Source organism: Dromaius novaehollandiae, chromosome 15 (genome assembly GCF_036370855.1).
Source record: "Dromaius novaehollandiae isolate bDroNov1 chromosome 15, bDroNov1.hap1, whole genome shotgun sequence".
Classification (NCBI taxonomy): Eukaryota; Metazoa; Chordata; class Aves; order Casuariiformes; family Dromaiidae; genus Dromaius; species Dromaius novaehollandiae.
The window spans coordinates 17,693,434-17,754,381 of NC_088112.1; the positions used below are offsets into that span (position 1 = coordinate 17,693,434).

The 60,948-nt window shown below is 38.7% G+C and overlaps 3 protein-coding genes across 7 annotated transcripts; 2 read left to right on the forward strand and 1 right to left on the reverse strand.

The window, feature by feature from the left end:
* The first annotated feature begins 1,323 nt into the window (after positions 1–1,323).
* Positions 1,324–19,981, forward strand: GFPT2 (glutamine-fructose-6-phosphate transaminase 2). Its single transcript, XM_026101968.2, has 19 exons — positions 1,324–1,574; positions 6,796–6,903; positions 7,544–7,642; positions 8,326–8,451; positions 9,021–9,079; positions 9,580–9,714; positions 11,195–11,256; positions 12,891–12,970; positions 13,271–13,388; positions 14,120–14,283; positions 14,779–14,874; positions 14,986–15,083; positions 15,412–15,532; positions 15,905–16,062; positions 16,200–16,314; positions 16,975–17,102; positions 17,792–17,959; positions 18,367–18,528; positions 19,123–19,981. The coding sequence occupies exons 1-19, from the start codon at positions 1,568–1,570 to the stop codon at positions 19,165–19,167; spliced, it is 2,049 nt and encodes a 682-aa protein (XP_025957753.1). The 5' UTR covers positions 1,324–1,567; the 3' UTR covers positions 19,168–19,981.
* Positions 19,982–22,404: 2,423 nt separating this feature from the next.
* MAPK9 (mitogen-activated protein kinase 9) lies at positions 22,405–54,024 on the forward strand. 5 transcript variants are annotated; one of them, XM_064521075.1, is made up of 13 exons: positions 22,405–22,579; positions 23,823–23,882; positions 27,554–27,728; positions 32,363–32,492; positions 33,692–33,750; positions 34,307–34,445; positions 36,009–36,174; positions 37,496–37,567; positions 41,865–42,047; positions 43,274–43,398; positions 43,864–43,927; positions 45,374–45,445; positions 46,339–54,024. In XM_064521075.1, exons 3-13 carry the CDS (start codon positions 27,607–27,609, stop codon positions 46,479–46,481), a joined length of 1,275 nt encoding a protein of 424 aa, XP_064377145.1. In that variant the 5' UTR covers positions 22,405–22,579; positions 23,823–23,882; positions 27,554–27,606; the 3' UTR covers positions 46,482–54,024. The 5 variants fall into 5 exon arrangements, with proteins under 5 accessions (XP_064377145.1, XP_064377146.1, XP_064377144.1 ...); XM_064521076.1 differs by lacking the exons at positions 23,823–23,882; positions 37,496–37,567 and adding an exon at positions 37,185–37,256; XM_064521074.1 differs by lacking the exon at positions 23,823–23,882.
* Positions 54,025–55,007: 983 nt separating this feature from the next.
* Positions 55,008–58,999, reverse strand: LOC112984229 (rho GTPase-activating protein 24-like). Its single transcript, XM_026101931.2, has 3 exons — positions 58,131–58,999; positions 56,802–56,869; positions 55,008–55,546 (listed from the first exon to the last, which is right to left on the reverse strand). The coding sequence occupies exons 1-3, from the start codon at positions 58,382–58,384 to the stop codon at positions 55,533–55,535; spliced, it is 336 nt and encodes a 111-aa protein (XP_025957716.2). The 5' UTR covers positions 58,385–58,999; the 3' UTR covers positions 55,008–55,532.
* Between the last annotated feature and the right edge of the window lie 1,949 nt (positions 59,000–60,948).

Below are 60,948 nucleotides of genomic sequence, written 5' to 3' on the forward strand. Positions count from 1 at the left end.
AAAATAATCAACTATTCCTTCTCAAGCTAATTTAAAGCAGACTTTCCAATTGTAAACTGCTTTTATTTTCTCTAATTTTTATGTCTTCACAATATCTTAAATCTAGATTTTGAACTAAAATTGAGATGTATATGCTCATTCTTAAAGTGACACTAGAGGTTTACAAAGGGTTTTTTCTTTTCTTTTTTTTCTAAGTGTTGAGGTTCCAATATTTTTTTTTTAAATCAACCTTAACATTAAGAAGTTTGATGCAGTCACTCCTTTAAGTTCAGGTAAAAAAAAAAAAAAAGAACTACAAAAATATATGCAAGAGAAAATGAGCACTTATATTGTAGTTTAAGTAAGATGCCTTGCCCTTGAATTCCAATACCCCTATGTAAGGAATAATGTGGGTTATCTGTACAAAATATTTTGATCCTTTTCAATAAGAAAAAAGCAACAGAAACTATACAAAAGCTGAAATGTCATGAAACTTTCGTATTTAAAAAATAGTTCATTGGAACAGCGTCCTGAACCACTTTTGTGAGCAGTCCTGTAAGTATCCTCCAGCAATATACTGCAAGGCACTTGCTTTGAAAGTCACCGTTTCCATTCCCTTTGCACAGGGAAGACTTCTTGAGATAAGAGATCAGAAGTTTCTTTAAAAGGAGATAAAGCAAGAGCCTGTTCTGCTGGTCACGGCTGCGCCCTGCGCGCGACGCCCGTGGCAGGCTCGGGGCTGCAGGCCTTTCTCCCTCTTAGGCTGCCTCCGTCTCCCAAAAGAGGGGCAGGCCAAGGAATAAATGAACGGAGGCTCTTGGAGCCAGTCTGTAGTTTCTTTCTGGCAAAGTGAACAGACAGGAGCAAGGCAGGAGGCAGCGCACGCCCTGACCAAGAGGTCGGTCTGCTGCTGCCGGGAAACCTCCCTCAGACAGAAGATGGTGGCCCTCGCCTTTGGCCCTGCTCAACCACACGCTTACACAGGTGCTTTCGGCCTTTCCCGGTGGAAATCAAGCATGCTGTTAACCACGTGCTTTAAACGCTTGTGGCCAAAAAGGCAGGATAACTGGGGTCATCTTCCCCTCCCGGCTCTGAGAGGAGCAGCCTCGGCACAGGCGCGGCGGTGGCGCCGGCCCCGGGCGCTTCGCGCGCGGCCATGTCGTGCCCCACAGGAGCAGCGCGCTTCACCTTCCGCCCCCGCGTCTCCCGCCGTGGCACCGTCGGCGAAGTCCCCGGGTGAGGCCGCCACTCCCCGCCGCCGCGGCCCCTGGATGCGGCGAGCCGGGCGCTCCCAGGCCGGGAGGGGCAGAGGGGGGCCGGCCGCGCCGGGGCTGGGCTGGGCGAGGGGAAGGGCGCGAAGCGGCCGCGGCCCTCCGCCCCCGGGCGGCTCTGCCCCCGCCGCGCACCCGCTCGGAGCCCCGGGCGGAGCAGCCCCAGCGCCCGCTCCCGCGACCAATGAGCTCGGCGGCAGGGGCCGACCCGGCCGCGCTATAAGAGCCGCGGCGGCCGGGGAGGCGGCAGTCCCCGAGCGAGGCCGTCGGGTGGGAGCTGTGTGCGTTTTCTGTCAGCGGGAAGGGGCGGCGCGGCCATGTGTGGTGAGTAGCGGCGGCTCCCGCCGGCCGGTGGGGAAGGGGTGAAGGAGCCGCGGGCAGCCCCCCGCCCCCGCCCCAGGCGGCTGGGGAGCCCCTTTCCAGCCCGCTGCGGGAGCGCAGCCCCTGTGCCTGCGGGCGGGACGGAGCCGGCCGAGGCGGGGGCTCCTCGCAGACAAAGCGGGCTGTGTCTGGGGCCGATCGCGTCCCCCCTCGGGATGCGCTGCGGCGGGGACGGCACAAGAGCCGCTTTATTTTTGCAATAGCGCCTGGCTCGGGGTGCTGGGAGGAGGTGTGAGGCTCCCGGCGTCCTGCCCCTCCTGGCAGCGGTTTGTTCCGGAGACTTGTCCGGCTGCATCCATTTTGTGGGGACGGGGAGCTGGCGGGGAGCGCGACCGGCTCTCGGCCGCTCGTGCGGTGGTAGGTGAAGGCGAAGCCGCCGCCACGGTTCCCCACCCGCCGCCTTCTTTCAGAAACTTGCCATTCTTTCCCATAGCCTTATCTCCTTGTGTCCTGGCAGCTTGCCCCTAGGTCTTGTGAGCAAAACTGCAGTGTTTCCAATCACTCCGTGGTTTTGGGGGTATTTTTGGCCGGGTTGATAACCTTTGCTCCTGGTCCAGCTGCCTTAGCGGGTTGCCGCTTTGGCTGATGCACAAACTTCTTGGTGCTTTTGGCTCTGCCTTTCCTCAGCCGGTATCGTGGGCTCACTGTGACTCGGGTCCCAGCTACGGTGATAGGCAGCTTGTGGCTTTCAGACAAAGGTCGTGAAGGAGTTTAATTCTTAGCTGATGTGAGTTTATTCACTTTCCCTAATAAAGATGAGACGGTGAAGATAATGCCTACATCATGCATACAGTTGCTTAGGTATGCTCTGGATGAGATGAAAATCAAACTATGGATTTGAAGGTTGCTAATGCAACTTTTCTAGTTATGGAGGAAATCTTGGTAAAAATGTACCTATCTCTTCACTTAAACTTCTTCTCAGGTCTGAAATGACACTTCCACTGAAAGGAAAAAAAAAAATCTGAGCTGATACTTCTTCATAATGATGGTGAAAGCTCTTTTGTGAGATGCATACTGAAAGGGAGCTAGCTACTGCTCCCAAAATAGACTTGCTGAACTAGGTATCTTTTCCCTGCCTTTGCATCCTCTTTAATTGTAACTTCAGAAAGAGCAAGGCATCTAGCAAGGGGCTTCTGCTTGAATGGAAACACGAGATGATATTGTTTGAGCATCTGGGTGCCTCTTAACCCACTATCAACAAAACAAACTCGGAAAGACCTTTGTTTGTCTTCTAAGGAAAAGCTCTTCAGGTGAGAGACTTGGCTCTCTGCCTAAGCAAACCAAAGGTATTGGTCGCAGGCACCAAGATATATGATGTATAAAGCTTAACACATCTGGGCTATACCGATTGCGAAATCAGGGTGTTAGCAGTGTTGAATGAGTTTGGTAGAGCTAGCCTGGGGTGGAGTAACAGAGTGAGTATGAAAGGGAAAGGATAATTTATGAAATGCAGTGAGAGTAGTGTTAGCTTGTTACTGGCATTGAGCTCCCTCCCATCAACACTTGGAGACCAAGCACCTTCAGTGATAGCAAAATGGGTAAATGTTCCAAAGAAGTGGACTAAAATGCTACTGAAAGGAAAAGGTTTGGGGAGTTGTTGATCTGATTCCCAGACGCTCTTTAAAAATCCAAGCTGGTTTACTTGAGGTTTGTTAACACGGAAGATATCCCCTATCTTCATGATATATTGAATCTGCTGTAGGAAGTGCAGGAGTCCTTGAAGTTCTCTGTTCAGTCAACAATTTTTAAATTACTGTTTTATTTTTTTAATATCTTTCCAGGTTTAAATGTGAAAAATATACCCTGTTGTTGTCTTCATGTGCTACCTGAAGTCAGAAATTTAAGTTTTCTGTTTGGAAAATACACTGATCGTTAAATCCTGGCATAAACATACTTTTTAGGAAACAAACTTGAGATATTATCACTCTTATGTATACAAAGACAGTATAGCAAAGGCAACGCAGGGTTTAGAAAAAGAAACATGGGTAAAACATTCTTAGACTCATCTACCAAATTTAAATCAAAATCCATTTCATCAGGAAGTGACACCAAATCTGGGACTAAGTTTGTGACATCAAAACATGCTTACCCCAATACTGAACAGAGGCTTCCTTTTACTTTAAAAAAATCATTACTCTTGCTCAGATTTTAGGTATAGGCTGCCCCCTCCTTGATTTTGGTGAAATCTTGCAATTGCAAGTGTTCTTGTGGAATTTTCCCACAAAAAATACTCAATGAACTTTTTTTTTCCCCCTTCTTCTTAACACTGAGCTTGCAATCCTGGAAGGGAAAGGGGAAGCTCTAAACTCTCGGTATGCACATAAAGGGAGAGCCTTACCTTCTGTACCTGATTAAAGATGGTTTTAATAGTGTTTTAATGACCCTCTGTTTCCATTTTGAATATCCGATTCTAAAGGTAAGCTATACATCATGACTGATCTAGTTGATGCCTCCATGCAAACCCTGTGATTGTGGAGAGGTAAAGAGTAGATGTAGCATTCAGGTCGAGAGAGCAGTGCTCTAGTAAAATACTCTTTAAATGATTTCATTGGATTCCATGTTGTATATATGAGTTAGGGAAGTATTTCATTGCTGATACTGTGCTGACCCATAAAAAATTACCTCACTTAATACATAGCACTTCAGAATTGCATTAGGTTCCAAAGTGCTTGGGACTTCTACTGGGGAGTAGGGATGCAAGCTCTGTTGGAAAGGGCATCTAATAGCTTGGGGAGGCCATTATAAAGTAACTTACTAGTGTCACAGACCTCTCATGAGTATGATTCAACTCAGATTCAGTCATATTGGTGCGCTTCCAGAAGGAATTAAGCTACAAGAGGTCTTTTATCAAATGTTGTTTCTAAATGAGTTGTGCTTCCAGAAGGAATTAAGCTACAAGAGTCTTTATCAAATGTTTCTAAATGAGTTGAGCAATGTGCTTTAAATCTAGCCAAAATGATGACTGAGCAGGGAAGAAAATGTGCAAGTGGGTAAATCATGAAACAGAAAAAAATTCTAGAGGAAACCATGCTGAGAGTAAGATTTATTTCCTTTAACTGAAACCTTTTTTTGATATATTCCTTGACAAGTCAGGCTGCAGCTATTGCTTTCATTGTAATGGCCTCTAGTGACTTCTGAGTCTTCACGTCCACATGTGTGGAAGCACAGCTAGAGTTTCCTAGGAACAAGGATCCTTTAACAATTGCAGCACACTGGTAGCATTGTAAAGGCAGTCCCAAAGGAAGGTTTTTCCTGGAGCTCTGTGTAGTCAAAGATGCCACATGGAACATACAAGTGCGATGTGTCTTAAATACATTGTGAAATCTGGTCTAGAAAGTAGAGTTGGATCTGAAACGAGGTGTGTAGCAATGTTTTGGAATGATGTTGAGAAATTTGTATTGAAGAATGCTGCTCTTGAGGTTCGTGGTTAGTGCCAAAGAACGGTAAATGTTGGTCTGGAAAAACGATCAACAAGCTCTCAGTCTAAGGTGGCTTTATATAACTGGAGGCATTATTTTTGAAGCTTCATCCATGAAGAACAGTATTTAGAAGGTGCTCAAATACCTAAATACCTCTTTAAATGCAATTATTGTCTTAATATCTCCATTAATATTGGACACTCCGGAAATTATTAGACTAGTCTGCTCATAAATCTCACCTCTGTAGCAGAAAAGGATTTTCCACCCTTAATGCCTGCAAGATATATTCCAAGACCAGTGTAATACTCGTAGTCTCACTGTCAACTCAACAGTATTAATGGCTTAAAACCAGTGGAGTGACTGCATTCACAACAATATAAGATTTACTGGTTTATTATAATAGCTTCTTCACTGCAGCCATTGACAGTTCAAAATCCTTAATTGAAGGGGAAAAGGTTGTTAAATCCCTAGAAAGGCTTTTTCTGTTAAAAATGTGCTTTTCTGAACTACTAACTATTGAACACTAAAAGTCTGTTTTTGCTAATGTGCTTTTTTCCAGTAGTTTGACTTCCTCTGATTTGTTGATTAAAGAAACTGTTGAAACAGTGAAATTAGATATGTCTGGAGTACAGATTTCTAGGATATCGGTATCTGTTGGGATACAGATTTCCAAGAGTTAATAACAAGGCCTAATCTATTCTTATAAGTGTACAAGTCCCAGAAGAGTAGTAAACAGAGGAAAGTAGTGGTTGTGTTTTTCTTTTCAGCTCACTCTTTTACTATTTAAACAGCATCCACCAAACTATAGTTTAAAAAAGGGGGGGAAAAAAAAACCCAAAACCCTTGCCTACTTCTGCTGAACAAAAGTGTGAGAATAGCATATTTAAAAAAAAAAAAAAAAAAACCCTTTAGTGATGACAGGTCTATTTGAGAGAAGAGGTATCAGACTTGTGGACTCTATTAGACTGTCTGTTTGCAAAGTAGGCAAGCAGTGAGTTCACATCTTTTCTGTGACCCCTCTGTAAGAGTTGGCCTGAATCATGTGGGGCATGTAAATGAATCTTATGTCTCTGTCAAGTTGGGATTGGCAGACAGGGTTGTGGTGAGACAGTGCAAAGGGTGAATGCTTGGTTTTTTTTGGGTGACCCTGTTCTGTATCTTCTCTTTCTTCCCTTTGTTGTCCTATCCTTTTGACTTCTGCCCTTTCTTTATATTTTCATGTCTATTCTCTTCCTGCTGAAGTGACTGGTGTGTATCAGATTAAGCTGGAGCCTTTCAGAAGTAGATGCTGTGCCTACTACCTACCCTTGGGCATTCAGGACTGTGACTTTGGTTACAAAAGTCTCCTTGTGTTAGTATGGGTGAATATATTCCTTCTTTGAATGTCTAGTTTTAGATCTGGATACAAAATAGATCACAGTGTTCCCATTTTCAGCTGTGGTTTTCATGTAAAGTAGAATTTTCTTAAGCTTTCTCAAATGCTTAACTCTTGGTGGGTAACGTCAGGAGGAGAGTGAAACTGGCTATGAAAGCTTGTGTGTTTGCTTGAAGAAAATGATGGTCTGCATTCATTTATTGTATTTGAATTTTTCTTTCCATTTAAAAACCCTATAGTAAGAATAAATGGGAAGTCAGGTTCTCCTGGGACACTTCTGTGATGCTAATATAGAAAGACTTTAAATTCAGTTTGAAGGGATATAAACTCAATCTTTCCTTCTTTCCCCCCCCCCTTCCCCTTTAAACAGGAATTTTTGCTTATCTGAACTACAGAGTACCTCGGACTCGGAAGGAAATATTTGAGACTCTGATAAAAGGATTACAGAGACTGGAATACAGAGGATATGACTCTGCAGGTATGTAAACTTACTCAGCAAATTAATGTTAGCAACCAGTAGCTACTTACGTGACTTTTCATGGACTTTTAACTTCTGCATCTTGGGGTTTGTTTTTGTTTATTTTTTTATTTTTTATTACTGCCAGTTGAAAGATCAGAGCCCCTTACTTTGATTCTTGGAGTTACTTCTCCTACTTTCCTCAGGTGTTTAGGTCTATAATCAGATGGTGGTTGAGGTTTAGCACACATAAGCAAAGCAAACAGTGTGAGGAAGAACAACTCCATGCATGGTGATGTGGTTTGTGCCTCAAGTATTCTTCTGCATGTGTATTCTAGTAAAAAGATGAGGAAGCTTAACTAATTCACATTAAAAAGCAAATTTAATGTCATCAGGAAAAATATATCAGCCTGTCCTTGGGCAAAATTTGAGATAACTTTTGTATATGTTTTCATCTATGCAATGGATGTAGACTTGATCTAGTTTGATTTGAATATATACATACACTAGTCTAGTGCCAGGCTTCAAGTATGTGTCTTTGGAGGATGATTTTGAAGTTATTGTTGTGTTTGTGTGTGCTTGTCTGTATCTTCTCAGCCTTTCCTTCATCTAGTATGTTTCATGGTTTAAATAACACTTGTAATTGTGTCCTAAATTGTAGGTGTGGCAATTGATGGAAATAATAATGAAGATAAAGAAAGGTTCATCAAACTAGTTAAGAAAAGAGGAAAAGTAAAGGCCCTGGAAGAAGAGTTGTACAGTAAGTGTCTTAAAATCTACACCTTCCCTTGGCTTCCCAATCATAGTATATCTGCATCTCAGCAGAAAGTGAAACTGTGAGATTAAAGTTAGGGTTTTATACCAATGATAATTGCATTGTATAATTTGATAGTTATAAATTGTTTTTGCCCCCCAAATCTGCACTTGCAAAGCAAGCTAACCTTCAGCTGTAGTACTGTGAAATTATCAGTCTGCTCCCCCTCTTTGGTCGCTTCTGTGTTTAAGACCTACGGTCCCTTGCTACACTGCTTGCATGATTTCTGTGCTTGGCAAATGAAATGTCAGAGCATGGACTCTGAAAGAATTTACTAACATTTAAATAGCTGGCTGTCATCACAGTATGTTTTATACAGTGCTTCCATCTGTGAAGAACTGAAGTTGTGTTTTAATGCATTTATATTATGATTTATAGGAATGTGGTTTATTAGCCTATCTGTTACTATTGGCTGAAAATGCTTGATTCATGGCAAACAGTTTTAATCACAGTAACTTGAACTGTCTAAAGTGTAATGTTGAGAAAGCAGATAGTTTAAAAGGAGGGTGGAAGATGGCTTTGAAATTTTTTGCCTGTAAAAATTCTTGGAGTTTTATTAGTTGTGTGTGTGTTTGTGTGTGAGGCAGACTCAACTTCAGATATTCAGTAAATTAATTTCTTGTGTGTAGAACAAGACAGCCTGGATTCAAAAGCGGATTTTGAAACACACTTTGGAATTGCTCATACTCGCTGGGCAACTCACGGAGCCCCCAGTGCAATAAACAGTCACCCTCAGAGATCAGATAAGAAGAATGGTATGTATTCTCTGTAAGACTTAAATTGTGTGAATTTGAAATGGTTGAATTTACATAGTACAAATAGCCTGTCTTCTTGCTAGTATTATGGTCTCTATTCTGTATACTAGGGCTAAGCTGTTGCAATTCTGTTTAGGTCAGATGTTCTTACGATAAAGTAGAATCTCTTCCATGGCTAAAGTAATATTGTAAAAGATTAATGAGATCTGTTCTCTGAAAATTGATGCCAGTTAGTGGGCAACATTCTTCTTTTAAGAGGTAAGACTTCACAAATGTGAATGTAAGTGCATCGGAGCATTCAGGCTGGCAAGGAGAGATTCATGTAGTTTCTCACCTGAGAGATGACTTGGTGCTATTCTGCTAGATATAGTTTAAAACTATCTTGATGCTTAGGAAGAACCTTTATATGCCTTCAAAATTTCCAGGCTTCTGTGTTCTTACGCATGTTGTGATAAACTGAGATCTGAAAACTGTAGTAAGTAGTTTCTGGTGTACTTCTAAGCTGTTTTCTCTAACTTTGTGCACTGAGTTAAATATCTTAGTTTTCTGTTGTTTAATTTTTCTTTCAGAATTTGTTGTAATCCATAATGGAATCATCACAAATTATAAGGACCTGAGAAAATTTCTGGTGAGTTTGTGGCAACTCAGCTATATAAAGTAAATACCCTATCATCCAACTCCATATATTTCATGATTTTGTTAGAATCTGAATTCAAGTTTCTCAGTATATCAGCTGTAAAATAGAGCATGAAGAAGGCTGCCTCATAAAGATACTCGGGAGCTGGTGAAGTGCAATGCGTTCTTGTATTCCTGAATGTAAAATTCTTATGAGTAGAACAGCATTGTGTACAAACTGTTTGTGAGTGTGTATATGCGTTGGGCTCCCTCCTGTCCTGTTGCTTAACAGAGGCTAAGCAAGTCTTAACACTACTGTGTTTCCAAAAGACTAAGCTATGACAGGGTAAGTCTTTATATTTTCTTTACTGTGATATACATGTACTAGCCCAATGTAAAGCTCTGAGCAGTCTATTTTACTGTGCCCTTTCTGGTGGGAGACAGTGGAAAGTCTCTTCTGTGCTTCTTGCCTGAAGATGAAAACATTTCTTTCTTCGCTGTATGATATTTCAGGAGAGCAAAGGCTATGAATTCGAGTCTGAAACGGATACAGAAACAATCCCCAAACTGATCAAATACATGTATGACAACAGAGAGAGTGAGGATACCAGTTTCTCAGCCTTGGTAGAACGAGTGATTCAGCAGTTGGTAAGTGGGAAGTTCCTGCCCCCGCCCCCCAGTGCTAAAGGGAAAACCATTTATGGGGCTCCTTAGAATTCTGCATTCATGCATTTGGATCTTCTGCAACGTTCCTTAGAAGGTGTTGCAAATAATGCTCCTTGGCTTTTGAATTATGTTTAATAGACCAAGGGATTAGATTAAAACTTTGGATACTTCAAAGGCTTCTTGATGGTAAATTTTAAAACTGCATTAGCAATTGCTTTTTTTTTTTTTTTTTGCTTCCCCCCCTTCCCTCTTTTTTTTTTTTTTAAAGTAAGCTTATCACAGTTTTTCTGTGAAGCAGCTTAATTAAAAAAGCAACAAACAACAACAAAAAAAAACTTGACAGGAGCCTCGGGGGTGTGTGTGTGTGTGAAATCTCTCTCATAAAGGGCAGTGTGCCCTTAAAGGCTATTCTGATCATGTTAAGACTGCTGTGATTCAGGTCTGTCTAATAGCTTGGTCTAACAACATGCCTTGGCTCATGCATTTGGAATTGGATCTAAAAAGCTGTAATGATAGCTTAGCTGATTCCTAGACTGGGAAGTGAGAATCTACCATTACTTAGTAAGTGAACTGTTTAAAAAAAATTCTGATAGATGCATTGCAAATTTAGTGTAAACTAACTTTGTTTTCTGCCCCAATTTCTGTGCAGATGTGCTTTCCTTGCCTTCCTGCAGTCTCATATGCTCTCTTTGCCTCCCTCTTCTCCTCCCTAAAGCAGCTCTATAGGATTCTTCCTAGAGCAGGGTGGGAGTACATGTAAAGGAAGGGCCTGTATGGGTTAAGAGGGAATAGTGCAGCAACCTGGTGAGGGGAATGGTGAATTCACCTGACCACAGAACAAGTGCAGAGTAGTCCCAGACTGGAATCCCTTTAAGAGGAGTGAATATTACCTTCCTTTTCTGTTTGTAAGGCAGGAGGGCTTTTGCTCTTGCTGCAGTAATACTTGTCGGCTTTACAAGCTGGAATAATGCTATATTATGTTTGATTGTATGTTCCTGTTTTTGTTCTCAGGTGAGGGTTTCCTCCTTAAACTAGAAGGAGTAACTTAAATTTTAGCTGAAAATGCATGATGAGGTGATGAGGAAAACCTACCTGCATGTTGCTATTAAAAGCAGTCTTCTAACACAATTTTTATGTTGATTACCAGTAAGGTCTCTGAGATTCCCCAGCTCTTGCACTGGAAGCTATTTTACTTTTATTTATAAAAGAGGCTGAAGTGTCTTGCCTTAGTACTTGCTTCCTGAGCTTTCAGCTGTTGCCTTGTATGTGTCTGTTAGGTTGTTCTGCTTCTCGACTAATTCCTTTAAAGGTGCAGTCTGCCTTCCAGGAAGAGAATTCCTGATAATAGTAATGAGCTTTCCCTTAGCAGCATCTCAGGAAGAGGGGCCCCAGTTTAATGAGACATGACTGGTTGAGATAAGTTGCTCAGGATTTTCTTTTCATCTGTCTTCATGGTTTTCAGGAAGGCGCTTTTGCATTGGTTTTCAAGAGCATCCATTACCCAGGTGAAGCTGTTGCTACTAGGTGAGTAAAAACCCCTTTTACATCAAATTCATGCTCTTGAAAGTAATAAATATTTGCCATTGCTAACATCACTTATCCTTAAAACCTCCATCTTTTAGTTTCTTATTTTTAAGTAGACTTACAGTGTGACCAACTCTGCTTACCAGGGAGCAAAAAATACTTGTTTAACTCAAATTCAGTAGGTGGATGCACTACTGGAATCCCTGTGAAATCCAGCAAAGCTCTACTGAGCTATTAAATATAACTTAATTTGAGCTCTACAGACTTCAGATCACAGAATTCCAGTGACTCTGTGTGATGATTTGGTTTCATAAAACATTGATTCTCTGTGTAATCTTTTGCTTGTTTTTGCTTAATAAATTAGACATGATGCCTCACTCTTGAGGATGCAAGCACATTAGTGAAAAGAAATCAGATGATGTATTCTTGATTCATGCAAATACACTTTTAGTTGGAGATCATCTAGCTGCTGCTTGCAGAAGAGTTTGCTGCTGACAAACTCACTCCTGTAGTCTGCCCCTTTATCTGTTACAGCATCTGAACAGAAAAGTTGTGTTAGGAGTATGCTAACATTTCTGATATACTGAAAAGGGGGTAGAGAGACTGTTGCATTTTTACCTCACTTTGAATAGAGACTGGGAGAAGTGTGTTCAGGCTGGCTAAAGTTCTGTCATGCTGATAGATTATACAAATAGTGGTCTCTAGCTGTCATGACATTCATGAGTTTTGTCTATATACATTCTACATTTATTTATGACTTGGAAAACAACTTTCAGGAAATGTAAGAATACTAAAGTAGCAAGTGAGGTAGCACTAGGATTAAAGGCTGCCTTATACTATGATTAAAAAGCCTATTGCTTCTCTGCCCTAGGCTAGGAATGCATTAAAACTGTGGAAAAGTGAGTTGTAACAGCACTTTAACTGGAGAACATCTTGTGAACTGTACTATTCCATATGTGGTACAAGTTTGGGTTTTTGGGGAGGAGGGGATTAAGATAAGCTAAACTTGTAGTCTAGCTAAATTTGTAATCTGAGGTATTGGGGGGTGAGTTACTCCAAAAAAAAAAAAAAAAAAACCAAAAAAACCAAAAACCCAAACCCCCAGGAATTAAAGTTCTCTAATGTGACACGTGACCCGTATAATTAAAAGAATGATCTTAAAATTCCACAGTTTCAGAGGTGCAGTGACAAAGGCTGACAGTTCTGAGCTTAAAAGGCTAAATGGTGGAATAGTATTCTAACAGTAAAGAGTGATAGAGTATATTGCTGGCTCACTTGACAGGCAGAGAAAGAGCTTTTCTTTAAACAGCTTAGCACAAGTGCTGTTTTTGTCATTATTGGAGGGAAAACAACTAGTTCATATTTATTATTGTCTACCTGAATGTAGATCTTGGCGGGGAGGGAGTGTGACTCACCTAAGCATGTGGCATTTATTCAGGTAAGGTTTTGGAGAATCTTGCATAACAAGCCAAAATTGTATAATTTCTGCCACATGATAGAGTTAGGATGAACCTCCTCCACTCTCATCCTATTTAGGGAGCCAGATGGGATGTTGTCCTTCAGGTTTGCAGATGTTCTTTGACTTCCCTGTGTGACGCTTTCTCTTTGTAAACTTGCGAATTTTCCCTTTGTAGGAGAGGAAGTCCTTTGCTTATTGGAGTTAGAAGCAAGTACAAGCTTTCCACTGAACAGATTCCTGTTTTATATAGGACATGTAAGTTGACAAACCCAATTCTACTATTTCTAAGAGCTAAAATTATTGCCACTTTATAAATAGAAGTGAGGTTAATTGGTTTCTGAACTATAAAACTACCAGATGATACCTGAAATTAGTAACAAAGATACTCTATTTTTGTACTTCTGAATGTGTAGCTCATGTAAAAGTCTTTGCCTGCTCCCCTTCCCCCTCAACATAACTACTACATGACCGTGATACCTTGAATCTGTATAGTCTGTAATCTAACTTGAACAGGTCAGGTTCTGCATTTCAGGTCTCATATTTTCAATTTAATAGGTAACATTGAGAATGTAAAGAATATATGTAATTCCCGAATGAAAAGACTGGACAGCTCTACCTGCCTGCATGCTGTTGGGGATAAGGCAGTGGAATTTTTCTTTGCTTCAGATGCAAGGTAGCAAAGTACTTAATTTTCCTTTCTCAAAACATTGTTTTTTGTCTAGAAGTGACACAGTTCTAGAAGTCTTATGTTGTCTTGCTGCTGTGCAATTGTTGTCTGACAGGATAGCTGCTTCTCTAGGTGGCTTTATAAAGGCCATGTGCTAAGATATGTAATAAATGTGGAGGCTTGACATCAGCACTTGAGTCGTAAGCGGGTTCAATATCTGCCAATCACTAACATCTTTGCCTCCCATGTAAAATGCATTCAGTGCAGGAAGGCAAGTTGAGTACAGATAGCCACTATCAGCAAAGTATTTGGGCAGAATATAGGTTAGTCTGGGGTTTTGATGTGTTAATCCTGCTATCTGAGGCTCAGAGGAGGAAATAGCGGTGTGGTTCCATCTTATCAGAAATTGGACATCAGGGACACACTTTTCTCTCTCAGAAGCAAGATCCTGATCTCAGGACTTGGTGCGAAATCCTGCTGTGCTTGGAGGCAAGATCAGCAGGAACTGGCTGTTGTGAGAGATGGTGGATCCTGAACTTTTTTTGCTACTGGTTCCTGTGAGAGTGCAGGAGGAGCAGCAGATGGAGCCATTTCCTTTAAGATGGCTCTACCTATAGTTATGTCAAAGAAGAAAAGGGGATTCGGAGTGGGTATGGATACAAACTTGCTTTTAGGAGTGCTGCTGCCACTTCTTACTGAAATGGCAGGTTTGCCTCACTTTGGTTTCCTTTCTGTAGTGCTATCATTGAGCACACCAACAGAGTAATTTTCTTAGAAGATGATGACATTGCAGCAGTAACTGATGGGAAGCTTTCAATTCATCGGCTTGAACGTTCAGCTAGCGATGATCCTTCCCGGGCCATCCAGACCTTGCAGATGGAATTGCAGCAAATAATGAAGGGTGGGTTGAAACATCTGTAAATCAATATAGTCAAAGACAAACAACTACTGATATTTGTGCTGTTTGTAGTGGGAGCTGGCAATTTCTGGGCTTGCGATTAAGGAGAATGTGGGCAGTATGGGACCCTATACATTTTTAGTCTCAGAAAAGAGTCTCAGGTGCTTCTTTGACCTCAATATTAAGTGAAAACTTAAATGATGTTAACATGATGCTGTTACCAAACTTGGACCGTAAACAAAGAGCTGAGATGGAAATGGAATAAGGAAGTGTCTTTAAGAAAAAGCTTCAATTACCTTGTCAGTGTTAGGAAAATGAAAACCGAGCAAGCTACCTATCCCTTCTTTCCTCTCACCTATCCCTAAACCTCTGTTTAAACTAACAACGTTAGCTTAAATCAGCTTGTTACCACAGCTCATCTTAAAAATTCTCTTTATAATAGTCATGCTTATGTACACAGTTTGTTGTTTCAAGTCTGTGTAATGTTTTTCTAAACAGGTAACTTCAGTGCATTCATGCAAAAGGAAATTTTTGAACAACCGGAATCAGTGGTCAATACTATGAGAGGCAGGGTGAATTTTGCGAGCAGCACAGGTAACTTAGTGCAACTCAAATGCCTGTTCTAAGCCAGCAAGATTTGAACATATTAATTAGAAAATAAAGTACAGCATTAATATATGCTTTTTCTTTTGCTTGTAACTACAGTTCTGCTGGGTGGTCTGAAAGATCATCTGAAAGAAATCAGAAGATGCAGAAGACTGATCATTATTGGCTGTGGGACCAGTTTTCATGCTGCAGTAGCTGTATGTTCAGCCTTAGTTAACATACATAAGTAACATCTAGCTGCTGGGTTTCTAGACAACAGCTCTTCACCTGTTTTTCCTTCTATATCTCATACTTGGCCTTTCATTCAGGGGTCTGACACTCTATTAGTTTTGCCTTTTATGCCACGTTCCTTATTAATGCTTCTGTTACCTGCTGTGCTAGAAATTATCTTCACCTTGGTGTTAGAGCTCTGATTGGTGAGCTGTAATGATCAATTTTTAAAATAAGATATTATTATCACTCTTAAGATGTGAAGATTTATATGGGTGACAATATTAATAAATGTTGTGTGCTGATTGAATTCAGACTCGACAAGTACTGGAAGAATTAACTGAGTTACCTGTGATGGTGGAACTTGCTAGTGACTTCCTGGATAGAAACACACCTGTTTTCAGAGATGATGTGTGCTTTTTTATAAGTCAGTCAGGTGAGTTGCTTCTACTGTTTGTCTTGAATTGAATGAAAATTGTAGAGAAAACAAAAACAAAAAACCCCCCCAAACAACAACAACAACAACAATACAACTTATTCCTGTCTCTTGCAAAAAGGGACAGTGGCTAATGAATTAGTCATCTATCTTGGATGAAAGTTTTGTTTCAGACTTGATTCAACAATGTAGACAATGAGTGAGTGCTAGAATGTTATTTTCAGTTGTATTTTGCATTTTTATAAGTGTGAATGCAGTTATTTAACTTCTGGAGTTTCACAGAGTAACTTCCTGTGTAGATTTTTTTAAGTTTTTTGGGTACCATTACTGTCCTGTATCAGCCTTAAATGTCAGCGTGTAAATGCTTTCTAGGTGAAACTGCAGATACACTTATGGCCTTGAGGTATTGTAAAGAACGTCGTGCTCTAACAGTTGGCATCACAAACACAGTTGGAAGCTCAATATCCAGGGAGACTGACTGTGGTGTACATATCAATGCAGGCCCTGAGATAGGTGTGGCAAGCACAAAGGTAATTGCTGTTCACTGTTTGTCTTTCATACTTTTACCACTGTGGAATGCAATTAAAATTTTAATTGTGGCCCTTCAGATTGAGATCATGCTAACTCTCTACAGGCTTAACTGCTAAATGTTTTGTTTTGTCTGCAGGCTTATACCAGCCAGTTTGTGTCTCTTGTAATGTTTGGCCTAATGATGTCTGAAGACAGAATTTCCCTGCAAAAAAGGAGACAGGAAATCATTAGTGGACTACAATCGCTACCGGGTATATTGATAATCTGGAGGTGGAGAGGGACAGGAGGAGATGTTTGAAGAATTTAAAATATGACTTGGAGATCCTTAGAATGTTTTTTCCTTTATCTAACTTTAACCCCCTGACCCCTTCCTCCTTCCTCCCCCCCCCCCCCCCCCCAAAAAAAAAGTAGACAATGTAAGAAAAAATGACTGTTAGCTCTGTGCTACTTGCCAGTTTTACAAGTACCTTTCCAAGAAACTTGGCAGGAAGATCAGAAGGTCTCGTAGGTTATGTTCTCTAATTACAATAGAGTAGTTCTGTCTGAGAAATATTCTTTGACTTAATTTGATAATTCTAACTCTTAAAGCCTTTCAGCTTAAACCAGTATTGATAAAAGGAAATTAAAGCTGACTTTAAGATAGTTGTTCAAAACTTGCTGTAGCAGTACAAATGGAATGTATGGACACTGCTATAACCAATAATTTGCATAGAAAACTTGTTACTGAAAATAAGGCTGGACAGGGCATACTTAAGCTATAGTCAAAGTTACAAGAATAGAGTTAACAGTTGAATTATGTTAAACATATTTGCCATAATGGATCACTGAACATCCTACTATAAGCAAATTGGTAAATGCTATTTCTTCTAATTGATAGAATTTTTATATGTGCTTTTTATGTGATCTGATAGAGATGATTAAGGAAGTCTTGTCTCTGGATGAGAAGATACATGATCTGGCTCTTGAACTGTACAAGCAAAGATCACTGCTGGTTATGGGTCGTGGATATAATTATGCCACGTGTCTGGAAGGAGCTCTGGTATGAACCTCTTGAAATCCTTGGACATTATTTTAAATAAACTATGTTGCAGAAACAATAAAAGTTGACTTCTTATATTAAATTCTGTTTCAATAAAATTGCTTTCTATAACTTAGATCAGCTAGTCCTCTTGGATTGAACAAATACATCAGATGAACCTAGATACAATATCACTCTCGTTTCTTTCCCATAATAACTGCAGTGTTTAGTAAATGTATTTAAAATAAACAAAACCTTAAAATGCTGCACTGTCTGACAATATCCTCATAAAAACAGCGACCTGATGTTCAGATGGGACATTCATGCAGGAAACTGCTAAGTTCTGTAATGAACATCCTGGTGTAACAGATGTTTATCCATGTCTCACGGAAGATTGAAAAGCTAAAGGTAGACTGCATTACCTAAGTTTGTGCTGGGTGTTAGGGAGTAGCCAATAGACACTTTATAAACCTTTCTTGCTTATCTGCAAATGCGAATATATGGACAAACTGTTTTCTCCAGCCAGCAGCCTCTTAGAAATCCCAGCATGCGAGCTTGTCTGTTTTAGACATTAACTGATCTTTGGAAAATATCAACTTGATACTGTATATCTGTAGTTAAGTAGCAAATGTGTAGCCTTGATGTTTTGCTTCTTGTGGCCTTTATTTCCCATTTGATTTATTGGCAACTTGCTGGAACTTGCTTTTTAGAAAATCAAAGAAATCACCTATATGCATTCTGAAGGCATCCTAGCTGGTGAGCTGAAACATGGGCCATTAGCACTAATAGATAAACAAATGCCTGTTATCATGGTGATAATGAAAGATCCTTGCTTCACCAAATGCCAAAATGCTCTGCAACAGATCACAGCTCGACAGGTAAGCTGTTTACTTAACCAGTGTCACAGGGAAAGAGAACGGTGTGTGTTGAAATGTATTGCTGCTGACTGTGCTTCAGAAATAGGATGTATTTTTTTTCTAATTATAAAGTTGCAAGTAAAGTGCTATATCTGCATCATAACTTGCCATTAAAGTAATGGAAAACTGACTGCATGTGGGTGTTTTTTGGTTTTGAAACAAATGGAATAATGTTAAAACACTACAGGATGAAAACATTCAATTCTCATTTACATAATGGCTTTTGTCACTCATACTGTTGTGCAAGACTGACATTGTTCTTGTCACTATCGAGTGTCTTCAAATGTATTACAGACATGCTGTGAACCAGTATCTCAAAGCAGTTCTAACCCAGATCTTCACTAGCTCTTTAAAAATCTTATTTTCAGGGTCGCCCAATCATTCTGTGTTCCAAAGAAGACACAGAAAGCTCAAAGTTTGCCTACAAAACAATTGAGCTGCCTCATACAGTTGACTGCCTTCAAGGAGTCTTGAGTGTTATTCCCCTCCAATTGCTTTCGTTCCACCTGGCTGTTCTCAGAGGATACGATGTAAGTGCTTTCTATATTTAGGCAATCCAGTTAGAGTTGTGTGAACTTCCTCCTACCAGTGTAAAGTGAGAGATACAGTTATATGGCATTTCTAACAAAGAACTGCGATAGTAGTTAGTGGCACTGGTAATGACTGTGATAGCAGAGGTGACATTTTAGTGCCAGTTCTTCAGCTCTATTTTTGTAATTGGCATCCTTAAAAACAAAGTCATAAATATAACTTGTTCAGTTTTATTAGTTAAGAATGCAGATAAGACTTCTTCAGAAAACTAAATCTTAAAATATGATGTTGCACATCAACTTGGAATAATTCAATGTTTCATACAGCTTAGTTTGACCCTTGCTCAGTAAGTCAGTTTGATAATGACTCTTTTGAAAAGGTACCTCGTGCAAAACAGTACTTGTTAGGAGGGCTTTGAAAGCAAGGATGAAGTCAAGTGACTCATTATCTGCAGGCCTATAGTCTCTTGTGTGCGTTAATGAGCTCTGCTCTACCTAAACACATTAGGAAGTCTTAAAGAAGCACACATGAAGTGTCAGATGCAAAATGTCAGTTTTACTGTCATATACTGAAAGTCTGTCTTTTCATTTTAGGTCGACTTTCCAAGAAATTTGGCCAAATCTGTTACTGTAGAATAACAGCCAGGAACAGCTGATGTTTTTGTCACCAGACCTCTAAGTTATACTTGTATAAATGTGTTTTTCTGAATTGATAGGTACACACTTTTCTAAAGAGAATGATAGCGCTAACAGGAAAGTGTCGGAAGGCTTTATCTTCTTTTAATGCAGCTTTAAAAGCTTTTGATGTGCCTTGTACCCAAGTGCTTTTGCTCACAGCAAATGTTCTTCTAAGTTCTGAAATTGCCAAAGGAGAAGATAAAAATCATTGTTTACACATGGTATACTGAATGAACTTTTCTACTGTGCAATATATATATAGCTCTTATCAGAGCAACTGTGAACATTTTTTTAGCCTACACTACTTAATTAGTTTCAAAGACATAGTATTTATAAGTACAATTGTATAGCTTTTTTAAGTTATTTTTTTAAGTATGTTGCTTATCTGTAGCATTGATAATGCTCAGAATGTAAATACTGAGCATGTTGATGCTTGTGTACGGTTGTTAGCTCTTTTCTACTTCAGCCTTAAACTGGAAATCTGTTACCCCTCTTCCTCCTCAGCTTGCCCTCCCACTTTGCATCTGTTTGTATTTAACCAGTCTGTTCCAAAGCTCTTCTGTGGCTGTAAATTCCCAGCTATGTTTTAAATTTCTCCTTTCAATGAATTATTTGAAAAGCCAGAGCAACATTTTGCTTTGTATGCTGCCCCAGCTCTTATTTGCATAACATGTACAGTGCAGCAAAATAAGGGAACTGGATGTCTTTCAAGCAATACTTCTGTTTAAAGAGTGTACAATGAAATTACTATGCAATTAAAGAAAAATTATGTAAATTCTTGCAGTTTCAGCTTTTTTTTTTTCCCACCTGACTCCTCCTCATTTCAGGTCTGAACATTGGTACAATACTGCAGTGCTCTGATGCCAGTAGGAGAGACGGTGTCCTCCTAGTTCTGCCTAAGCCCTGGTATCAGGAGTTCTTTCTCTTCTGTTTCTTGAGATAGGTGTGGGTGAGTTTCTTTGTTTTTATGTAACATGGATCTCCTTTTAGCTACAGGTCCTTGTACAAAAGGTGGACACCTCACTCTTCCTTCTCCAGCAGCTGTATCTCAAAACAGTAAGTTGGGTTTAGGTAGTTTGCTCCATATCACAATCTGTCTGGGCACATGAGAAGTAGAATTTGGTGAGTGCTCCTCAGTGTTTTTCTGTTGGCTCTGCCTACTCAGCAGGCTGGATGTTGTGAACTCTTTCTTTTGGGGGGGGCACCTCAACTCAGACTTACGAATTCTACTGGGAGAACTTCATGCTAAAAATGAGATAGAGCAGGCTTTCATGTCCCCACTGCCACCTTCCTTTGGGGATCTGGGTTTCAGTTCCCTATTTGTGATCACTGGAAGAAAAGAACTTTAAACTGAGGAATAAGAGCAAGTCTTACTCATCTAGTAGACATAAACACTAGTAGTTGGTGCAATGGAGTTTATTTAAATGCTTTCCTTCTGTCTCTTACAGGAGTAGGTAACTTTTTTGGACTAATTTAACTGTACAATATTCCTAGCTAAAAGCTTCACCAGACATCTATTAATACAGCAGCAGAATTCTTGGCTATAGTTCCCGCTATAGTTCCCACTATAGTTCCCCCCAGTTCTTGACTGAGCCTTGTATTCTACCTTCCTCTGATGTAGGTGAATAGGAAGAAATTTCCCACAGTTGAAGCAAGAGCTCTGCCTATATCTTTTTATACTTGTTTGTAGTCATAATGTTGCCTTCTAGGCCAAGAAAAAATTGCAATAAGTTTGCATTTAATATAGTATCTACAGATAACGGCACTTCAAAAGCTATGTCAACAACAACAAAATGTATACTTCTTCAAGCGAGGGCTAATCAAGGAAAACTAGGAATTTTGTTAATATAAAAAGCCATTCTTTATTAAAGATTTCAGGTCTCAAACTGTATGTATTCGCAAAGGCACACTTTTTTAGTTGTGGACTAAATAGCAACAGGAAGCATCTATGGGCTTCAAAGAAATAAGGTAAATACACACATGAGATTCTGTAACTTTGGAACTGTCAGAAGTTAGCGCTTTCATTTCTGTTTTTTTGTTTAGTAACTCATCTAAATCAACTAAAAACCGGTTTTCTTTTTGTAGGTACAAGACATCCCCCTGCAGGTTTGCTCCTACACTGAAATGTTTAAATGCTTATGTAGGTTCACAGTTTGAAAATGCTACAGTAGCTTGTTGTAATAGAGCAGTTTCCAATAACTATGTCTTTATAACCACCCCAAAGAACCCAAATCATAACTAAAAGTTATCTGACTTAGATGTCAAGGCTATGTAATGGGGTATCTGACATCTTTTGGTAGGTAACAGAAGGGCCCCTTTTACTCTCTAGATTTACTATCCTCCTCATATTAAAAAGAGGATCTATTACAGAAAGCTAACACTGATTTATTTAAAATAAAATTAGTGTTTTTTTTTTTTTTTAATTGCATGGGAGAACAGAAAGAATGGAAAAGAAAGTGCTGTCTAGTCCTAGGAGAGGTAGCAAAACCCTTCAAGTTTATTTTTGGTCAGCACCTGTTTTTTAAAAAAACAAACAAACAAACAACAGTCCTGAGGTCAAGGCAGAGGGTAGAGAAATGTATAGAAGACTTATGATTTTTTGGGTGGGGACAAAAATAGTTGAGCGAGGTGGGGGATAAATACTCCCTTGGCTTCTGAACTAGCCCTTGCCGGGGAAGCTGGGTGAAGCCAAGGGGTGTTGGTACTGCTGCAGGTGCAAAGGGACACGTGGGGGTTGCTGCTGGGGCTGCGTTTGACCCTCCTGCTCCGCAGTGCAGGATTGGCCACCCCATGGTCTGAACACAGACGTGAGGTGATGGGCTGCCAAGGTGTGATGTCACCTCGGTGCCCTGAGGGCTGCACAGGGCCACGCTGACCTCGCAGCACGCCTCTCTCTGCCCGCGGGGGCGGGGCTGCTCTGAGGGAATGCTTCCGTCACCCGGCAGCGGGGGCTGGTGCCACAGCATCTCGTGACGAGGCACTGCCGAGCGGTGATGACATCATAAGCATGGTGACAGCCTGACATGGGGTGATGACATCACTCCGGGGGAGGGGGCGCGGCCGGATTGGCTGGAGCCAACCTGTCCCCACTGCAGTCCTTCCCCGTCACCGCCTCCCTCCCTCGTACAGGGGCGAGCGGGTCCCGCCCCCGGAGCTCGATTGGCTGAGCGCGGCCGCCAGGGAGCGGCGATTGGTCCGAGCGGGTGTCCGTCAGGGGGCGCAGGCCTGGCGCGGCCTGTGAGGGGCAGCGGGAGGCCATTGTGGCTGGGGCGGCCCCGCGCGCCGGAGGAGCAGGGCGTCTGCCGCGGCCCCGGGAGCGCAGCGCCCCGTCCCGCCCCGCCGAGCTCGGCGCGGCCCCACCGAGGAGGAGACGGTGAGCGAGGGGCGAGCGGGGCGCCGCGGCGGGGCGAGCCTGCCTGCCGGCCGCGGCGCCAGCCGTGCGGCGAGCGGTGCCCCCGGTTCGCGCGGGTCCCCGCCCGCGGCGGCGGCGGGGCGGGAAGTTGCCTGGTGTCGCCGCCCCGTCCCATCCCCGCCCTCGCGGGGCGCCGGGCGGTGGAGGCGGAGAGGCCCCTTCCTTCCTCCCTGCCCCTCCGCGGGGCCGCTTCGGCCGAGCCCCCCGCCCTTCCCCCGTGCCGCATCGCCGGCGCCGCCCGGCCTCGGCCCCGCTGGCCCTGCCCGCTCCCCTGGCGGCTGCGGCGTCCCGGCCCTCGCGGAGCTGGGGGCGGCCGGCCTCGCCCCGCTGCCCCGGCGCCGCGCAGCGATGTGGCCAGGCCGGCGCGGTGCCCCGCCGGGAGCCAGCCCCAGCCCTCTGCCGAGGCAGCGCCGCTTCGCAGCGGAGGCGATTTTGGAAGTATTCGTGTTTAGCTATGCGGCCCTTACATAACCCCAAAGCAGCGTGATTTGTTGCAGCAGATGCAGGTTTAAACTTTTTTCCTCCTTCTGCCAAGTCGTGCTAACAGGGGAGCTGAGGTGCATCCAGTGTCTGTCTCCAGCGTGTTACTAACAGCCAGATGTGCTGTGTCAGGTAGTCGTTCACAAAGCCTTTGGTCACTGGTAGTTTTAGAAATAAAAGCAAAAAACGGTGGTTTTTTTTTGAAGAGCTAAACAGGTATTTAAACTGCTGTGACTGCTTGGCATTGGTCAGTTACTGTTTTGCTGCTCTTAGGTTTTGTAACAGACTTGTTCAAGGGTAGTAAGTAAAGTGACATGGAGTAAATTATAATGATTCTGTAGCTGGATTTATACCTGTTGGTATGTTGCTGTTGACAGCGTTTTTTTTACCTTTTTATTTTGATGTGCCTTAGGGGCATCCTAATTTGAAGTGCATTTGTAAATGTGAATAAGAGAACAGGGGAAGAGGGAGATTTTCCACACAGACTTTCTGTATCTTATCCCCCCGCCACGAGTGTCTTCATCCAGTTTGCTTAGAGACAGTAAACGTGATTATAAATGTTCATATATGTGTGTGTATTTACTTATTTATATTATGCACACTTTTCTTACTGTCAGTGTTGGAATTTTAGCTAAGTACTTAGCCTTCATTGTCGCTAATACCATTCTGTAACCACAACAACACCGGGAATGTGTTCACAACCGTTACAACCTGTTTGTTTCAGAAGCTTTTGACTTGAAGATATCCAGAGGACAGATCTGGTTAATAAGAAGTTGCCATTTTCGTAAGTGCTTTTTAGAGAAGTGACTGTTTAATACAGTACGTATACTATAGTGCAGTTGCTTTCAACTTTCTTTAGTCTGTGGACCTGCCCGCCTCCAAATTTTCCACTGGGATGTGCAATTCTATATAACAACTCATAAGCCAAGTGTGGTAGGTTTGGGATCTTTTTTTTCTTTCACGGACTGCAGATTGAGAACATCTCCTGTAGATGTTTGCAAGATTACTACATGTGATGTGCTGAATTAGCTTTGTGATTCTTCTTTCAATCTTGGATGATTTTAATTGAGTAGCATACTGTTATCGATATGTAGAAATATGTTTGCTGACCATCCGATGAATGAATGCTTTGCACTTTCGGTGCTGGTCCTGTTTGTAGCTACAGTTAGGAAGCTGTAACTGAAAACATATGTTTCTGCAATTGAAATATGTCTACTTCCAAAAGATTTCTCTGTAGGAGAAGCATGGAATTTGTTATGTGTCCTGACAACAGGAGTGATGAATCAAAGTATTTCAGGTAGGAGAGTAACAGCTCAGGGTTTGGCTTTTGAACAATGGAAAATCTGTTTTTACTCAAGGGCTCTGGCCCCCAGAATAGACTCTCTGCCTTAAGCCCTGTGAACACCTACAGTCCCTTGGCACCTAACTTTCCATTAACGGCTATGTCTGAAACAACATATGTCCCGATGCTTCGAAACAGCTTGCAGCCCAAGCAAGAATTAGGGCTCAGCTTGCTGCTTCCCTTGCATGTTTTATGGAGAAGCTGGATGCTCAGCACTGAATTCCAAAGGATGTCAGAATACATAAAAGTTGCACATTATGATACCTAAATCCCTCTTTGGGTCTTGTCCAAAGAGCTTATCCTGTTTTCTAAATGAATTATTTTTGAAAGATGGTTTTGTACAGGCAAAGTTCCTCTAAGTGAGGGTTTCTCTGGTTCAGGTTAACTTCCTTTTACCCAACTTTATCTCTGTCGGAAGAAAGTGCTTTGTTAACCCATGAAGAAGTACAGTCTAGTTTTTCGCATAAATAACTGTTTCTTAACTTGATGCCCAGCTTATTCAAAATTTATACTTTTTTCCCTCTGAAAGTCTTTGCCAAAGACAGGATCTTGACCTTTCTTATCTTGACTCTCCAGCCATACCCTTCTTCCAATGTATGAAGATTTACTGAAGACACCAAGGCTGCTCAGTGACTTGTTAATCAAAAAATTTGATACCTCAGAGTCTTTAGCTTTGGAGTAATAAACCTGTGTTTGCATGTGATTCCCTTTCTGGTGGGTACCTCGGCTAATACTCTCAGAGTTATGTTCTGTCTCCAGCTATGCTTTCTGCTTAAAGGAAGACTATCCCCTAGAGTTCATTCATGCAGGGGATGTTGTAAGTGATATTCGTGCCTACCTAATGCTTTGGTATGCAACTCCCTATGCATCTGACTGCACCTGAAAGTACTGTGTGGGAGACTTGCATTTCTCTTCCTCCCTGCCTGCCTCCTCTCAGTTAACTGCTGGCACAGCAGGGAATTGGTAGCTCACATCTTCCTTTTGCTGATCCTTCTTCCCGCACTCCGCTCCGGTAAATATCTGCTTCTTGATGCTGCTTAAATTTTGAGATACTGGAATTTATAAGAGATCCTTGGTATTTCTTTAGAGTGTTGAGGATCCCTTAAGTCTAACCATTACCAGTTTAAACCCCACCTCTGTTAGGATTTGCAGCTTCTCTGTTTTACTTGCAGAGCCAAAATGATATGCTTTTCTTAGAATTAATCTATTGGCTTAGGCCGTGAAAGAGATGCTCCCTCTTACTCACAATATCTTTCACCTAGGAGGAGAGAGGTTCCAGGTTTTACTGCTTCATCTGCTTGAAGTAACTTAAAGGCACTGCTTCATCTGCTTGAAGTAACTTAAAGGCACTCCTATAGCTCTGTGCCGTTCTAGCATGGAGGTCTGTGTTGCTCTTGAGGCTGTTCTGTTTTCCATTGGATTGCAAATATTCTTTAGGCCCGTGAGAGAGAGAGACAAAAACCGCTCTTTGTCTGAAAAACACACTGTATAGAGTAGTGATTAGGACAGCTGCCTGAGGGGAAGGTGATATGGTTTCATTTCCTGTTTTAAGGAACGCTTGACTATGCGTTTTACTCTGGGCTATAATATCTGTCTCGGTCATATAGATTTTGAAAATAAAAATTTGAAAATTTGTTAGAGGCTTTTTCAGGAATCCCTAGGGTAATTATTTTGGTAGCCTTGAAGAGGATGGGTACTCTGGAAAACTGGATGTCTTTACTCTTGTTACTGTAGAGCTAAAGAGGTTTAGTCCATTACCTTGCTCTATAATGTAATTACCTACATCTGATTCATTCTTGACAGATGTCAGCGTAACACAGAAGTCTGCAGTGAAGAAGAGTCCACAATTTCCTTAGGGAGTCTACTCTAGTGCTTCACTATTCTTACCTTTATAAATGAATTTTGTTTGTTCTTCCTCCCTTTCCCTTTCCACCTTTCAAAATTCTAATCAAAATCTTCATAGCCTGTTGCTAAGTTGTCACATCCATCATGTAATGGAGAACAGATTATTCATTCCTCCTTTCTTTAGTCTTTGTGCATTTTGAAATTATGTTCCTCATCTCCTCCTCTTCTGGATAAATAACCCCAGTCAATTTGACGCTTTTTCTCTTAGGTCTCTTCTTAGCTTTTAATCAGGCTTCTTTTTGTCCTTTGGACTCTTTCCATTTAGTCCAGGTCTTTTAAAAAGTCCAGCTGAAGCTTTGAGAGCAGAAGTATTTGGGAAGTATTCAGGAGAGGTTGACTTCAGAATATAACTTCACGAATGGTATTTCTTTTTGCCTATAGTTTCCTAGTGAGTCTCTAAAGGTAGCGGTTAACAAACAAGTTATCCTCAAATACTGTAATGCATGTGGATGTAACTTATTTTCCATTATGGCATGAAAGTCTCTTTCAAACTATAGCACAATACTATATAATTCTTGTAGGACTGTAAGTACACTAACTGATAACACAGGATACTGTTGTGTTTAAAAAAAGGGGGGGGGGGAAGAGGAGGGTGGGTGGCAATAGGTTTGGGACAAAGGTTATTCACCTGGCAGAGCTGAGGAGGTGATGCCCTGCTTGAAATTTGATACTTGCGAACTAGTTTGAAGGAAGAGGAGTGGGACCTGGAGAAACTGCAGTGGCTACTGGGATTGTTTTGTTTCAAAACTGTTCTTGCAGTTTTAATTGTCTTGCATGTTGCTTCCTGTGTCCTTGGCCTCCATGTGTTTCTGCCTTTGAAAGGCATTGTTTATGGCTTTTACTGTAATATTACAGAAAATACAGTCCTAGCCCATAGTAGTAGTTCTGTGTTTCAGAATATCTTTTAATAAATAGAGAAAGAGGCGTTGGATTTGGGGTGGGTTTTTTGTTGTTTTCACAGTTGTTAGCTACTCGTTGTTTTGGGGTGTTGAACTGGAGACACAAGCTTGCTTAAAGCTGTGAAGTCTATAATTACTTGCTGTCTTGTCTGTAGGTATTGTTCGTTAGTGGTGGTAACAGTTGAAAGAATAGTTATTTAATTACACATATTTTAATACACAGGAAATTTTCAATATTGTACGTTTTCTAACTTGTCTACCTAGAATTAGAGAGAAATTGAACATTTATTTTCTTTCTTTTTCTTTAAGATCTTGAAAACTATACCGGGTCCTTGAGAGAGAAAACTACATGACACTACACCATGAGTGACAGTAAATGTGATAGTCAGTTTTACAGTGTTCAAGTTGCAGATTCAACGTTCACTGTACTAAAACGTTACCAGCAATTGAAGCCCATAGGATCAGGGGCACAGGGCATTGTTTGGTGAGTAATAAATACTTTATTTAAACATAAAAAGCTGTAAATACAAAATGAAATTTGAATGTATTCCTGAGAGATTAAAGAGGTGCCAGGATATGAAATACTGATGATAATTTCTCTATCTCTTGCTACAGGGTTATGGACTACATAGCTGCTAAAATACCTGTTTGCTGTAGTTCATGTGCTTTTTTCTTCTGTTTTGTTTTTAGGGGAAAAAAAAATATTTGGATAACTACCTAATTTAAGATGGTCAACAAATTTCCTTCGCATTAACCACTTTATTTTTGTTTCTAGTTCTCACGTTCCCCATGTAGTTATGATATTACAGTGTAAGGCATGACAATGAGATGGTGAGAGATTCTGGGTTTTACTCGTTTCTTCATCATGGCCCCTTTCTTCCCCCCCTTTTATTCCCGATCACTCCTGTCCATTTCTAGGAGCCATCAATGCAGTGCCTTGCCATTAACTGGCAGGATGAGGCAAATCAATGTCATTGTCACTCCATGGATTAACCAGAAAGGGATGCTGTGTGAGGGGTTGGGCTGGCCGTCTCTTCCTTGGTGTGTCACCTCAGCTATGTGTCCAGCCTCCACTGGCCCAGGACGTGAGAGTCGTTAGTCTCATCCTGAACCTTAGTCTCTTGTATGGCACCACACCTCTGGGCCAGCTAAAGGTAAACATTTTCAAATGTTTTCTCGACTGCAGCTATCCATTCTACCCAACTTACTGCCAGCCCATGTTTTGTTGGGCAAAACTTACTTGGTACCATCAGAAATGTTTATTGATGCAGTTTTACAGTTCCATACACAAGGGAGCAAAAAGATATTGTGAGGAACACTCTATTGAGTGACTTCACGTGACATAATCACAACAACATGGTGGGCTGTTCATGCTTTAAACGCGGTCTGCAGTTTACGTTCATCTATAAATCCTGCAGAATAAGTGGGATGACTCATACGCTCTAAGCAACTTCCTTGTGCGTCACGCCATGTGCCCATGTCTTTTTGGCCTTTTCCTAACCTTAGAAAATATATGAGAAAAAGTGAATTTTCCTGGGAATAGAACTTTTTATTTTTAAATGATTTTGATATTCCTATTGCCCTGCTAATAGATGTGAAATAAGCAAAATTAGAACACCATATTTCATTCTTCTTTAATAGTTGAGTGATGAATGGGTAGGCATGCTGGGTCTTTGTTATTAGTGTTTGGGTAAGATTTAACGTAGTGGTAATGTTTTCCAGCTGTAAATATTCTTAACGTCATATTAGTTCTAGATGGCATCCAGGAATTCAGAGTGGTTGTGATTGCTCCTCCTTTTACTAGAAGTGTATAACTTATTTTCTGTCTCAAACTAAGCTGTTTCTTCAAAAATAAGTTAGGGTAGTGTTAAGGTCAGCATCTTGGAAAGAAGGGGTGATCTGATGTTTTGACTTGTTTTGAGAGCGTCCAATTTAAGGAACAATGGAATGTAAAACATGATGTAAATTTTCATCTTTGTGTAAAATGTCTGAAGACTTTTTTTTGTTTGGTGAGGAATTTTTAATACCAAGTGTGTCACTTCAGTTAGGAGGAGTCTGGATGCTGCTATTTTTTTCTCAAAATATGAATGGGAAACTCTGCATATTCAGTTCTGTGAAGAATTGGTATTGTTTCAGTTTAGTTTTTTTTCTTTGATATCAAAACAGAAAAGACACATGTATTTTTTTTTCCAAGTAGATACCAAAGAACAGCAATGGAGGAAATACAAATGAAAGCTATAGAAAGATGAAAAAAGAATTTGGTTGCTGTGTAGAGGGTATTTCTCACTTGCACTCTACCAACAGGCTGGGAGAGAAATTAGATATATACAAAGTATGTTTTTATACATGACTTTCCCCACCTCTTTATTCCTAAGTATTAATGTATTTGACATAGTATATTTAGGACTGAATAATCACTTGCACAGAATTACTGTCTTGAAATAATTTTCAGCTTAAGCTTCCTGTCATTCTTTTTCCTTTCTTGTCCTTGATTTTCCTGCATTTCCTAGTGAATATGAGTCTATCCCAGCAAATTTTTGTCATGCAGTGCAGCAAAACCACAATCTTATAAATGAAAAGAGAGCTTGTTTGAGCTCTGGCTGTGTTGGTAATTGTACTTCAGGACACAGTCAGAAGTTGTCACTGCTTGCAAACTCTTTTCAGATCGTGGGGAAAGAGTCAATGAAGTGGAACAAGCAATGCAACAATTCGTAGTAGCATGTTGCTGTTCAAAGCAGAAGTCATTTGTCTACAGGAATGAAGCGTGATTTCCTCCTGTAATTTAGCCCATAATCTTTTGTTAATAACTTTATCATTTATGTAGCATCATTAGTCCCGATGTTAAATTGTTGCTCAACACACAGTGTAGCAGAACTGTTACCAGTGCAGTAAGACCTTACTGCAGTTGATCCTGATCAAATTGGAATTCCTGTTATGTGAGAGGATAGACATCTGTAAGAGATTCTTTGATATTGAATGCTGAAATAATTTATTGACTTCCTGTTAGTAGCCAAGGTGATAATCAGATAGAATCTGCTTTTATTAAATCTGTACCTGATACAGTTGCCATATAGTTGCAATGAAAAAAAGTCTGTTTTGAATTCAAATGAGTAAGAATGGAGAAAGAAATTTTTTTGCTCACCAGGTGAAGAATAAATTTAATACCAATTATCTCCATTTTTTTGTTTAAAATTACATAATATTTAGCAGTGAGCTGTTGGTGGTAATAGAGGCTCTATTCTGTCTTTTTTTTTTCTAAATTAAATGAATATATGCATACACAATCAACGTTTTTTCCCCTCCTGCTAGTCTAGCAGACACAGCTTTACGTTTTTTGAGATGCAGCGTCAAAGTCACTCCCACGTAGATGAGCAATATGAGAGAATCAGGTGGAGTTTTTTTGTGTGCACTAAGATTGAGTCTTGTCATATACCAGATTCGTCAGATTACAGAGGGACATTTATTTTGCCTAAAGTTGCACGTACATCCACTGCTGGACTAGCCTATCTACCTATGATTGACTTGAACGACTATTTTATGCATACCCCTTTGGTAGTTACTGCTTTTTGTACTAATTCACAGGGCAGTTAAAATCGTTAACACACAAAACTTTTTACTCTTCATATAACGTCTTATAGGTGAAGTAAATACTGAAACATCAACTCTTTCACATCTGTGACGAAAATAATTTCTCCAGTGGTTTGGCCAGTGGCCTTCCTCCCATTTTGTATTTTGTTTTGAATAGATATAAAGGCTTTAATTCTGAGAGTGACCGTATTATTGGATAATAATTTGGTATGTATTTTACAGGGCTAAGTTAAAATAAATGCTAGCAAGCTTTAAGTGGAGATGGCACATAGATTCAAATTTGAGACATATAACCATGTCTTTGAGAAAGCACACATTTCCTGGGGGACCCCTGCTTTGTGGTGGTATTGTTTTTTCCAGTAGGGAAATCAATGACTTGTTGCTGATAAATTTTATATAATTTGAGCATTGTTGTTATTACAGGGAAGATATACTTGTAAGAATACAATAATATGATGGTCTTTAAGTCTACTGTTGTACATATCTGGATGAGATGGGGAAGGAGCTAACAAAGAGGTTCAAACATGCCTGGAAAATATGTGTGAATGAGTGTGAATTCTTTCTTGTCCTGAGCAAGAAGCATTAAATGAAGCTAGAGTAATGTGGGAATCCTTATTTAGAGCTAGAGAGGTGAAAGATTGGAACTCTTGACTAGCTTGGGATAGGCATTCACATATATTTTGCTGAATGAAGCCTGTGTGTTGGTACTGAAGAATATTCCCACTTACTTTAGTCTTGTTCTGGATATGCAGAATAACAACTTAAGAGTAGATTCTAGCTATTAGAGCAAGTTTATACCTGTTTCTCAAGCTGCAGAAGGAAAGAACAAGGACAGTAAAAAAGACAAAATTAATGGTCATTTTCACTTTGGCTGTCATATTGCTCCGTAACATTTGAGTTTCCATATTTTTCATGTATATAGATTGGGGGGGGGGGGGGGGGAGGGGGCGGGGAAGGAAGGGGACAAAACCAGATTATGAATGTAATTTTTTGTGAAGCACTATTATTGCTTAGAGTTGTAAATAATTCTCATACAGGAATCCTGATGCCTGCAGAATGGACGCCTGCATTGTTGTGACTATCCTGTAGAAGAAGAAAAATTTCTGTTGGAAGTAGTAAATGACTGTCAGTCAGCAGCAGTATCCAAGGGAAAAAAAAAAAAGATTCCAAAGTATGCAGACTAGGCAGCGGAGGTGCTTTTTAATTTCAAATAAATTAAAATATTTTTAGACTGATTTTTTTTGAAGGTATGTCTTGAGTCAGCAGATTCTGTTTTATGGAAGGGACACAGAAGACTTCTGATAAGAATGTCAGTGGCTTCTGTTTAACTTATTTGTATTTTGAAAGGCTGTGCAGGTTCTCTTTTAATGTTTGTTTTCTAAATGAAAGTTAGAAGATGTTAATATAATCAGGTTTGTGGTTATGCATTGTTTCAAATCTTGATTTCTTTCCTCACTCCCCTCTCCCCCTTGCCCCTTCTCTCCCCTAAACAGATTTCTACTTAAGTTGTTTGTCTTTGAAAACTTCTAGTGCTGCGTTTGATACAGTCCTTGGAATCAATGTTGCTGTAAAGAAGCTGAGTCGTCCTTTTCAGAATCAAACCCACGCAAAAAGAGCTTACAGAGAGCTTGTTCTTTTAAAATGTGTCAATCACAAAAATGTAAGTTTGGCTTTATATTTCCCTCCCTCATGAGTATAAGTTGTCTAAAAAGCTCTTGATTTGCTCTTATAACTACTGTTAGTAACCAAAGTAACGGAAAAAGTGGTGAGAGGGACTGGGAGGATTTGCTGTGAGAATACAATTCTTCAATGCATGATTAAGTTCATGATGGCGTGTTTGGTGGTGTTTGGAGGAGGAAGTGTCAAGAAGAGGGGGCTTTTGGAGCAATGTTGATATGAGTTGCCCTTCAGCTTAGACTTCATAAAGCTGGCCTTGCTCTAGTGCATTTGCCTGTTTAAGTCCTTTGCAGTAGAGCCTGTTTGGCAGAGGGTTTGGTTGTGGGTTTGGCTGTTCTAGCTGCACTGTAGTTAAACGTCCCGAGTTCAGGCAAGATTGCTTTTTACTAAACACCAGTGTTTAATCTAACTCGCAAGGTGGGGGAATACAGACAGGAAGATGGGACAGAGTTGTTGTCTGACATTTTATCTGTACACAGAAGTGAAAATACTATGCTGCTTACCTTTTTTGGACAATATATATTAATCATTGAACCTTTTAAAATACGAAGCTTTATAATGTCAATACTTGAATGTTCAAGTACAAAAATATGAAGATTATGTTAATGTATTACGTTCTGGTGTTAATGTGAACTGGAAACACCGAGACCTCAGCACACAACCTCAATGATCAGCACACTTCATGGAGTCAATTAATTGTTTATGATTAATTTAAGCAAGCTTTTGGTGAAGTACTGAAGTAGCAGAATAAAAGCAAAGTAGTAATTTTAAGGATGACGGTACAGTAATTTTAGTAGTTCTTCTAGAAATAGTACATAATCATCTAAACTGAGTGGGGTGGCATGGAGCACTTCTGTGTACATGCTGTTGCACACTACATACTTTTAAATAAGAGATTGTTATGCCCTGGTGTTGAAAAAATAGGGTATCTTTTGGGCAGTAGAGAGGGCGATAGTTTAAACAAAACAAAACAAAAAAAATCAGCCAGTCTTGGCTACCTCAGGATACATGCTGCAGTTTTGAACTGTTTTTTTCAGCACAAGTGAATTAAGTGAAACCAAATACAATGTAAATGTTATATAGCCAACAGTGTACATATGATTTTGATTAATAATATTTTCTGCAGTAGTGGATTTTTTGCATGAATTAAGTGTTCTTCTCATGTTTGTTTTTACTTTACAGATAATTAGTTTATTAAATGTATTTACACCACAGAAGTCACTAGAAGAGTTTCAGGATGTGTAAGTACTAGATCTTTGTTTTAATTCTCTTGACAAACACTAGCCTGAGCCCTAGACCTATAATTCCAGGATCTTAAAGACTTCACACTTTGAAAACAGGATGGTAGCTGAAGGCTGAATTTGGCTTCCAATTAGTCTTTCTTGTTGTTTCTTAAAGAACTCTAAAAATAAGAAAAGTGGGAAATAAACAAGATGAGTTAACTTTTACTCAGCTATCTGCAATGCTTTGCTGATTGTACATACCCTGAAGTGACCCATTTAGCTGAAGGACAGTAACTTGGTCTGGATAACCTAATACCATTATTTTGATCTAGATGGTATGCCAAAGGTATTGTGATGCTGATGGGATTGATTTGTCAATGGGTCTAGGATTTATAGTGGTTTAATGTGAGTTATCCATACATTCAAGTGTATGTAGTGTTGTGGTTTGTGAATGGGCTTGTTTGGTAAAGGCTGGAGGAGGGTAGCAGCTTTTATTAGACATCACTCATGCTAGGCTTAAACATAATTTGAAAATGAGTCTCTAGTTTTCTTAATTTCTTTTCTTGTGCTTTAGATATCTGGTTATGGAGCTCATGGATGCAAATTTGTGCCAGGTTATTCATATGGAATTGGATCATGAAAGAATGTCTTACCTTCTCTACCAGATGTTATGTGGTATCAAACATCTCCACTCAGCTGGTATCATCCACAGAGTAGGTACTATTAGATCACTAATAATACTCTTTATGAAGACAGATGTTCTTATGAAACTGTTGGAAGGTGGAGGCTGTTGCTTTGAAAGTTTGTATTATGGTTTTTTTCATTGATGCTATTATTATTAAGTCTGAAGATTGTTCCTAATTCAAAGATGAAGACCCATATACTGTAAATGAAACTTAAAACAGGCTAGCTATGTGGATAGTAGACCGTCGTTTACAGCAAGTTTCATCAATGATATAATTTAACTAATGCTGAACCAATTAAAAGAAAAAAACATGAGCAACAGCAGATGTTTCAGATTAGTAGAGAATGTGTTTTTTGAAAAAAAAAACTAGAACAAAATGACCTTTGAAGTCCAGGAGTGGGAATTTGTGATTAGATGAGAGATTTGGTTTTGAAAAGAAGGCAGGAGTAGGAAAGGGACAGAGCTGGGGTAGCTTAGGAGAAATGGGACTGCAGGAATGAGCAGAAGAGTCCATGACTAATAGAGCTTGAACTAATGTACATGACTCCCACATCTGTTGTTAATTAAGCATACTGAAATCACATGGCCCAGTGTTACAGCAAGATGAGATAACAACAACATATTTCCCTATCAACTACTGCAAATGATTATTCTGTTACTTCAAGATAAAAGTCTGGGTGGAGCATTAGTATCTGCAGTCTAGCTGATGGTTCATGTGGTTGAAAGTATGTTTTCAGATATAAAACTTCCTTTGCTAAATGAGATGGTGACATATATGTAGTTGACATATGCTTGAGGAAGATACCAAATCTTCTGAAGAATACTATTGAATTTACCAAGCATAATACTTAGGCTATAACAGAATTAAATCTGCTTGTACATGTGTGATTCAGCTTCTCGTGATAATTTGTGAATAAAAAGACTAGAATAACAGTTCTTTCAATGCACTGTGTATTCCTTTGGGTACAGTAATGACTTTTCCCATGGGGTGTTTATCTTAAAATATTTTATTATTCTCCTTGCTCATTGGTAGCTTTATACTTTCACTACATCATAGCTCTGTGAAATTTGCTAATCACTATAATGCAGATGGCTTATCTGTCATTAACAAATACATTTGTTGATGCTGTATCTGTTAGGTCATACCTTTTCCTACAGATACCTGACTAATTGTCACTGTCTCCCCCATATTCTGCCGTTAATAGGGCACAGATACTAAAGACAACAATCTGCTTCACTATGCAACTGTTACTTGTACCTGAAGTAGGTCCACTAAATGTGTTAAAGGAAGCAGATTTTCTGTATATATGTACAGTGTGTACGTACAGTATGTAACTGACTATATTGTCAGTGCACAAATAGATAAATTATGACTGTGCAGGCAATTTTGACTGTAGTTTTCCCTGAATTTTTTTGAGTGTTGCTGTGAAACATTTAACTTGTTTGTGTATATCTGTGTGGAAACCAGCAGATACATCAGAGCATGAATATGAAGTCATTAATGTGAAATGACCTGGTGGCATATATTGACTGGTGGGATGTATTTTTCAGTATGTCAATCCTTCTGTTAACTGAAATAATTTCCTCTTAGGATTTGAAACCCAGCAACATAGTAGTAAAATCAGATTGTACACTCAAAATCCTTGATTTCGGACTGGCAAGAACAGCATGTACTAATTTTATGATGACTCCATATGTAGTAACACGGTATTACAGAGCACCAGAGGTTATCCTTGGAATGGGATATAAAGAGAATGGTAAGTTGCTGGACTAACACCTTGAATCTTTTGTCTGAAGTGCATCTGTCTCAGAACATAGCTCTGAAAGGTGGGGGGCTGGTCCCCTGCCCCATGTCTGTTGTTAAAGCATGTTAATCGGGGTATTGGAAATAACAAAAATTACACTCCTGATGGTTTTGGAGTGTATTAATACTTTTCCGCTCCGTGTGCATCTCTTCATTTCACTTGTACTGTTCTTTCCCCCACTATTTTTATTTCTTTGCTTGTGTTGTCCTGTTGCCATGTGTTTTATCCTATGAAAAAGTGATGTTTGAGACAGTTCTGCTTGATGACTGCTAAAAATAGAACCATCCATATATAAGTAATTAACAGTTCTATCAATGTGATTTTATTCTGAAATATCTTCTTTTCACCATCTATCCTCTTTTGTGTCTTGGATCATTTTATTCAAATCTATTTCAGGTCCATAGGACAAGCCATGTCTTATGCTCTCTTAAATGTGCATAGCACTTAAAGAGGCTGGGTATTGTATTATTAAAAACAATATGACTAGAATATATTGAGTGTCCAGCCAATAAAACTGGTGACCAGGAGGCTGTCCTTGAACTGCATTACTGGGGTCTTACCTGCTGATTTTACTAGTTGTGGAGTAATATGCTGCCTCCTTTAGACTTCTACCGTACTATGCCTGTTTGCTTTATTACTTTATGCAGGGGGTTGGGAAGGGCACGCTATATATATTTTTATATATACGTGGGGTGTATGTTTAACTCTGGCTGTGTAATACAAGAGACTACCAGGACCTTGCTGAGCCACTGATCAGGAAAATTTGCATTGATGAACAGGGCAGCTTGTGGTACACTAAGTGCTAATGTGGATCAGAACTTTAGTAGAGGCTGTTCTGGATGGGACAAAAAATAAATTATCTGCAGGACTGTAGATATACAGTGTGAACTTACAAATAAAGATAATTGTGGTATTTAAAAATTCTTTAATCTTTTGTCCTTGTTGCACCTAACAAATGATAGTGGATATCTGGTCTGTTGGGTGCATTATGGCAGAAATGGTCCTCCATAAAGTCCTGTTCCCAGGAAGAGATTGTATCCTTCTTCATGGTGGTTTCAGAAGTCTAAACACTCATTGTATTTTATAAAATGCTAATAACAAAACTTTAACAACAGTCAGTTGGTGTTGATATGATTGAAAATTCATGTTAGTAGTTTGGTTTTCCACATTGTTGTGTTTTATTGTAGATGCTAGACTTTTTTGTTTTGTTTTGTTTTTCCTCACTTTTGTTCATGATACTTCATAATTTGATCATTTCATTTTTTACTTTCAGTTGATATCTGGTCAGTTGGGTGCATCATGGGAGAATTGGTGAAAGGTTGTGTGATATTCCAAGGCACTGATCGTATCCTTCCCTAGTCATCCTTGAATCCCATCCCACTTCCAACAGAAACATAGTTATTTTGATCTATATAGGTGTAAAAGCATAAAAAAGAAAAAAAATATTTACAGTCATGGTTTAGTAGATCTACTGTAACATTTGAAATTAGTGTCATTAACCAAATTGTTGAGCTTCCCATTTAATTTTCTCAGACTGTATTTAATGTAATTTGTACTGATTGAATCCATAGAATTTATAGTAAGAACTTCAGCTTTTGTAGTTTTAAAAGGATCCCGCTAGGTTTAAAAAATAAATAGCAGTAAGTATATTTTTTCTTACGATTGTTCTTTCTAGATAAGTGTTGTAAGCGAAAGCCTAAAGTTAGTTTTCACTATGCATGGATTTTGCTTCCTGTTTGTTTGAACAGTAGACTTGTTCTTTTTTGTACAATTTTTGAGTTTCAGTCAGATTTCTTTTTTCTTGCTTATTAGCATTTGCTGGACAGCAGTGTCCCAACTGCGAAAACACTGCATGAGCGATCTTTTTTCTTATTATTTAATACAAAAAGAAAAGCTCTTTTCTTTTGAAACTTTTTTCATTTTATGAAAATTTTATTTTGGCCTTTTTCTAGAAGACTGTTATTCTTCCTTCCTCCCTCCAATATTTTTTGACCTAAATTTGTCTTCAGAAAATTCTGTAGGAAACTTTACTGTGAAATGTATATATGTCTTCATACATTAGAAATCTGAAATCTCAGTAACATATTACTGGATCAGAGACAAGTCTTTGCACTGTGTTAAGTGAACAGAAATGATCATTTAATAAATTATATATTCTTTTTTTGATGTGTTTGATATATTTCAAAATACCTAGAAACCCAATTAAAACAGCTGACTAGCTATGAAGTTCCCATTACAAAATTTGGAGCAAAGCAGACTTCTTTATCATCCTTTATAAAGAAGAAAGAAAATCTTGCAAAGGAGTGTTGTAGGACTAGATGTTCAAGACTGATCAATAAATAAATAGAATCCAGAAGATGTAATTAAACCACAATTGGCAGTCTATGGCTCTAGATTACAAGAAGCTGCAGATACTTGTGGTCCAGGATTTTGAGGGAAAGCATAGCATTTTTGCTCATCAGCAAGAAAAAATTTGGGCACACCACTTTAAAATACCAGGTATGAGTTCACAAAATCTTTTTATACATACCTATGTATCTTAGTAGTGGACTTTCAATTTGAATGCTAAATTTCATGACACTAATCTTCAGCAGTCGATCATGCATTATTTAGTATTACAAATGATTAATTATTAAGTAAGTCTTTTTGTTTTTCCACCTTTCTTCCTTTCTATACTTATTGTTTTATCTTCTGAAGCCTTCAGACCAACCTAACACAATTCTTCATGTATGTTATGTGTCTTTCACCTGCATGTTAGCATGGACTATCTTGATTTATTTATGAATAAATGAAGGAAATTTTGTCCATACTTGTTAAATATGCAAGCTAACATTTATGATTCTTTAGGGGTCACTGAAGCTCCACCAGTCTGTATTTCAATTTGTTATCAATACGTTATCAGTGGAGTGCATAGCTGTAGTGTTTTATTTAAAAATTTTTTCTGTTCTAAGATCTGGCTTTTGGTTCCCTTTAATGTCAAACACTGGTAGATATTTATGTTGTTGAAACTTCTCCTGACTGATACCTGCTTCAGTTAGATTATCCCTTCTTTGTAACTTCAGCCACAACATTGTTTTGAGAGCGTGGTTTATAAGGGATGCTGGTGTGTATATCTCTATTTATTTTATTTTTTTATTTTATTCTTATTTGTTTTATCCTTCCTCTCTCCCCTGACTTCTGTTACATTTTTTGTATTGAAAAGCTGTAGATTTGGGGATTTAGAGCAGGGAACCAAGTTCAGCACCTTGCATTGCTTAATGATGTGCTATTGACTGTCTGCAGGGGAGCCTACTTTTTTTTTCTTCTTCTTCTTTTTTTTTTTCTTCCCTCCCCAAGTTTTAGAATTGATAGCTTGTGTTTTTCCATATGGCTGGTAGGGATTTCTTAGAGATTTGCAGCAGTGCTCTGGTTCGGCTGAGATGCTCTGGTTGTCAGCCTGATGGATCGACAGAGCCTGCTCCCGACTGGTGCTGTGGAGTATGAATGAGACTCTTAACAGGTAGTGGCCTGTGTTGCTGGCAGTTGCTATTGCACTGGAATTGAAAAATTAAGAAAAAACATGCAGTGTAGATAATTAAGACAAAATAATAGGTAATCCAGCAGCATCAGAGAATGTTTTGAATGTTCTCGATGGCCAGGTAGTGAAGGAGGCGGGTGGGGTGGGGGGAGCAACCCTGCCTGATGGATGCAAAAGCATGAGGATTTTTGACATAGTCTCAATTTCTTAGGGGAAGAAAATATGCTTTATTGTAACTGTATGAGGACTCTTTTCTTACCTTCTCTTCTTCCAGAGTCCCAGAAATTAGGTAGGCACAGCTGTCATGAACTAAACTGTTTGAATTACTTTTGTTCTCAGATTGTCTTACTAGAACAAGAAGGGTAGTTTTGTCCGCAGGTTGCCAGGTTATTCATAGGGCATGCTCTGCATGTTTTTCATTGAAATCAAGGTTTTCTCCTAGTTGGGTTTCTAATGAGCATAACTTATTTAAAGACCAACCTTATTTTGTGGAAATTTTTTTTTTTTTCAATTTTCAGTTTTTGTAGTGTGCTTTGAAGGCACCCAGCTGAGACAGTTGTTACTAAATCATCATTGCTCACAAAGGTTTTCTGCTCCCTTAAAAAAAAAAAAAAATGCTGCAACCACTGTAGAACGTGCTTTAATTTTATTAGCTGACTAACCACACTGCTGTTATTCAAAAAGAATCTAGATTGGTGGAGATCTCTCAGAAATCAGTTTTCCAGGTAGGAACAAAATTTCCTGGTGTGTGTTAAAAGGTTTATTTGTGTGTGCCTTACTTTAGCATGAGAGTTTAACACTATTGACTTTTTCTATTGTGATTTTAATATCCCTTTTCCATTGCAATGTATTAAATAAGCAAATATAATTTTCAATCTCTGTATTAAAGTCTCTAAAGGTTTAGCATGAAGCAGTGAATATGCATATATTTTTAACTCTATTTTTGGCATGTTAACTGAATTAAAAACACTTCTATCATTACATTTTAAATGCATCTTAACTGAAAGTGCAGCAAGTTTGTGGGGGTTTTTTTTGTTATAGAATCTGTCTATGTGAATAGGTTAGATATGGTAGATTAAAATGTTAGATTATGAATTTAGATGTGAATGTTAGCAAAGTGGATGGTCAGACTCTGCTGGAATTGCATATTCTTTTAATCAGAAAAGCTGTAAAGTGTAAGTATGAGCAAACTTAAATATCAGGAGTACTAGTACAATATATCTTCTCTCTTAGTTTTGTTAACCTGACTAGACTCATTCAGAGCAAACTCTGGTATCTATCACATTTCATTATGTGTGGGGCAAATGCTCATAGGTGACAGAGGGAGAAGGGGCAGTCCAGAAGACACACGAAACATGCTTTCAATTTGTAGTTTGTAAGTGTAATTCCTGTAAAATATTTGAAATCTGAATATAAGAACAGACTAGTCTGAGTATTGCCACAGTTGATACACTTCATATACAAACAAACAAAACAACCTACAGAAAATCTGGATTCCCTATTCAGAATTACTTATTTATTTAACTCTTCCAAAGTTTAAAATAACCACTCAATTAGTTCCCAATTTAATAATTAAAAAAAAAAGCCCAATTTCTTTAAGAAAGATGCAGAAGAGTTCTTTACTCTGAAGATGATATATCTGTCCTTTGGGCTTTTTCATGTATTTTTTCCCTGCCTTCATAAATCTGCCTTGTGATGGTACTCTGTGTACTTCAGAAGACTCAAAAGCAGCCTTTCTCATTTTGTCTTCATAGTCTCCGTCGAACAAGGTTCTTTTGTTGTGGATACAATTGCTAAATAAGGACTTCATTAGGACTCTGTAAAGTACTGCATTCAAAACTGGCCAGTCGATATTAATGAGCGACAGAGATTTAAAAATAATGAGTTATGCAGCACTTGTAGCCCATCCTTACTTTAGGATTACAAAACCTGAATTTTATACTTTGATATCAATCTAAGTTTTTGCCTGGCAGATCAGCTCAGAATACAGTTGCTTCTAGAATGAAGTTCGTATTTGTGTCCTTTGTTCAAGTTTTCATTTGCTTTTCGGATTTCTGTAAACAGTATTTTTATATAGTGCAGACTTCAAATACTTCAGCTGATTTTTCCTAAAGATATGGTGCAGATATTGATCAATGGAATAAAGTTATTGAACAGTTAGGAACGCCATCAGCAGACTTTATGAAGAAACTACAGCCTACAGTGAGGAATTATGTAGAAAACAGGCCAAAATATCCTGGTATTAAATTTGAAGAGCTCTTCCCAGACTGGATATTTCCATCGGAATCTGATCGTGACAAGTTAAAAAGTAAGGAGAGGGGCTTTTCTCTTTTTAAAGATTTTTCTTTAAAATGCCTACAGTACACTTAATTAAAAAATAAATAAATAAAAAAATACCACTGTGTATTGCAATAGGTGTCAACACTAAAAGTTGCATACCTGCAGTTTCTTTCCTTTATGACACATCCTGAGATGTCTTACAAGAATTACCCTAATAGTAATCATTGAATACAGAAATACTTCCCTGTTCTCAAAATTCTGCTTAATTCTAATATACTGAATAATGTCTATAACTTGTGTTTTCTAAAAGTCATACTTGTTGTGGCAGTTATTTGCAATTAAATTTTTCTAGTTGATGCGGGCATATAATTCATTTCAGATATGCCTTGACTTTAGATGATTACTATTAAAGGAGAAAAAAAGGCTTGTTATTGTCTACATGATTGAAAATTATTTTACACAAAATTGTATTTTATCTATATTGTATTATATGTTTATATTACTACTTTATATAATTTAGTATTTAATAAATATAGTATACAGATAAGTAATATATATATATGTAGTGTATTTGTATGTTGTTTATATTTAATGACTACTATATAGGGATTTTTCAGACAAAAGATATGTCAAGAAGATGCCACTACAAAAATGGATAACCATGTGTCACATTAACCGCTCTGTAAAGAAAGAGTAATTTGATACCACAAAATTAGATTTTTATTGTACTAGGATGTGCTTTTAAAAGCTTATTTAAAAACTTTTAGTCTTTCATGGTCACATAAACTGTGACCCATGTGACAGCAGAACTGTTAAAAATTGAGGTTGATTGAAGTCAGTTGCAGGGTCTGTTTTGTATTGTATTAAGTTTACATTAAAAGATGGTGACCTTGTTTTTAAAACATAACCCCCACACCCCTGCACACCCCCACCTCTGTGGTTATATGTATGTGTAACAGTGTAGGAGAGACTGGGTCTCTGTGCCTGCCCTCGCGCTGGCTGTGCTAATGCTTATAGCAAGATGTGGAACTTTGATACCACACAGTTCAGTTAAATCAGTACTCAGTGAGACCTATTTACTATTATAGGATTAAAAGTCAAGTATTCCCATGTCACCAACAGATGGGACTTATTGAAAGGCTTAGTTGCTGAAGAAACCTGTTACATTGTATGTTGCCTATTTCTAATATGTTTTCTGTGTCAGACTTTAACCTCTGCAACTCTTTTCATGCTTTTTTTAAATTTATTTTCTAGCCAGTCAAGCTAGAGATTTATTATCAAAAATGCTTGTAGTAGATCCAGACAAGAGAATTTCTGTAGATGAAGCCTTACGTCATCCTTATATCACTGTCTGGTATGATCCAGCTGAAGCAGAAGCTGTAAGTTTGTGTTTATTAAATAAATTTTAAGGTATCAGTGTGGGTGGGTGCTTCCCCCTGCCCAATCAGCAAAAGTTCAGTTCAGGTTCAAACCACCTGAAAAACAGCCAGTAAGGTGGAATTCATACATTTTTGAAAGTAGTTGTTGTTCCCTTTAGAGGAAGAGTTGCCTATGGTAATAATCCAGTGCTTTCTGAAAAGTGGACTTTCTCTGCAATCACATCAAGCTTTACAATGACTTTTAATTTTTAGTTGATGCTTTTAAACAGCCTTGTAGTGGAGGTAGAACTTAACAACAAGTTCTGGAGCTGTAAAATGAATGTAATTTTGAGATACTGGGGAACAGACTGCCAAAGATGAAAGTAACAAAATTCTGAGAAAATTATTGTTTTTAGCTTTTCATGCTATGATTGATTGTGTTAGTCTGACATAATAAATACACTGTAGACTTTGGTTTTTTTGTAGCCTCCACCTCAAATCTATGACGCACAATTGGAGGAAAGAGAACATGCAATTGAGGAGTGGAAAGGTAAGAAGTAGGCATGACCAGTGACATTTATTGTAGTGACTTGTGTTAATGCACAGTTTGGAGTACATAGATGCTGAATTGTGTAACTGACTGGGACCCACTATTCAAATTATAAAGTACTGCTTGTGGTAATAGGAAAAGAGATTAGTAATGGAAAAACGTACCATCTGGAACACAAACACACATATGCACACCCCTGAAATATATTTAACAAAATGTCACAGTTTTTCATTTTCTCAGGTCTTTTTCCCTTCCCTTCCTTTGAATGTTTTGTCATCTCTTAAGCGTTTGTAATCCCAATGGCATTTCTTTTATTGGTAGAAAACTCTGGAACAGAAACACATGCCTCTTTTCACTATGTATTATTAAAGCCATATCTCTTGATAATATCTACTACTGTGCTTGTTCTAGAAGTCATAAAGAGCAAAAGCTTTGTCTTTTTTTTTTCTTTTAATCCTCTCTTATTGCTTGTATTCCTTATTGGCCAGATAGGTAGGAATCGTTCATTTAAACAAAAGAATAAATAGCATTGTGGTATTGCTATCAATTACACTTCATAGTTTTAGTCAAAATTTTAGTACAAGGGGATAGACGTTTCCACTTACTTGGGAAGTCTATTTGTGAATGTTTTACTCAGAATTAAAGGGGTCTTAAGCTATTTAGAGAAACAAACTTCTGTAATATTTAAATTACATTAAGACTCTGCTGTATATATACAAGCTATTGTGAGTTAACTGCAAGTAAACTAAAAGTGCACATGATACTCTGTAGTAGTAATAATCCTTTTGCTCTAGACAGGTGAGGTCCCTTGCATGTACCATAGCACAGACAAATGAGACAGTAATGGATGCTCCTGTAGCTTTAAAGCTCCATGGTATTTTGTTCATGTGCCTGTATCTTAGGGCTGCTCCTGGTTGTGAATGAGAGTGTTCATGCAATATTTTAATCGTTAGTTTAATCCACTTCAGAATTTCAAGACTTTCCTGAAAGTCTCTATGGAGATTTTACTTTCAGAATAAATACATTTGTTGATATTCTTTTCTTGTTATCAGAGAAACTAAAGTTTCCACTAGAGGTTATCAGTACCTTTTTTCTTTTTTAAATCTAAATCTTTCTTTTTCTTTTTTACAGTTAATTTCAATATCTCTCAGGCATGTATAAAGTTTGTTGAGTTTCTTTGTTATTTTTAAATGGTTGGCTATTTTGTTTGTAAAATGTTGATTTCGTACATGCCGAGTATCTTTCTGTGATGCATAAAGAATATCTGTAGAATCATCTAATCTTTGCATTAGGTCTGTCGTAAAAAGGAAAATAAATACCTATACAAGTTACAGACTGACACTTAACCATTTTATTGTACTTTTATATGCTTGTAAACACTTTACAAATCCTCTGTAGTCTTACAGTGCTCTTTCTGTCTCTTCTCTCATTCTTCCTTCTCTTAAGAATTAATATACAAAGAAGTAATGGATTGGGAAGAAAGAAGCAAGAATGGTGTGGTAAAAGATCAACCCTCAGGTTAGTCATTGTTTCAACAGTTAACTTCTATAACTATGATATATAGGTTTGGTTGGTTACATTACTGAAATGAAGAAATCCCAGTTAATCCAGGTAGGCAAAAGTTTTGTTGTTCAAGGCTATTGATTCTGATCAGCCTTTGGAAATCCGTGTGAAGTAGTTTTACATTCTTAGGAAATAAGTTATATGAGAACTTCTTTAAGAAGTCGTGTGTGTCTCTCGCACTGCACTGTATATTCACTGCCTTCTCCCCAAAGGGTTCAGTCATCAAATGAGATGTGTGGCATCAACTGTTACATAAATGTCTTTTACATTGAATGCTTACTGTGTGGCTCTGCATGAATGTGTCCTTTTCACGTAGGGTTTGACATCTGTTGGGCTTCTTATTTTAAAAGCAGTTTGTAGTGCAAAGTATTTGTCCTTGACTGAGTTCTTGATGTTTGCTGTTCTCTCGGTTCAGTAGTAAGGATACTGTTATGGTCTCCTGTGAGCTATACCTATTAGATATCTTGATATTCAGGTTACTGTTCACCAGGTAACACAATTTATATATACACATTTTTACATATCTATATACACACACGTGTGCACACACCTGTGTGTGTGTATGTATAGATACAGATACATATTTTTCCTCTAGAGGGGAGATAAATAGGAATCTCTTAATATCCATGTCAGGTTTTGAGTCCTAAGGAACTTCGTGTTTGGTGGTGTCTTTTTTTTTTCTTTTTTCTTTTCTTTTTTTTTTCTTTTTTTTTTTTTTTAACTATTACTAATTTATTTCACAAGAACTTCTGTGGGGAAAACGATGCTCAGAGCCTTGAAGCACGGTTATTTTTACTTGCAATATTGTCTTGCCTCAGATTTTATTATGTTTGGTTTACTTAGCACAGATGCAGCAGTGAATAGCAACACCAGTCCTTCCCAGTCATCATCTATCAATGACATTTCATCCATGTCAACAGAGCAAACATTGGCTTCAGATACAGACAGCAGCCTCGATGCCTTGACAGGACCCCTTGAAGGATGCCGATGATCAGCCAGGATTGCAGACTTAACTTTGGAAAAGAACTCTTGCTTCCATTGGGCCTGAATTGCTTGTAAGTTAATGGAACCAAGTGGAAAAACTCCATGTTCTGCATGTTCTACTAAAGTAATGCCTGTATTTTTTACTCAGTTGTTATAAAACTGCCTGCTTAATGTTGTAGAATGAAGCAAATCAATGTCTAAAGAACAAAAAAATCTAAATTTAGACACTATTATAGGCTTTTCTTTATTACAGCCTGTTTCAGGTGAGCAGTTATAATAGACTTATAGCCAATAATTCCTCTTGAGTGGGTTTATGACTTTTCAGTCCCAACCGGTAGGCTTCTGTGACGCAAATGGTTGTTTACATTTTAGTACAGTATTGTTCATCAGTAGTTTTTCTTGAATGTATAGTCTCTATGAAGTTTGTTTAAATGTGTGACTGCGACAGTTTGCTTTATTTAACTACTGGAGTGTTACATGTGAGTGTTAACTCACATATTGAGCGCTCTCAGTACTATGTTTAAAGGGCAGTTACTCTTCCACATAGCACTTTTTTTCTATTGAGCCCTTTCTATCTTCACTTCCCAAAGATTCTGTCTGTCTTCTTGTAGAAGAGAGAAACATGAACTGTAAAGACCATAGCAATTGCTTCATAGTTCACCTATGAATATGAGCATGTCTTTGACTCCTTTCAGTTACTGAAACATGGAAGGGAGATACAGCGGTTTAACTCAATCTTAAGGAAGGGATTTTTGTTGAGTGACATATCTGTGAAGCAGTGCCTGTTTAGAAGAGGGGAGAGTGCTAAATTGTTCTGTACCTTTCTGGCTTGTGATACTGGTCCTTTAACAAAAACAAACAAAAAGGGAAATTAAATCTGTGATGCTCTGCATTTCATCATTCAGTGCAAACTCTGATAAAAGGACAGACAAATTGGAAAGACTTGCAGCCTAAGTGACCTGAAAAAGAGCTGCATAATTTTCCATTTTTTTAATGGGTACATTCTATCTAGAGAATTTTAAGAAAAATATGATAGTAGTTTTGAGTCATTTGTCATCTAAACTTATTTGTCAGCTAAGGCCATTTTCTTAATATAGCTAAACGGTATTCCCAAATTAGGAAAAACTCTGTTTATACTGGGGGAGGAAAACATATAAATATGTTTTCTAAAGACAGTGTCAGAGGACAGGAGGAGACTATTTGCTGTTTCAATACAGGCTTATCAATGCAGTCTTCAGAATCAGATAATACAAATGTTGCCTCTTATGTTGCACAATATTTTGAATTCTTAGAAAATGTGTTTGCAGTAGTGTGGGGCTAAAATTACCAAATACTACACATCTGTGTATTTGTACATGTTCACTTTAGAGCATGCAGATGTATGAAATATTTTGCTAAAGCATCTTGTGTGTGTGTGCGCATGTGTGCGAGATTAAACAATATTACTATAATAGCAATGAAGAGAGATCCAAGATGAGGTAAAACACCACTTTCTTAAAGCCACTGTATTTAGCTGTTGATCTAGATACTGTTGACTTGAATGTTTAAAGAGAACTTGTAAAATATACTTGCCTAGCAAGCCCCTGCATTACTGAGCTGTCTAGTACACTCTGTAAAAGAAAAGAGAATTTACCTGTCATTTCTGGCCTTAAGATTTGAAAAACAGTAGTCTGTCTTAATGCAAACATTGCTTTTAGATTAGGATTGTACCCATGTGTTTTTAAAATAGCTTAGTTTGCTATAGCAGACATATTCAGTTTTAGAATTTGCTGTCCCAGAAGGCAAAAACTAACTTCATATTAAGTACTGTAAGTGTCAGAATTGTCGTCTGGCATCTTGGATTTTTTTAATTCTGTTTAACGGAAGTGCAGGAGTTTGGTCTGTCTTTAGATACTGATGGTATATGTGAAATGGTTTTAGTGCGTTTTGTCATTGGAACAAACATTTAATAATACCTATTATCTTACAGCAGTACAAGTCGCTGTTCTTTTTTTTATAGTTATTTGTGTGAGTTAAAATTAAAGACACCTGTTCAAAATGACCATTAGCAAGTTCAGATTAGCTGTGATTTATTTCAGTCCTTTCTAGGCTAGCAAAAGACGCAGCCACTATAGAATGAAACTAAAGAGAAAATTTTTGAATATATTAATATGGACAATCAGCAAAGCATAGGTATCTTTTTGAGATAAAGCTGTTTGTTATTATCAGTGACACAGTGGTGCTAAACACATCGTACTTTATAAGAGGGTGGCTTTTCTGACAATGGGTGCTCAGCATTCTCTTCAAAAAAAAAAAAAAAAAAAAGCGTCCCATAAAGACTGGTGATCCAAAATTACTGCCTAAGTATTTTTTTTAAAGGCTGTTTTAAGGATTTTTTTTTGTGAAGAATCTTGTTGCAAAGTAGTAGATTACAGCATTTTACACACTTCATCCTATAGTTCTGTGAAAGAGCTCTTTTTCTGTACGTGAACATGAGGGACTGAAGTCTTTAGCAGTTGATTAAATCTGCTGCTACAACAACTGCAAAGCAAATGCATCCGCTTTACCGGCATAATAAGTGACTAGACTGTTAATAACTTACTTTCGGTTAGCTTTATTCTAGGCCCGTTTGTGTAGAAGTTCTGGCTGAGCATTTTGATGTTCTTCATTTGTCATGGAAGTAATCTACTGAATTTTACTTCTCAAGTTTTTTTTTTTCAGTAGCTCTTTCAATTTAATCACTCTGTGTTTCCCCACATATTTTGGATGCACAGAGTTGAATTTTTTTCATAATGGATTTGAGCTGCTTAAAACATGGGAGTTGGACCAGAGGACCTCCAGGTCTTTTCCAACCTAAATGATTTTGTGATTCAAATTTGTCTTTTATGTTTTTTGATACATAACCGACCTATCCCCATGGTTGGAACTGATATCTGACCTTCTCCTAGTATACAACTTTATCTTGGAGTTAAAACAGCTGTGAGATTGACTGAGCTTCCTTGCAAATCTTACTGTAGGAAAAGCAGTCTGTCTTTTTTTTTTTCTTTTTTTTTTTTTTTTTTAATGGATTCTTGCTATGGCATTCATTGATGCTTCAGATTTTTACAGAACTGTTACTGTCTTGGAAACATGCATGAAATGAAAAGACTGTGAATATTGTGGGTTTGATTCCAGTATAATTTTTTTTTTAATTGCTAATAAACTGAATCAATGTCCTGTTATCAAAATGACAGATATGCAAATTGTATTCAGAAAAATGCATGCAGAATAGACGCATGCTAAAGTTCCCACACTATTTCAGTGTGCACATATAGACTATAAATGCACTGCATGCAGATTTTATACATTTAGTTGTATTCCTGACTGCAGTTTAAGTTCAGTGCCCCATTTTGTGAAATGGTCTTCAATGCAGTAAGAACCTCATCACTGATAGAAAACAAAGTGCACATGTAATTTGACAAGGGTTTAAAAGTTTAGAGAGTTTGGTGTGCAATAGAATCACTTTTATTCCTAATGTTAAAATCATGTATGTAAAGTGATGCCATTGACTATTTTTTTGCACTTTGTCATTTATAAATATTTATATGTATTTAAAGATTAAGAATATGTGAGTGTGTGTGTAAGTGTATATACATATATAAAAAATGCTTAGTTCTGTAAACATGAATGTTACTTTTCTGTATGAGAGACTGTATAGTGTTAACACTACTGCAGTATACATAAATGATTTATGAAATATATGATTAAAAATAAGTAATGGTCAACATAGATGCAATCTGTATTCTTAACTGCTCACCTGAAAAAAGAGGAATCTGTGGCTATTAACCGGATTATTTACCTGAAACATTATATTAAATATGAACACTGAGTAGCTGTATGGCATTGCAGAAATGGAGTGTGTTTTAAAAAGTTCATTTCATCTGTGCTCATGTCACTTTTCCTCAAAAAACAAAGCTTAAAGAAGCCATCCATTTTTAAATCTGGATTAGAAGCCTGTAGGTGTGCTTTGAGGAAATACTGTGATATGAAAGGTTTGTTTTTTATTAAAAATGATGAAACATAAGAAACAAATGTCAAAATAAGGCTTTGTCTGCACAGATCATATAAAATAAACTAGTCTAATGACTGGAAACTAAAGCAAACAGCCTTTGAAATTCTTTGTATTGTGTTTCTGATAAGGGTTTACATTTCCTTATCAAAATAATTTCTAGCTAAGTTTGAGTTTAACTTTTGTTGACTAGTTGGTTGGTAAGTTTCAAAAACTGTTAGGGACCAGAGTGCTTTGGGTTTTTTGTCTTTTTAAGTCCTAACAGAGTATACATGTGTTTATGCAAAATTAAGTTAAAAAAGTGATTCCATATATTTAATTTTTCCTTTCCTAAAGGAAGGACCTTAAATGCTAAATCATAATGCTAAATCAGTTTCCTTTCCGGATCTGATTGTATTTGGCTTAAAATCATAATTTTTTGAATGAAGTAGGTTTAAACATTCAAAATACAGCTTACATACTGAAACTCCGAGAACAGAACGAATGGCCCTTTTTTGGCAGAAGTGCGCTCCTCTGCTTTGGTGTGCGCTGGAAGTGCCGATCTTCAAGTGCAGACAAATCTTTACTGAACATAATGCTCTTCTGGAATACAGGTTCAGTCTTGCAGCAATACGGCTTGTGTGGAGTGTTTGATTTGAACTGTGACACTTGAAATGGAAGTACTTTAAGTGTGCGTGGGGGGACACTGAGCAGCCTTTGTCTGTATATTCTACGTAAGTCATATGGATTCTATCAGGGCTTGATGCTAAAACTTAGTGATACTATATACTGGGAACCAAATTCTTTTCTGGGATGCTTATTGCTGTAATTCCTGCTCAAAACTGGTTTTGATCCAGGGACACCTGTACCCAGATGCAGAATTTGGACTTAAGTTCCCAAAGATGAATCCCTGACTCTAGTAACTTCTTTGCTTTTCCACAGTGTCTTTGATTTTTTTTTTTTTTTAACGTGTTGAAGTTTGACAGAAAAAATGTACTTTGGCTGACTATTTTACATATATTTTAGATTGTCTATTACGTGAGTAATAGTGATGCTCTAAAGCTTATTACACAACTTATTAAATCAGTTTTATTTTTGTCCACTCTGCATGCTAAAGGTGTCTGGAGCTAAAAGAATGTTTCAAGTTAAACCACCTTTTCTCATATTAGTGTTGGAGAAGAGTGGAGAGACAACCATTGTTTCCATTTGTGTTCTATAAAAAAGACTATTTTTGTAGCTAAAACTTCAGTTGTTGAATTTCAATCCCACAGTCTTGCTTTGTGCCTATAAATATACTTGGGTCCGCTATTTCAAACAGTATATGTATAACAAGTCAAGTATAAAATTAAAATAATAAAATGCACTCTTCTGAGATTTATTACTGACAATACGGCAAATTATTTTGGTCTAAGAATTCAAAACAAAATAGAGAAAATACATTTAGCTATTTAAGTTTTTATTCCTCGATGCTGCTGCTTATTTTTTTGAGAAGGTGCTTGCAGTTTTGCACAACAGAAATCGACTTTATTAATTGATGGGTTTGAAGCACTTTAGGATTCTTCTAAATGCAACCAGCATATGGTTGAAAGGAATGACATTAAAATCATCTAATGTGTTTAAATTTTGATTGTGCTCTTTGCAGTTCTGATAGATTTAATCAGTATGTTACTTTAAATATAAAGCTGTTTTCAGAGATTTGGAATTATGTTTAAGAAATAATAAGAGATCATTTGAGAAACATCTCTCTTCAAATGCCTGTGGGATGATCTGAGTAGCAGTGTGACTACCTAGCCATCTGTTATATAAAGATAGAACAAAGTTTCTTTGCCCTGATAGCAAGATCAGCTGGGAGCATGAGGATTTTTTTTCTTAAACAAAATCTTTTATTAACTCTTGCCTATGCTTCATAAGCTTGTTGTATATGTTACGTTAAGGCCAGAACATCTGCTTAAGATTGGGACTCCACTGTGAGAGATGCTACATGAATATCATAGGAAGACATTGTCCCTGCTCTAAAATACTAGTCAGAACCCTGATACTTCCTATGCTCTACTTGCTTAAGTACATGTGTGTTTGTTTCCCAGAATGGGTCCTTAATTCAGCACCTCATAGCTTTTAGGATAACAAAAGCAGGGGAGAAAGTACTCACGTAAGAACTGCATTTTATGTTCACTACCTGGAACAATAGTCATTTGTTCTTTACTGATAAGAAAGCTAATTAATACCCATGAACATATGGTGTTGTGTTGTCTTCTAATGGGAAAAACTGTTTTTTGAAAAAACAAAAGTGTCACTAGCTTTTCTATGAATTCAGATGCATAAATTGGTGCTAATTTTTTAAAAGAAAACTTAACAGATGGTTAGCAGTGTATTTGTCTGTTTTTTGATATCTATATTTTCTTAAATGGTGGCAAACCAAACTTTATAAGGTGATTAATGTGCATCTTCAACTTCATCAGATAAAAGTTCCCAAATTTTTCTAAAGTAAAATGTTTAACCTTCCACAGTAGCTACTGCTTCTTTGGAGCTACTGCTTTCAGGTGTGTTATACACTAATGAAATGAACACAATTAGAAAAGATAGCAATACCTGACTACTTTCCCTTTCTTTAAAATGCATGACATGTTGGGTTTCACAGGTGTTTTAGCAGTTTAGTGTAATCAAGATACCAGAGTAAATCACATAGTTACCTGTATGCAGTTAACTCAGGACAGTAAAGCCTATCTGGTCATTAAAATAACTTACAAAGATACAAGTTCTCAGCTCTTTTCAAGAGGGAATAACATAGAAATAACTTTTCAGACAAATATAAATGTTAATGCCTGAGAATACGTTCTGTAGTGTATTCTAGAAGACATGCTATAAAAGATTACAATAGTCGCTTGAGTCATTTGTTATGAGATCCAGTTTTACCTAATCCCTTAAATAACTCCCCCAAAACTCTCTGTTCTTTAAGGATTTCTTTTGCGATGCCATCAATTTTTCACCCCCTTCAAAATGCTTTGTATATCTTGTTTTGGCCCTCTTTTCTGCATTCTGTTTACCAAATGTCACAAAAAGTAGCATCAAGCCCTATCACTTGTTATAGTGTTGAGTTTATGGCCTTAATTTCACTTACAGTATGGTATATAATTTCAGAAGAAAGATGTGCTTTGAAGTCTAACTATATAGATACATGTGGCCTCTTCTGCCTATGAAATTAGGCTTTGATTGTCATATCTCATTCTTGATGCTTGTGCAATAGGAACATGTTCCCTTTAATGCGGTGGCTATTTTGTCTGATGCTGGACTTTGTTTTTCAGGATGACTAGAAAGTATTTTTTCTTTTTTATGGACAGCAGTCATGCTTCCTTCATTTTGGTCTGTCTTTTTTTTTTTAATGGAAGGTAGAAATTTCATAAGGAAAGCTGTCAGTAACTGATTCTGAAGTGCTAGTTATAGCCTCATTCTGAACCTTTTTGGTTTTTTTCTCCAAAAATCTTGTCATAAAACACCAGTACTAAAGCCACTGTAAAATTACAAATAAATATGTATACTTGAACAATGTGAGCAGTCTGTTTCATTTACTATAGCAGTAAGCTTTCTGTTTTTTGATGTGTCTTGTGTTGAAGTAGAATGTTACGCCTAACTGAAAGGGTGCATGTTTTTATCTTAAAACATAAAGTTTGTTACTGCCTTAGTTCTCAGTTAACCAAAAAGCAAGTATTAGTATGAAAAATAAGTTTTAAGGAACTGGTTGGAGCTCCTTTCTCTCAATCAACTAGAAAAGTTGGACATCCAACAGTATTTGGTTTTACTGCCAGGTAATAAATGTATTTTGAAATTTGTTTATTAAACTGCAGAAATTTGCCAGGTACTGCTGACAGATCTGTATTCACATGCATGTGCCTTAACAGGATCCTACTTAGATTTTTCAGACTTCCTTGCAAGGTTTGGTGTATATTTATAGTCAGCAGCTTGCTTAAAAGGACTTTGGAAGGACATTCTTTTCACCTTGAGCTCAAATGATGAAATTTATTCTCACTGGACAAGAAAGATGTATGGCTAGCTTGAAAAACTACTTCATTACTCCTTTTGGAGGAAGAAGAAAGCTTTATTGCAAAGACACAGTAAGTTTTTTCTCAGTTGCTTTTGCACAGCTCTTTTATGTACCTCAGCTAGGGGAAGCTGAAGTAAAACTTAACTGCTGCTTTGATCCAATTGCCTTTCATAAGGGTTTTCTTATAGTAAATGAAGGGTCAGCCTCTCTACATACATGGCAAGGGCCAGATTACTCAGCCAGACTTTAGCATTGTAGAAGATTCACTTATGATAGAATGAAATACCTTTCTCAGGAATATTGCTATTTCTTGCGTGGAGAACTTGTAGTCTTATCTCCTCTACAGGGCATTGCAGCAGAGTATCTGGATGAAGCAGAGATGAACAGTAGGTCGCAAAGCTTCCTGATATTTGTTGATAGGTACTTCTCCTCGGGTTGTTTCTTAAGGTATGGAGAAAGCCCCAATTCATTAAACAGAAGAGAACAAAGAAAATAAAGCAGCTTTACTAATTATATGCAACAAAGTGCTTTACAAAGCATACCAAAGTGCATTCCTTTTTTTATGGTATACCTTTTCTTTATATTTAATGCAATCTCTTGATGTTGGCAGAGCAGGTTTAGAAAGGTAAGAAGGGAAAGAGTTCAGAATAAGATCCAAATAACTTGAGGAAAGTGAAACTTAAGGAGAAGCAGAGTGTTTTCATAGTAATGAGGTCTCAAAAGATGCAAAGTGAAGGGAAGAGTGGAAAAAAGAAATGAGGAAAAGAACTTGGAGTTCAAATTCAAAAACTGCTTCATGTAAAGGTAAGAAGACAAAGCAGTTATGGTTCAGTGATGCACTTTTGGAAACTAGAGAATGCACAGAACCAGTTAGCCAGCACGAGTTGGTGCGCGAGGGTCTTCAGGGCTCCATGATGACCTTCGGGCAGTGAATGGACAGAGCTGCTTCATTCCATGAACCTTGTGGGGTAAGATGGCATTTTCTGATTCACTCGTACCTGCTCTTAACCTGCTCACTCTCTCCTTTCTGGGGAAGAAGAAAAAAAAGGGGTCTGCAAGTTCAGCTTATACCTCAAAAGCTTTCTCAGTGAGACATTCAGAAAGCAAGTGGATGGTTACTGTTACATTTAATCTTTCTGAAGAGCTAATAATAAACAACATGTTTTTCTCATACAAAGTATAACTGCAAATTCAGTTCATGTGCTTGTATGAACAACAGGTTTAAGTATGCGGAAGTTTAACACAAATGATGACATTCAGACTTAAGGAAACAGTTCTTTTGCAGTGGGTAAAAAAAACGGGTTATTTTCTTGATGCTTAACTGTGTACAGGTCGCTGACCCTGCTATCGAAATAGTTTAAACACTTTCTGTGTGGAGAGAGAGGGAGAGATACCTGCTTAAGAGACAGGAGTGGGGGAGTCTACCAGTGACAGTTTTAATGACCAACATCCTCATCCGGGAGTCTTGATGGGAGGCTAATTATAATCCAGAGGAGAAAATGACTTTTTAAGGAGCCTCCTTTGCAAATGAGTATCCTTTCAATGAGGGGGGCAGGAATTACACTAAAGACCTAGATCCCAACCACAGGGCCATGTGAGAGTAGTGTTGTTAACTATAGGTATGTATAAATACATTGTTTCTTATTTCTTTATATTTGCTTCTAACTGAACAACTGACTAATTTCTAGGACGCAAATATAAACTCAACATTCTTTTAATACTTATGTGACTTCTAAGGTGACTGATAAAGTCCAACAAGCGTGACATCCCTTGATCAAAAAATAGAGTCATTTTGATATTTAGTGCATCAGTACAGGACTGGGAGCTAGCCCCAAAATACCAGGGTGCTTCCCCAAGACGCTATGGCCTGGCTTGGGAATTGGTAATGCAAGTACGACTGAGCAATTTTTCCAGTGATGAAACAAAACATTCCTGGCATTAGCAGGGAGGTACAGAGAGTTTCTAGAGTTCAGGCATCCCAACAAATCCATATCAACTGCTTGCTCAGTTCATAATTAACAACCTAGTTTTTACTATTGGGATTCTCATTTCACCCTGAAATGGCAGTATTATAATCAGAATATGGCTTTTTTCCTCTCCTGTGGTCAAACTCAATTTAAAAACTAAACAACTTGCTCTCTGTTATTTCCATTTGTTAATTTCCCCAAAGGTGTCAAAAAAATCTTCCATTTCTTTCTGAAGCATTTCATTTCTTCTCTCTGCATCTTCCTTTGCTCTCTCCGCATTTCGCATTTTCATCTCCACAAGTCTGTACCACTTACGCTGCTGTCCCAGTTTTGAGTGCATATCCTTAATCTCAAGCTGCAGTGCTCTGTTCCTCTGCTCCAGGCTGTTTGAAAGACAGACATTGTAAAATTAGAGGTTTTTTCCTTTCCTAAAAACAAAACAAAAAAGCTTTTTTTTTTTTTTCCCCCACCTCACTGTATGCCATTGCAGTGTAACAGCAGTTGTGAAAAAGGGAGAGGAGATGGGTGGAGTGCTCTCTCAGCATGCAGCTCTTCGCAGAGATTTAGAGGCAGATCATTCCTGTGAATATGCACACTTAATCTGATGCTGCTCTTCATGTGGTCTCATTAATACCCAAGTCCATATGTACCCTGCTTTATGTCAAAACTGCACTGTTCAGCAACAGGCTTGCTTTTTCAGTTTATGGTGTTATATATCAGAATTGAAAGCCTGTGCAATTAACTTTGGATATATATTCTAAATTGGGGTAAATATGAAACACTGAGGAACATGACTAGAACTGCAAGGGAAAACTTGAACAGAATACAGTAAGAAGACTGGGGGGGAACAAGAACAGTTCATTTATTAAGCAGAAATAGATGAGTACTCCTTTAAAGATATTAGAGTAAAGATTTAATGGATTTTTTTTTTCTACAGCACAGTGAGGAAGGCACAAAGTTGTAAGGACAAAGCTATTAAGTGATGCATGTTGAGGTATATTGCAATTTAATCAAATAGACAATTAGAATGACTTATACCAGTAACTTATAGGTAATTAATGATACTGTGTAGTTAAAAGAGTGAATATTTTGAATATAATAAAAAAGCAGAACTCTTTGGAAACTGGAGCTGGAAAATGCTGCCTTTTCTTTGCTTTGATAAAAAGCTATGGCTAAATCTCTACTCAATTTCTGATCTTTGAAATTTAGAAAATACTTATGAAAACTTTTCTCAGAGTTGTTAAAATTCATGACTTAAAACTCGTAAAGAATATTTTTGACTTAATATTAGTGCTGTTGCAAACCTGCATGCTTTTCCATAGAGAAATTTTTAATATTGGATTAGTGCACAAAGGAAAAATACATAATAGACCAGAGGCTTTTAGAAAAAAAATCTGCGCAGTCCTGCCAAAAAATCTTGTATGGAGTCTTTCAGGCACCTCACATGAAAATGCATTCAAGTAACTAAATGACTGCTAACTTAATCCTGTAATACCGGATCCCAAGTAGCATTCGCAGAGGTATGTGGATTGCACCGACCGCGGTAGCAGCCATAGATGCTAATCACAGACACGGACCCTGCAGTAGCTGTGTATGGCACAGTGGTGCCTTCCCTGCAGTGCCAGTGTTTTGAAAATCCTTTACCTTGCAATTTTAGATTCGTACTCTGCCTTCTGCCTGGACATCATCGTCTTTAGATTCGCCAGGTGGTTCTGCAGCGAAGCTGGATTTGCTGGCAAGTCGCTGGAGGAAGGGAAGCTGTTGCTGTTCTCCGCTGGGATATGTCCCATGTTTTCCTGCACCCCCAAAAGATGACTCTCAACTGTGTTAGCTTCTTGGGAGTCTTCTGGGTGGGTAAGTCCTGTCAAAGACCTTGAAGAAGGACTGTCTTCAAACATGGTTTAGCAGAGGCAGCCTGCCCAGCCAGGACCATTCGCACTCTCCGGGCTTTGTCAAAGACTCAATTCCTTTTCTGTTTTACAAGAGAACTTGTTTTCGTGTCTGTCTCTGTCTGTCTTATCACAGACTGTGAGAGTTTTCTTCCTCACCACAGCTGTCTGAAGCTTTTCAAATACTTGGAAATAGTCCATTTTGCTGGAGCCTGGATCTTGTTTCAGGCTCCAGCTTGGTTTTTGTACACAGCGGGTGAGATCTTGAGTTGCTGTGCCAGTCTGCTGCCTGCTTGGCTTTCTCGTCATGGTTGGTTTATTCTTATCTCCAGGAACTACTACTACTTTCCTACCCTCTCTTTTCAGTGTAGTTTGACTGCCATTTTATAATAGCTGTCCACAGTTCACTAGTTGTGTTGGGTGGAAAAGGGGAAGATTAGGAATTCTGCGGTGCGAGTCTTGTCCTTTGGCCGCTCGGAAGGGATGAGGGTATCTGGCATGTCCGCTGCGGATACGAGGCTCCTTACGTTCCACTTTGCACAGATTAGGAAAGAGGCATGTTAAATCCATTTTGGCTGCACTGTATCTAGCCAGTCAGGCATGAGAAAAATTGAATAAATATAAAATGCCTTGCTGTGCTGCCTTATCTCTGTTGTCATCAGTTGTGTGTGTTTTAAAGGAAGCAAATGGCAGTAGTTAAAGTGAGGCAGTTTGGTTTCTTTTGTCATCATGTTTCAAGGGCAAGAACCTGGAGGTTAAGGAGAAATAGGGCTCTTTTGAGTTATATTTCAATTCCTGTTGGAAAAACTATTTGACATGAATAAATATGGAGTGTTTATTTTAGCTGCCTCTTTTCACAAGGGAATCAAGTACAGTGCAGAAAGAACTTGAATGCAACTAATGGAAGAGCAAAATATGCATGCACTTAAAATGAATACCACAGAATAAAAAAGATGGTTTAAAATAATTTGGAAATTTTTTCCTTCCTTCTCCTCGCCCCCCATCTTTTGAAAATGAGGTGCTGTATTGGATGGAAGGTGGGGAGAAATCCATGAATTCTATTTTGCAGGAGTAAAATAATCTGAATTAACTACACACACATGTGCATGCACGATGCAGTGCTGCTAATCTAAAATTTTTACTCCAGAAAAAACTATTCCTGGAATATTAATGTCAGTGCTTTATACGAGTTCTGTGTCTATTAATAATCTAACAGATGGCTGTGCGTTCTGATGATTTGGATTCTGGGTGCTTTGATTAATCTGTTTTCTCCCTTATCCCTAACAAGAGACAGCAACTGTGGAGCTTGGCAGCTGTTTCTCCTGCGAACGTGAAAGCCTTCTCCCACTGCGATTGCTACAGACGTTCCTGTCGGCCACCCTTGTGCCTTCTCTAGCCCATGAGAAACGATCCCAGTGCGGCCGTTTCTGAGCGCCGGGGCTGCAGTCGGCAGCTCTGTCGTACAGCGGGGAGATACTCCGGCCCAGGAGCTGCAGTGCCAGGGCTGCTCCCAGCCTCTCCTGGGACAGCCTTTGCCTGGACCAGGTTTTCAGTAAGTGGGCCTTACAGGACAGGGGCCTGCAGACTCGAGAAAAAGCTGGCCATGGTCTTGTGTCTTTAATGCTAGAACTGCCTGTTGGCACTGGGATGGCAAACAATTTTTTCTGATGTTTCATCACTTTATGGAAAGTGCAACACCACTGCTCCGTTGTGGATCAGTTGTGCGATAATATGACTGTGGGAAAATCATCCTAACTTCTAGCTTTTAGTGCTCTTCCCTATCTCCTTTCTTACACTTCTAAACACTGATTTACACACTTACATTAGCGAGCACTCTGGGAGAGAGCTCTGCAAGGTTGCTCACCTTGGCATTAACCTGGTGCTGACGTGCTGTTAACAGATAACGCAGATGAAATGAGTACCCTTCCTGCCTGCTCCCCCTGTACAAGCTCACCGCTAATGCTGGTGCTGCTTAAAAGCAGCACAAGACTCATCGGCCCCGTTGCCATAGTGAACGGGAGCCGACGAGAAGGATGTTGCCTTTCTGCTGGTGGGGGGGTTTGCACTGCAGACCTTGTCTGAAGAAAAGTTTACCTGGTCAGAAGCTGATAAGCCCCGCCGTTGGTGCATGAACGGCACAGACTGTATCAGAGCGGAAAGAGGAAGATAACGGCACAAAACGCTGCTTTGAAGGCCGCTCCGGCAGCGGGGGCAGAGACAAGGGTCTGGCCGCAGGAGATAGTTTCTTCGAGCTGGAGGCTCCATTCTGTGTTTCCAGACGACAGTCCCGCCGTGCAGGTGCTTCTGTGCACTTCAGACAGCTTTCCGCAGCGTGGGCCAGCACCAGCCTGCAGAAAGGCCTACGCGCGCCTACAGTTCCTCCTACGCTCTCAAAAATCATGTCCCATGATTCTTCGGACAATCTTGGAACACCTTTTCCATAGGGTGACTTTCATGGCTTCTGAGCTTCAGGATAAGGACTCGGGGTACTCCAGAGCAACATAAATAAGATATGGCAGCTGGCATCTGATTGACTCCTTGCTTCCTATATTAATTATAACATTAATCAGACA

Coding starts and splice junctions, on each gene's coding strand:
- GFPT2 (XM_026101968.2), top strand. Junction 8,452..9,020: donor GAGATCAGATAAGAAGAATG/GTATGTATTCTC, acceptor TTTTTCTTTCAG/AATTTGTTGTAATCCATAAT. Junction 17,960..18,366: donor AACAGATCACAGCTCGACAG/GTAAGCTGTTTA, acceptor TCTTATTTTCAG/GGTCGCCCAATCATTCTGTG.
- MAPK9 (XM_064521075.1), top strand. CDS start 27,607: ATGAGTGACAGTAAATGTGATAGTCAGTTTTACAGTGTTCAAGTTGCA. Junction 33,751..34,306: donor CTAGAAGAGTTTCAGGATGT/GTAAGTACTAGA, acceptor CTTGTGCTTTAG/ATATCTGGTTATGGAGCTCA. Junction 43,399..43,863: donor ATCCAGCTGAAGCAGAAGCT/GTAAGTTTGTGT, acceptor GTTTTTTTGTAG/CCTCCACCTCAAATCTATGA.
- LOC112984229 (XM_026101931.2), bottom strand. CDS start 58,384: ATGTTTGAAGACAGTCCTTCTTCAAGGTCTTTGACAGGACTTACCCAC. Junction 56,870..58,130: donor TACGAATCTAAAATTGCAAG/GTAAAGGATTTT, acceptor TCTTTCAAACAG/CCTGGAGCAGAGGAACAGAG.